At 43.6% G+C, this 72,089-nt stretch overlaps 3 protein-coding genes across 5 annotated transcripts in view; 1 reads left to right on the top strand and 2 right to left on the bottom strand.

Moving 5' to 3' along the window:
- Positions 1-33,693, top strand: part of LOC129841896 (rho-related BTB domain-containing protein 3-like) — a 34,501-nt gene extending 808 nt beyond the window's left edge. The window contains exons 2-12 of one of the 2 annotated variants that reach the window (XM_055910254.1): positions 245-473; positions 1,411-1,603; positions 3,259-3,416; positions 3,649-3,757; positions 5,637-6,029; positions 19,089-19,198; positions 19,910-20,015; positions 21,269-21,442; positions 23,920-24,086; positions 29,041-29,137; positions 29,983-33,693. In XM_055910254.1, the coding sequence (XP_055766229.1) occupies positions 245-473; positions 1,411-1,603; positions 3,259-3,416; positions 3,649-3,757; positions 5,637-6,029; positions 19,089-19,198; positions 19,910-20,015; positions 21,269-21,442; positions 23,920-24,086; positions 29,041-29,137; positions 29,983-30,101 (1,855 nt within the window). In that variant the 3' untranslated portion in view covers positions 30,102-33,693. Of the gene's footprint in view, positions 1-244; positions 474-1,410; positions 1,604-3,258; positions 3,417-3,648; positions 3,758-5,636; positions 6,030-19,088; positions 19,199-19,909; positions 20,016-21,268; positions 21,443-23,919; positions 24,087-29,040; positions 29,138-29,982 lie in introns of those variants that run through there. The other variant, XM_055910246.1, reaches the window with a different exon arrangement.
- LOC129841906 (glutaredoxin-1-like) lies at positions 29,619-35,391 on the bottom strand. Its single transcript, XM_055910267.1, has 3 exons — positions 35,066-35,391; positions 33,254-33,382; positions 29,619-30,121 (listed from the first exon to the last, which is right to left on the bottom strand). The coding sequence occupies exons 1-2, from the start codon at positions 35,270-35,272 to the stop codon at positions 33,269-33,271; spliced, it is 321 nt and encodes a 106-aa protein (XP_055766242.1). The 5' UTR covers positions 35,273-35,391; the 3' UTR covers positions 29,619-30,121; positions 33,254-33,268.
- Positions 35,392-42,820: 7,429 nt separating this feature from the next.
- Positions 42,821-68,708, bottom strand: LOC129841885 (RNA polymerase II elongation factor ELL2-like). 2 transcript variants are annotated; one of them, XM_055910234.1, is made up of 12 exons: positions 68,427-68,708; positions 64,224-64,271; positions 63,124-63,245; positions 62,734-62,897; positions 59,577-59,836; positions 57,904-58,028; positions 57,693-57,765; positions 56,680-57,454; positions 48,521-48,587; positions 48,148-48,319; positions 47,481-47,525; positions 42,821-45,753 (listed from the first exon to the last, which is right to left on the bottom strand). In XM_055910234.1, the coding sequence occupies exons 1-12, from the start codon at positions 68,598-68,600 to the stop codon at positions 45,637-45,639; spliced, it is 2,142 nt and encodes a 713-aa protein (XP_055766209.1). In that variant the 5' UTR covers positions 68,601-68,708; the 3' UTR covers positions 42,821-45,636. The 2 variants fall into 2 exon arrangements, with proteins under 2 accessions (XP_055766209.1, XP_055766200.1); XM_055910225.1 differs by having other exon boundaries at positions 56,680-57,457; positions 68,427-68,707.
- Positions 68,709-72,089: the final 3,381 nt, after the last annotated feature.

Genomic DNA, 72,089 nt, shown 5'->3' with positions numbered 1-72,089 from the left:
TCTTAATTCCCTCCTTGCTGCATCTCTCACAGGCGCAGTATTAGAGACACGTTCACCTGACCCCCCCCTAATTCCCTTCTTTGCTGCATCCCACACTGCATTTGAGAGACACATCATATTCACCCTATCTACCCCCATAGTGTACCAGGCAGCACACCCTATCTGCCAGCCCATCTCTGCTTGTCTGGTTCCTAATGGGTCTGACCCTGACTGTGTCCCCCCATCTGGTGTGCTTTGCTTACAGGTCCATTCATATTGTTGCGCTGGGCAGTGAGTGCCCCGGGGGAGTGGGGCCAGGAGAAGAGGCCATGGGTCAGGGCCAGCTCCAGGGGGGCCTGCTGTGGAGTTATTTGGGCCACGGCGCCATGGCCGGAGGGCCTGAGGAGAGCAGCCTGTCCAACCCGGCCTTCATGGAGTACACGTCCCACGTTTTTGGAGACGTCACTGTGGTGGTGCAGGACTGCCCTAGCTGGGTAAGTGTGTGTGTGTTTTGGCTCTGGAAATGTTGGGGTGGGTGATTATTTTTATATTATTTCAAAATATTTCAAAATCTCACTGCATTGTTGGGAAGGGCCCGAAAGTAAGCATTTCACTGTTCGTCTACTTTCCTGATGCTTTGTCTTCAGCCAACAGTGGCTAATATTTTCCCTTTCAGAATGAATTTCATTAGTGGAGACAGATGTAGGTTATCAGGGGCCCAGCCAGTCCAATAAGCAGGCAGGGAAAAATGCATTTGTATGGTCAGAAGAATATTGTCATTATAAAGGAGTGAGTGAGTCACTCTGCCAGCCACTGTTTGTGTTTGTTTACCTGGCTTCCTTGAGTGTGAGGGGCGCTCTTGAGATGCACACACATTTTGAATTCCGAAATTGTTTTCAGCAAGGTCAGTGGAACAAATCTAACCACTTCTTCTCAGGTCTGATGGAGACTGATTACAAGTCGCAATTAACCGTTATTTTTAGGGGGGGGGGGGGGGGGGGCTTAAACTGGATCTGGGAAACGGGCCCTATAATGTTGATGCATTCAAGATGTGTGTGTGTGACAGACAGTGCAAATTCACAAACATTATCTTGTAAGATTTTGGTTGGATGTTTATCTGTTTTCTTTAATACTAAAAACACCAGCCCCTTATGTCACACTTAAACAGCCTTGGTTATCAATGCAACTTGTAGTGCAGATATTTAGGGGTCTCGGGCATGACCGTACGTGGCCTTCAGATTGCAGGACTGCATAGGACAAAGGCAAAGCAGCTAGCAAAATACTGCTCTGTGTCAGCTGTCATGGGCAGCCTAGCAGTTTTGAGAAAAATATATCTGTGTCCTGTAAAATGTTTGAATCCTCGACCGTAATGTGATTTGTGGATTCAAAGAAAGTATTTAAAATGTGTGTATGTACTCTGTGTGTGGACAGGATCTGTTGGACAGTGACTGGGCCAGTGTGCGGAGCGTTCTAGAACAGGCTGACATCCTGGTCATCAAGTACTCGATCAACGACAAACTGGCGTTCCAGCAGGTGCGCAACGGATATGCCCCTAGACTCCGCCCCCTGCTACGTCACTGGGGCGTGCCCGTCATTTTGGTTGCTGTGGGCGCCCGCCTAAACGGTGAGATCCCATTGGTCTATCCTTGACCACAACACCATTTTTTCCTGTTGGGACGTGTTGTGTCTTCTTGTGCTGTATTACCATGCACTTACCACATGCCAGGTCACCATCTTAAATAAAATACAAATCTTAATGGACCCGCCTTGTTAAATAAGGATGATATTTTGCATCATGAGTCAAGTGGTAGAAGTTTTGCTAGGCAGTCTTACATTCCGTTGCAGTCAGTGGTTGCCTCATAGCACTTAAGAGTATAAAAATACTGACAATGATTGGTTATGTGGCCTCTCACACCATTCATAAAAGGTTATGACATCCAACCATGTTTATGACATGTGACATAACTCTGTTTTTACGATCCAATAAACCCAAACTAATATCATCCAAAAATCACAGAATTTTGAGTCTTTTGAAATAGTCTTAATTAATTGATCTTTATATTTACACATTTTACAAATATGGCTTACCAAACGATTGCTACGTTACATACTCTAGGAGCAGGGAAAACTGCCGAAGGAGTGGATTTGTTTTTTCCCTGTCCTCTCAGTTAAGAGCATGATGCTCATCTTATGATTCAATCTCAAACAGGCCCCAGGATTTTGTCTCTAAGTAATGTCTTTGTGGCTAAAACAACAAACAAACCAAGCATAATTTGGTGCAAGAAAGAAGTAGGCAAAGTCAGTCCAAAGCCTGACACACACACACACACACACACACACAAAAGTAACACACACACAAAAGTAACACACACACACAAAAGTAGAACCACAGTACATTTTGAGTGGTACAGTGTGACATGTAGCATTGCCCAGGTCGGTGGTATTAAACTAGCAAAGTATTAACCATCAAGCCCACTTTAATGTCTATATGCGTGACCATAAGTCCTTTTCATTTCAGCTGTGTAAACAAATCCAGGACATTCGTGATGGGTTACTTTTTAGCTCAGTGAGATGCTTTTAGATCTTGCCAGAGCTTCATTGCAAGATGATAATAGTATTTGATAACTCTTTGGTGGTGAGAGAGGGGCCTTGTGTGATAGTGGTGGACCTGACACTATGTTTTTGTGTCTTTTTTGTCACTGCTTTATTGTCTATGCTAAAACTATCCCCTAATGAATGTGGAGAATGACAGCTGTGTTTCCTGTTGCCTTGGTTTAGGAGACCACCTAGGGCAGAATCATTGCAGGACACGTCACATACTGTTCACACACACGCACACACACACACCACAGACAGTGTCTGGCTTTCACCCTATGCCTGTAGTTTTATTAGCAGAGTGATTTATCCCTTGCATTTGGCACTGAGCAGACCGCCACACTCGTTCTGTCTCTCTCTCTGGCTCCTTCTCTGCTTTTATGCTGTTTCTGTACCTCTTTACTCCTCCCTCCATTTCCCTGTAATTTTCTCTCCATATTCTCGCACTCTGACTGTGTCTCTGCGTGTAGGCTACAGTATGCGCATGCACAGTGTGCCTCTGTGCATGCATTGTAAATCTGTCTGAATTTCAGTATGTGGTTATATCTTTGATGGATAAAAGAGCATCTTGATATGTTCTGCTGGAAGTTGTGTGGGTAATACCTATTTTTTGCGGGTGTACGCTTAGAGGAGGTAAATGTTGTCCTGTATCACTCACCTCTTCCCTGTCCCCTCACTGTCCAGATGAGGGCCCCCCCTGCACGTGCCCCCTGTGTGCATCAGACTGGAGCAGCTGTGTCCCCCATAGTGAGGGCCTGCAGCTCTCTAGGGACCTGGGGGCCACTTACCTGGAGCTGCCCTCCCTGAACCATGTCTTTGTGGGTCGCTACTTTGGCAGCGTGGTGAGTGTTGGCATCAGCCAGTTATTAACTGATTATATTGTTTGATGGTGTGATTTATGATTGGTGTGTTCTATGTTATCAATCATCATCGATGATGCAGATGGCAAAGTATTATGTTATTGGCCATTGTACTAGTGAAGATAAGAATGGGGACTGGCTGCTATGTGATTAAAATGTTTTATTGGTGTGTGTGGGTTTATTCTAACAAGCATGTGTTTGTGTATGTATTCAGCTGGAGTACTTCATGATTCAGTGTTTGAAGCAGAAGGCCAAAGAGAGGCCGGAGAAGAGGCGGGGCAACAAGCTGAATGAGCCCCACCCCCCTCATCTGGAACAGCCAGGTTAGAGACTGGCAATGCAAGATGAGAAGCCCCTTTAAATAATTTATATGTGTCTTTGCATGCTGCTGTTGTTGTTAACATGCTACTAGATATTATTGTTAACTTAAATTGTATTTAACATTTTTAAATCAGCCAACTGTATGTGACTCTTTAATAACCAACCAAATTCACAGTTTAAGTTTTAACTAAATCGATAGCAGACACAGATTAGTGGAATAGTGTTAATATTTCTTCCACAATTGCTCCAATATAGTAGATTCATTACTTTTGGGGATTTATTATTGCATGGATCCAAAGTCTGTGAGATCTGAGATCAGAACGCCAGGGCTATTTTGGGCTCATGGGCTTAATTTTGAATTATGAAAAGAGAGTAATTGCACACATCCAAACATGCCACAGGAGCTGGACAAAATACAGCAATGAAAATGAATACAGACTCACCGTTTGCTGCTCCTAAAGAACAGTTAGTGAAGCTTAGTGATAGTACTACAATACTCAAGTGACGAAGATCATATCATGTTGGTTGAAACATTGTTGAAACGTTGTCACTTCAATAGAAGATCACATTTTGGTGTAGCAAACAGTTAGTGGACAATTTTCTTCCTTTACTAAATATAGAATATAGACTTTCATTGCTTTATCAAAGTTTCGAATCATCTGTTAGTCAGCCCTTCACCCTATAGTGTTCATTATTTTATTATTTATTCTTGTGAATGTGTTATTACAAATTTTACACCTATCTGTGTTCATGGACACAGAAATCGAACACACGGCTAAGCCAGCTGTGACCGGGAGTCCCATAGGGGGGTGCACAATTGGCCCAGCGTCGTCCAGGTTAGGGGAGGGTTGGCCGGGGGGGCTTTACTTAGCTCATCGCGCTCTAGCGACTCCTTGTGACGGGCCGGGCGCCTGCAGGCTGACTTCGGTCGTCAGTTGAATGGTGTTTCCTCCAACACATTGGTGCAGCTGGCTTCCGGTTTAAGCGAGTGGGTGTCAAGAGATGCGGCTTGGCGGGTCATGTTTCGGAGGACGCATGACTCGACCTTCGCCTCTACTGAGCCCGTTGGGGAGTTGCAGCGATGAAATAAGATCGTAATACCGAAATTGGGGAGAAAAAAGGGGGCAGAAATTACAACAAAAAAATCTCAAATAAAAATACGAACACACGGCTAAGCTACAGTTAACATACTGAATATAGCAGCCTTGCCATGTAGCCGCTATGTCTGATGAACTTTGACCTGGTGATTGACAGGTAAGAGCAACACTGCCAAAGTGGGTGCGTGGGTGGGCTGGCTTGGCTGGTGCTCGTCCAACTACTTAACTTTCTCTCTTTATAGTGCACAGTCCATGAAATATGAAGTGCATTGATTCCTGGACAGCCTTGCCTGTATACCAGACTAAAACAGAGTGGCCATAAAAAAGTGATGAGGTGCACAGGGGTACAGCATGGATTAAGCATAAATAGGTTTATAATAGAACAGTGATTTACATACCTTCACACTCTCTCGCTCTGTTTACCTTCTACTTAATACTCTCTGCTTTTCCCTCATCCCTCGTTCCCACACCCAACTCCCTAAGCTAACTGTCTGATCATCTTTTTGTTCTCCCTCTTTTTTTCTCATCAATCCTTTATTCTTTCCAACCTTCTCCCCTCCCTTATTTTTCTGTCTCTGTTTCTTTCTCTTGATCTCTCTCTCTCTAACCTCCCCCATTTTTATTCCATCGGAGCCACATACATAACGATGTTGACACTTACTCCTCCCATTTTCCCTCTGTGCTTTTACTCTCCTCTTTGTCATTCCAACATCTCATCTCCTCTCTTCCCTTTTCTCCCACGACTCCCCCTTTCCTGAACCCATCTCTCACTCCATCCCTTCAGCGCGTCTTCCCCCCATCCGAGTGGAGGAGTCCAGCTTCTCTAAGGACCTACAGTGGCTGCTGGAGCGTGGCGGCCAGTTCGCCGACGTCGCCTTCTACTCCGGGGACTCTGGCAAGGAACTGGGCTGGGGGCACGCCGCTGTGCTATGTGCTGTCAGTCCCTATTTCAGACAGCTGCTGCTGGGCCCTAAGGCCAGGGAGAGGCCCATATCGCGCTGCGCCTGCCGGGGGGATGGAGGCCCCCCATCGCTGCTCTCCACCTGGGATGGGGGCCTGGGCATGGAGGACGGGTCGCGGCCCGACGGGCATCTGGCCGGACGGCTATCGCGCCTGGTGGTGAAGGACCCACTGCTGTGCCTGTGTCTATGGGAGACACTCATGTTCCTCTACCGAGGTAAACTACTGGTTTAAGTGCTGTTGTTTTGAAACAAGCTTAAATTTCAAAGTTAGTTTAAGTGCCAAGTGCTTTAAGCATGTGGATCAGCACTAGAGAGCGAGGCTTTAGCTAAGTGAGCTAATGTCTGCTTTGGTGGGTGCAATCATTTGCAGTGGATAATTTCCCATCACTGTATGAAACATACTGCTATGACTCTATCCATAGTCTTCATTGTGTGTATGTGTTGGCTGTGCTTAGTCATGGTACGACATAAAGATCATCAGTGTTTAATTAAGATGATTTTACCCTCCATTTACCCTGCATTGTGAACCAAACTAACCAATTAACCTTTTCCTTGGGTCGACCTACCGTTGTCTTGGAGGAAATTTCAGCAGTTGATTTTCAGCGAGAAAGCTTTATGTCACAGCTTGGAATTAATCTCCTGAATGAGGTGTTTGTGGGATATTACCCTGCGCTGGGTGTTTAAATTAATCCTTGTATCAGCTAAAGTACCTCCATAAAAAGTGATGAGCTAATACCCCTATAACTCACCTCACCTCCGCTGCAATGGTCTGTTTGCCTTCGTATATGAAGGAATACTCCACCCACCCCTTCAAACTTCAAGGCTGCCTGAAGGACTGTTGTTTGATGATTTCAAGGAATATGCTAATTGAACGAATTTTCTGCCTTTTCCTTGGGATACTAACTCACGATCAATGTTTTTTCTTTCTCACGGGTACTTCCTGAAAAGTAGGCCACTGTGATGTAGTTATGAGCGTGACTCATATGCGACTCTGTGGATCTTTTTGTATTTGCATTGGTGTTCCTACAATATTATATGAGAGAGAGTACACAAAGTTGTTTATATTTGAGTCAATAACCATGTTTCCATCCACAGTTTTTATGCGAGTGATGGAAGCTTCGGTACAATTTCATTCTGGTGACATGATGATCGAAGCGTGACTGCCGTTTGACAAATAAATATTCTCGCTCTTATCCATAATAATCTCATCATTTAGACTACCCGCACAGCCTACCCGCACTGTATCTACGAGCTGTTGTCTAGAATGCATGTGTCAAGCCTGGAATAGGCCCATATGCTTAACTCAACAGTTTAATGCAACAGTTTTTGTGACAAAACTATCGGTAGAGTTGAAAATGCGATGGAAATTTAGATTTGTATTTAGTAGATGAAAATGTAAGTGAAAAAGTACATTTTGTCTGCACTACGTCATCGCACACTGATTTTTATCCGTAAACAAGTCAGTTGGTGAAAACACACCACTGGTGGGAAAATGAGCATATTTTCTTCATGCAGATTTATGTGGTAGCATATATATTAGTATTAGTGTTTCTGTGGTAGCCTACATATTAGTATTAGGGTTTATGTGAGTCTGTGTCCAGGGTATATATGAGTATATCTGTTTCCGTGGTATGAATATTATAGTGTTTCTATGGTATGCATGAGTGTTTATACACTGAGTATACCAAACATTTGGAACACCTTCCTAATATTGAGTTACACCCTTCCCCCCAATTCTTCGGGCCATGGACTCGACAAGGTGTCGAAAGCGTTCCACAGGGATGCTGGCCCATGTTGACTCCAATGCTTCTCACAGTTGTCAAGTTGACTGGATGTTCTTTGGGTAGTGGACCATTCATGAGACACACGGAAAACTGTTGAGCGTTAAAAACCCAGCAGTATTGCAGTTCTTGACACAAACCGGTGCGCCTGGCACCTAGTACTATACCCCGTTTGAAGGCACTTAAATATTTTGTCTTGCCCATTCACCCTCTGAATGGCACACATGCACAATCCATGTCTCAATTGTTTCAAGACTTAAAAATCCTTCTTTAACCTGTCTCTTCCGCTTTAACTACACTGATTGAAGTTTTCCATGGCCCTGTATAAATTGGTCATAACATTTGACCTGATCTTCATCTAAGTCACAACAATAGACAAACACAGTGTGCTTAAACTAATAACACACAAAGTATTTTTCTTGTCTATATTGAATGCATAATTTAAACATTCACAGTGTAGGTTAGGAAAAGTATGTGAACCCCTAGGCTAATGACTTCTCCAAAAGCTAATTGGAGTCAGGAGTCAGCTACCCAGGAGTCCAATCAATGAGATGAGATTGGAGATGGTTGGTTAGAGCTGCCCTATAAAAAACACTCACAAAATGTGAGTTTGCTATTCACAAGAAGCATTGCCTGATGTGAACCATGCCTTGAACAAAAGAGATCTCAGAAGACCTAAGATTAAGAATTATTGACTTGCATAAAGCTGGAAAGGGTTACCTTGACAAAAGCCTTGATGTTCATCAGTCCACGGTAAGACAAATTGTCTATAAATGGGCCTCCCGGGTGGCGCAGTGGTCTAGGGCACTGCATCGCAGTGCTAGCTGCACCACCAGAGTCTCTGGGTTCGCGCCGTGGGGCGATGCACAATTGGCATAGCGTCGTCCGGGTTAGGGAGGGTTTGGCCGGTAGGGATATCCTTGTCTCATCGCGCTCCAGCGACTCCTGGGGCGGGCCGGGCGCAGTGCGCGCTAACCAAGGGGGCCAGGTACACGGTGTTTCCTCCGACACATTGGTGCGGCTGGCTTCCGGGTTGGAGGCGCGCTGTGTTAAGAAGCAGTGCGGCTTGGTTGGGTTGTGCTTCGGAGGACGCATGGCTTTCGACCTTCGTCTCTCCCGAGCACGTACGGGAGTTGTAGCGATGAGACAAGATAGTATTACTAGCGATTGGATACCATGAAAATTGGGGAGAAAATGGGATATATAAAAAAATAAACAATAATAAAAAAAAACATTGTCTATAAATGGAGAAAATTCAGCACTGTTGCTACTCTCCCTAGGAGTGGCCGTCCTGTAAAGATGACTGCAAGAGCACAACGCAGAATGCTCAATGAAGTTAAGAAGAATCCTAGTGTCAGCTAAAGACTTATAGAAATCTCTGGAACATGCTAACATCTCTTTTGACGAGTCTACAACACGTAAAACACTAAACAAGAATAGTGTTCATTGGAGGACACCAGGGAAGAAGCCACTGCTGTCAAAAAAAAACATTGCTGCGCGTCTGAAGTTCGCAAAAGAGAACCAGGATGTTCCACAGCGCTACTGGCAAAATATTCTGTGGACAGATTAAGCTAAAGTTGAGTTGTTTGAAAGGAACACACAACACTATGTGTGGAGAAAAAAAGGCACAGCACATCAACATCAAAACCTCATCCCAACTGAAAAGTATGGTGGAGGGAGCATCATGATTTGGGGCTGCTTTGCTGCCTCAGGACCTGGACAGCTTGCTATCATCATCTACAGAAAAATGAATTCCCGAGTTTATCAAGACATTTTGCAGGAGAATGTAAGGCTATCTGTCCGCCAATTGAAGCTCAACAGAAGTTGGGTGATGCAACAGGACAACGACCCAAAACAGAGAAGTAAATCAACAACAGAATGGCTTCAACAGAAGAAAATGCGCCTTCTGGACCTCAACATGATTGAGATGCTGTGACATGACCTCGAGAGCGGTTCACACCAGACATCCCAAGAATATTGCTGAACTAAAACAGTTTTGTAAAGAGGAACGGTCCAAAATTCCGCCTGATCGTTGTGCAGGTCTGATCCGCAACTACAGAAAATGTTTAGTTGAGGTTATTGCTGCCAAAGGAGAGTCAACCAGTTATTAAATCCAAGGGTTCACATACTTTCCCCACCCTGCACTGTGAATGTTTACACGGTGTGTTCAATAAAGACAAGAAAACATAATTGTTTGTGTTATTAGTTTAAGCAGACTGTGTTTGTCTATTGTTGTGACTTAGATGAAGATCAGATCAAATTTTATGACCAATTCATGCAGAAATCCAGGTAATTCCAAAGGGTTCACATACTTTGTCTTGCCACTGTACATGCGTTAAAAAGATCAATCGAACTCGGACAAATCAATGGAAACACCTCTATCGCGTCCTTCCGTGGGAAAGATTCTGAATCTCCTTATTGCTTCCCAGCAAAATTAGCATTAAGGCTAATGTTTATGTGTATTCACACTATTTTGGGTGTCATTGTTACCAGTCAACTGCATTACACTTACAAAAGACTCCAACTACCACTTCCAATTTCTATATGGCTAGCCATGCTACCAGCTTACATGAACTGGAGTTAGCATTTAGCAAAAGGACAAATATTTCCAAATCAGATTTTAGTAACCACATTGTGGGCTTGTTAGAACACTGACATCATGACGGATTTGAGGAATATCCACTTTGTTAGATCAGATTTTTTGAATAGGCAACAATTTATTTCCCTAATGGTCTGCATTCCATTGACCTCTTTGCCGCATCTATATATACACTACCGGTCAAAAGTTTTAGAACAACTACTCATTCAAAAGGGTTTTTCTTTATTTTTACTATTTTCTACATTGTAGAATAATAGTGAAGACATCAAAACTATGAAATAACACATATGGAATCATGTAGTAACCAAAAAAGTGTTACACAAATCAAAATATATTTTATATTTGAGATTCTTCAAATAGCCACCCTTTGCCTTGATGACAGCTTTGCACACTGTTGGCATTCTCTCAACCAGCTTCACCTGGAATGATTTTCCAACAGTCTTGAAGGAGTTCCCACATATGCCTTGCACTTGTTGGCTGCATTTCCTTCACTCTGCGGTCCGACTCCCAAACCATCTGAATTTGGTTGAGGTCGAGGGATTGTGGAGACCAGGTCATCTGATGCAGCACTCCATCACTCTCCTTCTTGGTAAAATAGCTCTTACACAGCCTGGAGGTGTGTTGGGTCATTGATCTGTTGAAAAATAAATGATAGTCCCACTAAGCCCAAACCAGATGGGATGGCGTATCGCTGAGGAATGCTGTGGTAGCTATGCTGGTTAAGTGTGCCTTGAATTTTAAATAAATCACAGATAGTGTCACCAGCAAAGCACCCTCACACCATCCATAACACCTCCATGCTTTACAGTGGGAAAAACACATGCAGAGATCATCCGTTCAACTACACAAATCTCCAATTTGGACTCCAGACCAAAAGACACATTTCCACCGGTCTAATGTCAATTGCTTGCGTTTCTTGGCCCAATCAAGTCTCTTATTCTTATTGGTGTCCTTTAGTAGTTTCTTTTGCAGAAATTCGACCATGAAGGCCTGATTCACACAGTCTCCTCTGAACAGTTGATGTTGAGATGTGTCTGTTACTTGATGTCTGTGAAGCATTTATTTGGGCTGCAATTTCTGAGGCTGGTAACTCTAATAAATGTATCCTCTGCAGCAGAGGTAACTCTGGGTCTTCCATTCCTGTGGTGGTCCTCATGAGAGCCAGTTTCATCATAGCGCTTGATGGTTTTTGCGACTGCACTTGAAGAAACGTAAAAAAAAGTATTGAAATATTCCGCATTGACTGACCTTCATGTCTTAAAATAATGATGAACTGTTGTTTCTCTTTGCTTATTTGAGCTGGTCTTTCTCAAACGCATTAAGAAGGAAATAAATTCCACAAATTAACTCCCTCATTGTCATCACACGTCATCGGAGTGCGCAGCTGAACATGATTAAAACAAAACCGCTAGAACCTATTTCTTAAATTTTAAATATCAGACATTTGAAAGCTCTAGTTTTGACCATCATAATACCTCTGATGGCAGTAACTTTACAAGCACTAATCAATTTAGACTGTGTCACGCCCTGGCCTTAGTATTATTTGTTTTCTTTATTATTTTAGTTAGGTCAGGGTGTGACATGGGGTATGTATGTGTTTGGGGGTATTTATATGGTAGAGGTGGTGTTGGTGGTAGTGTATGGGTTTGTGTTGAGTGTATGTATCTAGCTGTGTCTATGGGTGTGTAGTTTTCTAGGAAAGTCTATGGTTGCCTGAATGGGTTCTCAATTAGAGACAGCTGGTTTCGGTTGTCTCTAATTGGGAACCATATTTAAGGCTGCCATAGGCTTTAGCTGTTTGTGGGTCATTGTATATGTATATGTCGACGTAAGTAGTTTGTGTGTGCACTTGCGTTTGAAGTTTCACGATCGTTTGTTGTTTTGTTAGTTTGAATAAGTGTTTCGTGTTCATCTTCGTCGTTGTAAATAAAGAAGATGTATTCATATCATGTTGCGCCTTGGTCCTCTCATTCATGTCAACACGATCGTGACAGACTGAGAATAGTATCTAGTTATGGTAAGGGGTGAAGTAAGTATAGCCAGTTATAATGGTAACGGTTTAGCAGATAAAAAAAAAGATCAGTCTTAACGTGGCTAAAAGAAAAGGAATATAACATATACTGTTTACAGGAAACTCACTCTACATCCTTAGATGAAGTTGTGTGGAAAAAGGAATGGGGTGGTGAAAAAATGTTCTGTCATGGACAAAGGAACTCAAAAGGTGTGATTAACAAAAATTTAGATCTGAATGTGCAAATAGTTAGAAATTATTCGCAAGGAAGGTGGATCTTTTTTAATATGAAAGTGGATGAAAAAGAGATTTGGCTCATTAATCTATATGGTCCAAATCAGGATGATCCATACTTCTTTGAAAATATTCATACCGATTTATTGAAAACATGATCAAATCATTATGGTAGGAGACTATAACACAGTGTTAAGTACCTCAATGGACCGTAAAGGAAATCACTCTACAAACTATCATCACCGTGCCCTTAAGGAAATCACAAATATTATGGACACGTTAGAAATAGTGGATATTTGGAGACTAAAAACCCGACCTAGTGAGATATACATGGAGGAGAGCTAGTCGTCTTGACTACTTTGTCTCTTTCTCTCTTGCATCAAAGGTTAAAAAAGGTTTAATAGGAGACAGAATGCTATCGGAGGATCATCTTATTGGCCTTCACATAACCCTTATAGAATTTCCACGTGGACGGGGATATTGGAAATTTAATCAAAGTTTACTGGAGGACACCTTATTTTTAACTAAGACAAAATAATGATTTTTTCTCCAGTATAATATAGGAACAGCAAATCCACTTATTGTTTGGGATACCTTTAAAATGTACCTTCGGGGCCTCCCGGGGGGCGCAGTGGTCTAGGGCACTGCATCGCAGTGCTAGCTGCTCCACCAGAGTCTCTGGGTTCGCGCCCAGGCTCTGTCGCACCCGGCCGCGACCGGGAGGTCCGTGGGGCGATGCACAATTGGCATAGCGTCGTCCGGGTTAGGGAGGGTTTGGCCTTTAGGGATATCCTTGTCTCATCATGCTCCAGCGACTCCTGTGGCGGGCCGGGCACAGTGCGCGCTAACCAAGGGGGCCAGGTACACGGTGTTTCCTCCGACACATTGGTGCGGCTGGCTTCCGGGTTGGAGGCGCGCTGTGTTAAGAAGCAGTGCGGCTTGGTTGGGTTGTGCTTCGGAGGACGCATGGCATTCGACCTTCGTCTCTCCCGAGCCCGTACGGGAGTTGTAGCGATGAGACAAGATAGTAATTACTAGCGATTGGATACCACAAAAATTGGGGAGAAAATGGGATAAAATTTATATAAAAAAATTAAAATGTACCTTCAGAGGTCATTCAATTCAATATTCATCAATAAAAAAGCAGTTTCTGTCTAAAAAGACAAGACTAACAAGAGAAATACATGAACTAATAGTACAGGTAGATAGCAATAAAAACGATACTACAGAGATACAACATAAATTAGACGAAAAACAAAAGGAACATGAAGAACTTATTCAAAATTACTTTTAAGAAGGCACACCTGATAATTGAAATGCATTCCAGGTGACTACCTTATGAAGCTGGTTGAGAGAATGCCAAGAGTGTGTAAAGCTGTCATCAAGGCAAAGGGTGGCCATTTGAAGAACCTCAAATATAAAATATATTTTGATTTGTTTAACACTTTTTTGGTTACTACATGATTCCATATGTGTTATGTCATAGTTTTGATTTCTTCACTATTATTCTACAATGTAGAAAATAGTAAAAAGAAAGAATGAGTAGGTGTTCTAAAACGTTTGACTGGTAGTGTGTGTGTGTATATATCCTGTTGAGGCTAGGGGGTGCTGTTGTCACTATTTATGTAAATCGTGTAATTTTTTAAACGGCTTCCTACTAAATTCTTGATCGTACAATATGCATATTATTATTATTATTGGATAGAAAACAGTCTCTAGTTTCTATAGCCGTTGAAATTTTGTCTCTGAGTGGAACAGAACTCATTCTACAGCAATTTCCCTGACATGGAGTCAGATTTCACACATTTTGGCCCCTGATTTGGAGTCAGTTAAAAGGCCACTGTTATTGCTATGAGTATACAGACACTGCTTACGTCTTCCCCTGGATGCCTTTATGTGATGACGATTTGAATGGTATCGATTGCCCAATCACAGCCCCTATAAAACAAAAACACGTGTAGGTAGGAACTCTTTTCCAGGTGCGTCAGGCGCGCGGAGGACACCGACCTGCACTTTTTCCAAGCACTAGTGAAGCCAGTTATATTTCTCCGGTCATGTTTCTACTCGTTATAGGAGTTAAAAACATCATAAGGTAGTTAATTTAAAGCGTTTTATAGCAATTTATATCCGTTTAGTGCGATTTTGGGACATTTATTTCTGAGACACTGTGAATCTCTGGGCACGGTTCCAGTTCATGCCGAACGCAATGGGCATTTCTACATGGCAAGAGGACAGCTTTCGACCAAAAGACGATTAGACCCAAGTAAGGATTCTTTGCCCAAGATTCTGATGGAAGAACAGCTCAAAGTAGGAACAATTTATTATGATAAATCGTGTTTCTGTCGAGAAATGTTAATCGCTTATGACGCCATCTTGCTAGACGTAGCTTCGCTTGGCGCAAACTGTATTGAAAAGTAAGGATAATTAAAAAAATGTAAATCAGCGATTGTATTAAGAATTAAATTGTCTATCAATTGCTGTCCACCCTATATTTTTTAGTCACGTTTATGAGTATTTATGTATACGACTAGATCACTGTCTAATATGGCGCACGACATTGCCTGACCAGCTGGGCAACTTTTGTCATTGTCTAACCATGATTTTGGTGGCTAAATATGCACATTTTCGAACAAACTGTATATGTATGTTGTAATGTGATGTTACAGGAGTGTCATCTGAAGAATTCCGAGAAGGTTAGTGAAAAAATTAATATATTTTGGCGATGTTTACGTTATCGCTCTCTTTGGCTAGAATCAATGCTCTGGTAACGTTTGCATATGTGGTATGCTAATATAACGATTTATTGTGTTTTCGCTGTAAGACACTTAGAAAATCTGAAATATTGTCTGTATTCACAGGATCTGTGTCTTTCGATTAGTGTATGCTGTGTATTTTTACGAAATGTTTGATGATTAGTAGTTAGGTAAACACGTTGCTCTATATATTTATTCTAGTCCATTTGTGACGGTGGGTGCAATTGTAAACTATGACATCTACCTGAAATATGCAAATTTTTCTAACAAAACCTATCCTATACCATAAATATGTTATCAGACTGTCATCTGATGAGTTTTTTTCTTGGTTAGTGGCTATCAATATCTTAGTTTAGCCGAATTGGTGATAGCTACTGGTGTTGGTGGACAAATAAAAGATGGTGTCTTATGCTAATGTGTTTAGCTAATAGATTTACATCTTTACATATTGTGTCTTCCCTGTAAAACATTTTAAAAATCGGACATGTTGGCTGGATTCACACGATCTGTGTCTTTCATTAGCTGTATTGGACTTTAATGTGTGAAAGTTAAATATTTTAAAAATATATATTTTTTGAATTTCGCGGCTCTGCCTTTTCAGTGGAATGTGGGGGGGGGGGGGGGGGGGTGCCGCTAGTCCTAGACAGGATATACACTACTCAAAAAAATAAAGGGAACACTAAAATAGCACATCCTAGATCTGAATGAAAGAAATATTCCTATTAAATACTTTTTTCTTTACATAGTTGAATGTGCTGACAACAAAATCACACAAAAATGATCAATGGAAATCAAATTTATCAACCCATGGAGGTCTGGATTTGGAGTCACACTCAAAATTAAAGTGGAAAACCACACTACAGGCTGATCCAACTTTGATGTAATGCTCTTAAAACAAGTCAAAATGAGGCTCAGTAGTGTGTGTGGCCTCCACGTGCCTGTATGACCTCCCTACAACGCCTGGGCATGCTCCTGATGAGGTGGCGGGTGGTCTCCTGAGGGATCTCCTCCCAGACCTGGACTAAAGCATCCGCCAACTCCTGGACAGTCTGTGGTGCAACGTGGCGTTGGTGGATGGAGCGAGACATGATGTCCCAGATGTGCTCAATTGGATTCAGGTCTGGGGAATGGGCGGGCCAGTCCATATCATCAATGCCTTCCTCTTGCAGGAACTGCTGACACACTCCAGCCACATGAGGTCTAGCATTGTCTTGCATTAGGAGGAACCCAGGGCCAACCACACCAGCATATGGTCTCACAAGGGGTCTGAGGATCTCATCTCGGTACCTAATGGCAGTCAGGCTACCTCTGGCGAGCCCATGGAGGGCTGTGCGGCCCCCCAAAGAAATGCCACCCCACACCATGACTGACCCACCGCCAAACCGGTCATGCTGGAGGATGTTGCAGGCAGCAGAACGTTCTCCACGGCGTCTCCATACTCTGTCACGTCTGTCACGTGCTCAGTGTGAACCTGCTTTCATCTGTGAAGAGCACAGGGCGCCAGTGGCGAATTTGCCAATCTTGGTGTTCTCTGGCAAATGCCAAACGTCCTGCATGGTGTTGGGCTGTAAGCACAACCCCCACCTGTGGACGTCGGGCCCTCATACCACCCTCATGGAGTCTGTTTCTGACCGTTTGAGCATACACATGCACATTTGTGGCCTGCTGGAGGTCATTTTGCAAGGCTCTGGCAGTGCTCCTCCTGCTCCTTCTTGCACAAAGGCGGAGGTAACGGTCCTGCTGCTGGGTTGTTGCCCTCCTACGGCCTCCTCCACGTCTCTTGATGTACTGGCCTGTCTCCTGGTAGCGTCTCCATGCTCTGGACACTACGCTGACAGACACAGCAAACCTTCTTGCCACAGCTCGCATTGATGTGCCATCCTGGATGAGCTGCACTACCTGAGCCACTTGTGTGGGTTGTAGACTCCGTCTCATGCTACCACTAGAGTGAAAGCACCGCCAGCATTCAAAAGTGACCAAAACATCAGCCAGGAAGCATAGGAACTGAGAAGTGGTCTGTGGTCACCACCTGCAAAACCACTCCTTTATTGGGGGTGTCTTGCTAATTGCCTATAATTTCCACCTGTTGTCTATTCCATTTGCACAACAGCATGTGAAATTTATTGTCAATCAGTGTTGCTTCCTAATTGGACAGTTTGATTTCACAGAAGTGTGATTGACTTGGAGTTACATTGTGTTGTTTAAGTGTTCCCTTTATTTTTTTGAGCAGTGTATATATGAGTATTATAGTGTTTCTATGATATACAGTGCATTCGGAAAGTATTCAGACCCCTTGACTTTTTCGACATTTAAATCGTTTTGTTGTCCTCATCAATATACACACAATACCCTATAATGACAAAGCAAAAACAGGTTTAGACATTTTTGCAAATGTATAAAATAAAAAAAACTGAAATCACATTTACATAAGTATTCAGACCCAATACTCAGTACTTTGTTGAAGCACCTTTGGCAGCGATTACAGCCTCGAGTATTCTTGGGTATGATGCTACGAGCTTGGCACACCAGTATTTGGGAAGTTTCTCCCATTCTTCTCTGCAAATCCTCTCAAGCTCTGTCAGGTTGGATGGGGAGCGTCGCTGCACAGCTATGTTCAGGTCTCTCCAGAGATGTTCGATCGGGTTCATGTCCGGGCTCTGGCTGGGCCGTTCAAGGACATTCAGAGACTTGTCCCGAAGCCACTCCTGTGTTGTCTTGGCTGTGTGCTTAGGATCATTGTCTTGTTGGACGGTGAATATTCGCCCCAGTTTGAGGTCCTGAGCACTACGGAGCAGGTTTTCATCAAGGATCTCTGTACTTTGCTCCGTTCATCTTTCCCTCGATCCTAACTAGTCTCCCAGTCCCTGCCGCTGAAAAATATCCCCACAGCATGATGCTGCCACCACCATGGTTCACCGTATGTATCAGTTTCCTCCAGACTTGCCATTCAGGCCAAATAATTTAATGTTGGTTTCATCAGACTTAAGTGTCCTTTAGGTGCCTTTTGGCAAACTCCAAGCGGGCTGTCATGTGCCTTTTACTGAGGAGTGGCTTCTGCCTGGCCACTCTACCATAAAGGCCTGATTGGTGGGGTGCTGCAGAGATGGATGTCCTTCTGGAAGGTTCTCCCATCTACACAGAGGAACTCTGGAGCTCTGTCAGAGTGACCATCGGGTACTTGATCACCTCCCTGACCAAGCCCCTTCTCTCCCGATTGCTCAGTTTGGCCAGGCAGCCAGCTCTAGGAAGAGTCTTGGTGGTTCCAAACTTCTTCCATTTAAGAATGATGGAGGCTACTGTGTTCTCGGGGACCTTGAATGCTGCAGACATTTTTTGGTACCCTCCCCCAGATCTATGCCTCGACACAATCCTGTCTCGGAGCTCTACGGACAATTCCTTTGACCTCATGGCTTGGTTTTTGCTCTGACATGTACCGTCAACTGTGGGACCTTATATAGACATGTGTGTGCTTTTCCAAATCATGTCCAATCAATTTAATTTACCATAGGTGGACTCCAATCAAGTTGTAGAAAAAACAAGGATATTCAATGGAAACAGGATGCACCTGTGCTCACTTTTGAGTCTCATAGCAAATGGTCTGAATACTTATGTAAATAAAGTATGTGTTTATTTTTATTTTTTAATAAATGCAAAAATTTCTAAAATGCTGTTTTTTTTGCTTTGTCAATATGGAGTATTGTGTGTAGATTGGTGTGAGAAATGTATTTATTCCATTTTAGAATAAGGCTGTAACGTAACAGAATGTGGGAAAAAAGGTGTCTGAGTACTTGCCGAAGGCACTGTATACAGTATGAGTGTTTATATATTGAATATGAGTCTGTCTGTTGCTGTGATATATATGTTATTTGTGTGCCTGTGGTTCTGGTGTGACCCAGGGGCGTGGGAGTGGGAGCACCTCCAGGAGGCCGTGGGGGAGAAGCTGAAGAACTCTCTGGCTGTGGCTCAACTCATGGACCGCATCCGCTCCTTCCTGGGCAGAGACAAGGTGACCCACGGTTTACATGGACTCGCACACGCAAAAAAACACCCTGTGATACCCTATTCCCCCATATAACACAATACATGTGGCTCTGATCAAAAGCAGTGTACTAGCAGTGCACTAATTGATTGAATTGGGATAATGTTTACTCTCAGATTGAGCAAAGGGAATGGGATGTGGGCCACCTTAACATCAGGAGACATGTGACATGCAGGTTCATAATTCAATCTGGTGACCAGGCTTGAGTTCCTTCTATTTCAATTCCATCAGAAGTGAAGTGTCACTTTGGCACTCATCTTTTACAAGTATCATTTCTCAATACAAGTCATACGTTTGGTTCCAATCCATCTACAGGCTTGACTAAGCAGTTGAAAGTCAATGATTTGTGTACTCTAAACCAGCAGGCTCTGGCACAATGCGAGCGATGTTATATCACTGCAGCATAATGAAGCCAATGGGTTTGATATGCAGACTGCTCTGGAAGCGAGCCTGCCTGCCAGTCTGTTTCAGCAGCCAGCTCCATTGAGGCGGTCTTGGCAGGGAGGGCAGGGACAGTGGAGTTGGCCACTGCCGAGGCAGGCTTGTAGACAGGCTATTTCTATGCCACGGGTGGGTGGTGGAGATGGAAGCTCAGAATGAATGGCACTCATGGTAGTAAATACCAACAGTGGTGGAATCCTCAGACATAACCCACGCTGTGTGTGCCTGTGTGTGTAGGGCTCCAGGGATACGCCTAACGCTCGGCCCGCCCAGCTTGGTCCTCAGTCTCTGGTCAACCTCTTCAACTCTCCTCTCTACTCTGATGTCATCTTCATGGTGCAAGGCAAGTACACACACACAAAGTCAACTTTTTTTTATTACACATGATTAACTGATTTCCTCACTGAGGGCCCCCAGGTAGTCAGTCCATTTCATTATAGCACCAGAGAAAAAATGCCATAAACATATTTGTATGACGAACACTTGATATACAATAGTCGCAGTGCTTTAGACATTCATGCCAGATTTTGTACAATTCTTCTGTTTTGTTTATAAGAGCTTAGTAATACTACAGACACCCTAATATTATGTTTACAGATGTTACATTATGTTCACAATTTTACAAATGACTTTGCTGCAGCAACAGTACATCGTTTTTATGACAAACTCTCTCGCAGGGTGATGCCAAGCTCCAAGTTCATAAGCAATCTACAATAACCCATGTAATGAAATATATATTTTTAAATATGCCCGACACTTCAAAATGTATCCACTTTGCAGCATGTTCTTCACCTGCGCAGCACCCAACTATAGAGGGCTGTCATAAGAGTGACACAATGCCTGTCAGACTTCAAGACAACCATTATGTCATGCTTTATAGCTGTCATAAGCTCTGGGTTAATTTAAACGACCCGTTCGGAAAGGCATCAATTCATAACTATGACAGTTTTAGATTAAGCCTCGCACCGAGACAGTACATGAGCAGATCATTCGGTAGACGTGATTGGCTGATGTGAAGCTGTAGAGGCTTGTCTGTTTCTTTCAAGAAAATGACAAAATACAGAGAATAGCTTTAGCTATTATCCTCCACTGTATCGTGAAGAGACTAAAAACCTTACAATAGAGGTATGTCAGAGTGTGATTAGCAACACGTTACCGAAAGCTCTCTGTCTTCACCTGAACCATCATTCAACCCCACTCCTCCTCAACTTTTCCCCAAGGCCTTGCTGGCAATGAGAATGTATAAAGGAGAATGTGTTCTCAGCAAAGTAACCTGGTAAAATAGGGACTACATTCAAGCAATAAGGCCCGGGGGGGTGTGGTGTATGGCCAATATACCATGGCTAAGGTCTGTTCTTGGGCACAACGCATCGCGGAGTGCCTGGACACAGCCCGTAGCCGTGGTATATTGGCCATATACCACAAACCCCCAAGGTGCCTTATTGCTATTATAAACTGGTTACCAACGTAATTAGATCAGTAAAAATACATTTTTGTCATACCTTTGGTATACAGTCTGATATACCCTGCTGTCAGCCAATCAGCATTCAGGGCTCGAACCACCCAGTTTATATTTTAAAACAGACTGTGTTTCAGGGAGTGTGTTACCAGCTCACCGGGCGGTCCTGGTGGCTCGCTGCGATGTCATGGCGGCCATGTTCAGCGGGAAGTACGCGGAGGCACGGAGTCGGGTGGTGCCCATCCACGGAGTCTCCTCTGACACCTTCCTCTTCTTCCTGGAGTACCTCTACACTGACACCTGCTGTCCTGGTGGGTCCACTGCTGCAGGGCAGGAGCAAAAACAGGCACTTTGTATAGGTCCCACTCGGGGTAGACATGGGTTAGGGCTAGACATGGCCTTGAGACCAGGGGTGAGACCATCATTCTGGAGAACTATTGTTCCAACTTATGCTGCGTTTAGATGGTACGAGGTAGACGGCAAACCGGATGTCATTGTTTTCAATAAAAGCACAATGGTAGGCGGGACTTGTCGCCAGAGTTCAGATATTTCAATGTTGATTTGCCCTGTTTGTTTCCTGAAATTACCATAGCAACACATACCATCGTGCTGGCTTGCTTTTGCAGTCACCCTCTTTTTTGCTTTCTTGTCCCGCTATACCGACTGGTATGACGTTTTTTTGTGTGTCCCTCGTCTAAACGCAGCATAACACTCAGTATTCAGCCAATTAAGGTCTTTATTATGAGCAGCTGATTCCCTAGAATTACAGGAAATTAGCTGTAAAAATTCTAAATTCTCTCAGCCCTCATTGCAAAATGTGTAGAATAGCATGAGATTAGCTATAAAACGGCACATTTTTCTTTAAGTCCCATGGCAATATGTGTAGAATTGCAGGAAATTACCTTTAGCTCAGACTAGGGGTGTAACAGCTCACCAAACCCAGTTCGGTTTGGTTTCGGTACAGTGGGGAAATGAAATGCCAACAGTTACTGCAGTAAATATTTGTTCATTTAAGAATATATTAAGTGTTGGTATTCCTGTTTCCATATACTGTATGATCATGAGTCATAATGATGAGGGCACAATCAGGAATACCAACACTTTGTATTTTCTTAAATTAAAACACGATTACTCATGAACAACACTAAAATAAAGTGCAATATGCATGTGAAATCAATGTGTAAACATGGCTTAGATATTGTATAATGTTATCTTACAAAGAGAAAAATATGTGATTCTCATAAAGGGGGTGTGTCTGAAGCATTGTACTTCTCGTTTCCCACTCCGGGGTAATGTGATGGGCTATCACTATTAAGTAGCTCTCTGTAGCCCTGGAGGTCCATCCATCTGTATTAAGCAAAACACGGGGTGCATTGGCCAATTCATTGACAACTTCCGCATTAGTTTGCTATTATAGAGTGGGTACTACCAGTTTGCTGAAATGGGTGCGAGAGAGCCAAGTTCATAATGTGGCTCGAGCCCTTTCACGATTTGCTGAAACCCCCTATTCTTCTCAACCACCGAGAATGGGCGCATATCCACGGCTAGGGGGGCAACTTTCTCTGGGGACGGGCATGTCCCCCCCACATTCTGAAATTGCATTTTTGTCCCCCCCAGTTTTATCATTGGAATGTGATACAAAACGTGGCAACGGTGTGCTTTAGGACTATGCGGACGCCTCCAAGCGGTCAGGTAGGCTGTTTGGAGTGTTTATCCGACAGGATAAAAAAAAATATATATATAAAATCCCCCCCACTTCTAAAGCCAAAGTTGCGCCTCTGTCCGCAGATAAACATACCGATCGCTCGGTCAGAATCAGCTGCGAAGGGCTGCTTGAATGCAGAGGGGAGATGAAGTTGTGTTGTTTTTGTGTGTTTCTGTCTTGCTCCGTTAATAAGAAACATGGGGTGAAGTCGGTGTAAATGTGTCAACATGTTTGAGGTGATGGCAGCTGCATAGGCTATTCTCATTGAGCAGTGTCGGCATACTCGCTCTGTCCATCGCCGTTGTAATCTACTGGGAAGCGCAAATGTTCCCGAACTGGAGATTTAAATTATGGAGAATCCACCTCCAACCCCACCTCTCGCCATTGTACAGAACTAGCTCCCAGCTGCAACAAAAGATAGATTGAAATGCTCCAATTAAGATCAGAATTTTGATAACGTTTATGTTTTCTTATTTCAGATTTACTCAAGCCTATAGGCCTAGCGATTTTATATAAAAAAAAAATATTTTTATGTATTCAGTCAGGTTCACAGTGTGGACCTAACAGAGGTCTCCATACCAAACGGTTCGGTACGAATACGTGCGCCATTACACCCCTAGCTCAGACCTTGAAGTGCCCCCGCAAAACTGAGGTACGCCACTGTCCGGGTCCTCGGTGCTGATCAGTAGAGGCTGTGAAATTTACATGCTCAGATGGTATAAATAGTATCCTTAATGGCCTAAAGGGATTTGACTGTCAGCTCCCCAAAAAATTGACAGGCTTCGGGGAGATCAAAAGAAATTGGAGTGGACACTGACACTAGTACGATATGATAAATAGTACTGTATGCCGATTTGTTTGAGGGTGAGCGAGTGAGTGTGAGATGTTATCTTGTCATTGGTTTATTTTTCACAACTGTGTGTGTGTGTGTGTGTGTGTGTAATGTGATATGACGCTGCGTCTGTGTGCGATTTATACATCCCAACAATGGCGCGGATTTCAACCACAATTTCCGATCAAATCTGTGCATGATTTTCTAAATGAGGCTCCAGTATGTTTGACAGTGTCTCTGTATGTGTCCAGCCAGTGTGTTGCAGGCCATGGCCGTGCTGGTGTGTGCAGAGATGTACCAGGTGAAGCGCCTGCAGCACCTGTGTGAGGTGTGTGTGTGCGCCTACCTCCAGAGCATGCCTAGCCGAGAGCTGGCATCAACCGGCATCAGTGTGATCCGGCTTCTCCGTAGGGCTAAGGTAAGTGTGTGAGAGATATTCTCCATTTCAAAATCGACGCCTAGCCCTTACCATCTTGGCACTCCTGTAGATCTGAAACGTTTTATAGGTGTGAGCAATATAGTGAAGATTCTCATACCCGTTTGATTCTTTAAAAATCTACCAACCTGGCATCAGGGAAATCAATAGGATTTGGGAAGTTTATTTGTACCCCTCCATTTAGTATGATATGTTACAAATGGAATAGTGGTCATACAACATCATTCGAATTGGAGGACTTATAGTATTGTAATGAAACAGGCAGGGAGCAGGTCTCGAACCCTCAACCTTCTAGCCCGAAGTCCAGCGCGCTATCGACTGTGCCCCAAAAGCATGTTCCAGCGGCAGAGTCGATATCCGCGCTTATAAACCCAGGGCCGTTACAGTATTATACGTCATACCCGGTCATACAATATCATACGTATTGGAGGACGTATAGTATCATACTACTGTAACAATGGCGCCGGAGAAGAAGGCTGACGTTTTACGTGTCCCCGATTGATGGTGTTTTTTTGTTCGTTTATTTGCAACTTATTTTTTTTTACTTATTTTGTACATAGTGTTCCGCTACTGTCTCTTATGATCGAAAATAACTTCTGGACATCAGGACTGCAATTACTCACCAGGGACTGGCAGAATCCTTCTTTTCCTTTTAACGAGTCTGACGAGGATGATATACTGCTTTCTCGGGAACAGGCCCAGATCTCCGTGATTTGCGTGAAGAGGAGGTGGAGAAAAAGGGTCCAGAGGGCGGGCTGCCTTCTGAGAATTCATAGACGATCGAATAAACCTCCACTTCCTTCCATTCTGCTAGCAAATGTGCAATCTTTGGAGAATAAAATAGATGACCTAAGCGGGAAGATGAATCTACCAACTGGACATGTAAACTACCAACTGTAATATCTTATGCTTCACGGAGTCATGGCTGAACGACAACACTATTAACATACAGCTGGCTGGTAATACGCTGTACCGGCAGGATAGAACAGCAGCGTCTGGTAAGACAAGGGGCGGCGGACTATGTATTTTTGTAAATAACAGCTGGTGCACAATATCTAAGTCTCAAGCTATTGCTCGCCTGAGGTAGAGTATCTCATGATAAGCTGTAGACCACACTATCTACCTAGAAAGTTTCTGTATTTTTCGTAGCTGTTTACATACCACCACAGACGGAGGCTGGCACTAAGACAACATTGAATAAGCTGTATTCCGCCATAAGCAAACAAGAAAACGCCCACCCAGGGGCGGCGCTCCTAGTAGCCGGGGACTTTATTGCAGGAAAACTTAAATCAGTTTTACCAAATTTCTATCAGCATGTTAAATATGCAACCAGAGGGAAAAAAATTCTGCACCACCTTTACTCCACACACTATCTCCACCCTCCATTTGGCAAATCTGACCATAATTCTATCCTCCTGATTCCTGCTTACAAGCAAACATTAAAGCAGGAAGTACCAGTGACTAGATCAATAAAAAAAAAGTGGTCAGATGAAGCAGATGCTAAGCTACAGGACTGTTTTGCTAGCACAGACTGGAATATGTTTCGGGATTCCTCCAATGGCATTGAAGAGTACACCACATCTGTCACTGGCTTCATCAATAAGTGCATCAATGACATCGTCCCCACAGTGACCGTACGTACATACCCCAACCATAAGCCATGGATTACAGGCAACATCCAAACTGAGCTAAAGGCTAGAGTGGGACTCTTAACCCAGAAGCTTATAAGAAATCCCGCTATGCCCTCCGACGAACCATCAAACAGGCAAAGCGCCAATACAGGACTAAGATCGAATCGTACTACACCGGCTCTGACGCTCGTCGGATGTGCAGGGCTTGCAAACCATCACAGACTACAAAGGGAAGCACAGCCGAGAGCTGCCCAGTGACACGAGCCTACAAGACGAGCTAAACTACTTCTATGCTCGCTTCGAGGCAAATAACACTGAAATGTGCATGAGAGCATCAGCTGTTCCGGAAGACTGTGTGATCACGCTCTCCGCAGCCGATGTGAGTAAGACCTTTAAACAGGTCAACATTCACAAGGCCGCAGGGTCATATGGATTACCAGGACGTGTACTGCGAGCATGCTGACCAACTGGCAAGTGTCTTCACTGACATTTTCAACCTCTCCCTGTCCGAGTCTGTAATACCAACATGTTTTAAACAGACCACCATAGTGCCTGTGCCCAAGAACACTAAGGTAACCTGCCTAAATGACTACCGACCTGTAGCACTTACGTCTGTAGCCATTAAGTGCTGTGAAAGGCTGGTCATGGCTCACATCAACACCATTATCCCAGAAACCCCAGACTCACCCCAATTTGCATACCGCCCCAACAGATCCACAGATGATGCAATCTCGATTGCACTCCACACTGCCCTTTCCCACCTGGACAAAAGGAACACCTATGTGAGAATGCTATTCATTGACTACAGCTCTGTGTTCAACACCATAGTGCCCTCAAAGCACATAAATAAGCTAATGATCCTGGGACTAAACCCCTCCCTTTGCAACTGAATCCTGGACTTCCTGACTGGCCACCCCCTTGGTGGTAAGGGTAGGTAGCCTCCCGGGTGGCGCAGTGGTCTAGGGCACTGCATCGCAGTGCTAGCTGTGCCACCAAAGTCTCTGGGTTCGCGCCCAGGCTCTGTCGCAGCCAGGCCGCAACCGGGAGGTCCGTGGTGCGACGCACAATTGGCATAGCATCGTCCGGGTTAGGGAGGGTTTGGCCGGTAGGGATATCCTTGTCTCAGTATGTAAAATGTAATGAAATGTAAAAAATGTATGCACTCTACTGTAAGTCGCTCTGGATAAGAGCGTCTGCTAAATGACTAAAATGTAAATGTAAAAAAATGTAACAACACATCCGCCACGCTGATCCTCAACACAGGGGCCCCTCAGGGATGCGTGCTCAGTCCCCTCCTGTACTCCCTGTTCACTCATGACTGCACGGCCAGGCACGACTCCAACACCATCATTAAGTTTGCCGATGACACAACAGTGTCTGATCAACGACAAGACAGCCTATAGGGAGGAGGTCAGAAACCGGGCCATGTGGTGCCGAGACAGCAACCTTTCCCTCAACGTGATCAAGACAAGATGATTTTGGACTATAGGAAAAAGAAGACCAGGCACGCCCCCATTCTCATCGACGGGGCTGCAGTGGAGCAGGTTGAGAGCTTCAAGTTCCCTGGTGTCCACATCACCAACAAACTAACATGGTCCAAGCACACCAAAACAGTTGTGAAGAGGTCACGACAAAACCTATTCCCCCTCAGGAGACTGAAACAATTTGGCATGGGTCCTCAGATCCTCAAAAGGTTCTACAGCTGCACCATCGAGAGCATCCTGACTGGTTGCATCACTGCCTGGTATGGCAACTGCTCGGCCATCACTGGGGCCAAGCTTCCTGCCATCCAGGACCTCTATACCAGGCGGTGTCAGAGGAAGGCCCTAAAAATTGTCAGACTCTAGCCACCCTAGTCATAGACTGTTCTCTCTGCTACCGCACGGCAAGCGGGACCGGAGCGCCAAGTTTAGGTCCAAGAGGCATCTAAACAGCTTCTACCCCCAAGCCATAAGACTCCTGAACATCTAATCAAATGGCTACCCAGACTATTTGCATTTCCCCCCCCCCCCCCTCTCTCTTTTACACCGCTGCTACTCTGTTATCATCTATGCATAGTCACATTAATAACTCTACCTACATGTACATATTACCTCAACTAACCTGTGCCCCCACACATTGACTCTGTACCGGTACCCCCCTGTATATAGTCTCGCTATTGTTATTTTACTGCTGCTCTTTAATTACTTGTTACTTTTATTTCTTATTCTTATCCATATTTTTAAAACTGCATTGTTGGTTAGGGGCTCCTAAGTAAGCATTTCACTGAAAGGTCTACTACAGCTGTTGTATTCGTCGCATGTGACTAATAAAATTTGATACGCCATACCCGGTCGTACAATATCATACGGATTGGAGGACGTATAGTATTATACGTTATACAATATCATACGAATTGGATGTCGTTATCATTTGTGGCTAACGTTAATGGATAACAGCAGGTTAGAACTAACGTACCAGGTTAGGAGAATTTACATTGCATGTTAGTAGAATAAGGTTAAATTAAGGTTGGGAAAAGGTTAAGTGGAAGGGTTAGCTAAAATGCTAGTCGTCCCCGACACAACCATGCAGCCTTTGGGTTGCTAGATGGTCATGTTATATGCCAACCCATCCTCCCCAACCAACTGCTCTACTTTTTGTTAAGTAATCATAAGCATTATTTTATTCATAATGTAACACTTCATAGTAAATAGAGCTACAAATGTAAGTAACATACCCTACGTCTGTTTAATATGGTCAAGGTGAATTTACAGAAGTAAGAAGCCTAGGGGAAGGATTTTGGATTCAGCAAGAGTGTATGTGTGTTCTGACACAAAATAGCTTATCTTTAGTAGCATCCACCACATCGCGTTCCACTCAGTGGAGGTATAGAGTGAGAGAAGAGAAGGAAGTCACTTCAGACTATTCAGATGATGCACCCCATGAAATTTCAATGTTTCTAATATTCAGTGGCAAAAAAAAAAAATGTATGATTAAATAATAGTAGTTTTTTTTATGATCCTTACCACAAACCTGAGAGGATTTGGTTGAGGAAACAACTTGTACCGTATGCTGTGAAGGATTAACCCACCAATGTGCTGTCACCTATCCAGTTCTTTCTGGTCATTGGTTTATAAACACTGGAGGCAGGGAAAGCAGAGAATATGCATGCATGCATGGGGTTGGAAAATGTCATTTTCCATGTGGAAGTCATTGCTGGTGTTAATTTATTCCGCCCTGTATATTCTAAATCTTCAACAGTTACACAATACATCTTTGCTCAAATAGCTGACTCCTCTCCTTCTACCTCTTTCTCTCTCTCGTAGTGCCACAACGCAGAGCAGCTGTACGTATGGCTCCTCCACTTCATAGCCAATAACTACCTAATCTTCAGTCACAAGCCCGACTTCCTGGAGCTCTCAGGTGAGAGATCAGACATAGGACAGGTTTATTGGACATATTGATAACTCAAACTCACTAAGTGTGACTGGTGTTGCAAAATCCATGCTATGTCCAACTAAGGAAATGGACACGCATGAGTCACCATAGGCTAAAGCCGATGCCAGCTGTTGTGAAAGCGAATGACATTTTAATGACAGCTTTGTGTAGACCGTATGTTAAAGGGAAGTAGTGAGGTGTAATCCATATAGGCATGTTAGTTTTGATAGCACATATTAAGGGGACTACAGGTCAAATAAGCAGTTCTGATTGAGGATGTAGTGGATTGTCAAAGCATGTAAAATAACATTTAAGCACCTTTACATTTTCTAAATAAAGCTTGCACACCTATGATGCTAAATTAGCATTGTTAGCCTTTACCTTTCTTGCTGCTCGTCAAGCCACTTCATCCCTGGTTATGACACATTTATAAAGCACACGCTGGTTAATAAGCACACAGGGCAGGTTTAGTAGCATCTACAACAGGTTTATTTCCATTAACAATGTTTTCATCGTACACCAGTGCATATTTAAGGTCAAATGGACGGGTCTTTAAGGGCACAAGTGAAGTGATACACGATACAAAGACTAAATAGTACTACACAATATTATTCACATTGGTCCAGCTCTTGGGTGTAAACAGAAGTGTATCAGGCAGAGCATGCATGTGGCTTGATGATGGCTTCATAGAAATGTTGGTTTAGGCAATGACGGATAAAAATAATTACTGGCACTGTGTGTGTGTGTGCGCACGCGTCCATGTGTGTGAGAGAGCGGGGTGACCTGATATCGTCATGGCAACCTTGGTTTTTTGTTGTCTTGGTTGACAGAGGAGGAGCGGGAACAGGTGGAGAGACTGCGTTGGCCTTCCCGAGGTTACCTTCAAGAACTGAGCGAGTACCAGCAGCGCCGACGCAAACTCAAGAAGTCCCGCTGCCTCGTCATGTGACACCCACCCGCCGCCACACCCTGGAGAAGTAGTGAGAGGGGGAGAGGAGAAGAGGAAGGTGTGGGGCGAGAGACAGAGGACAAAGGAGGGGGAGAGGAGTTGAGAGAAGGCATTATAAAACAGACCAGAACATAATTGAGTCATCTGCCTCAAATGGACAGTGAAAAAGGGGGACAGAAAGCTAACCAGCTCGGGAGGAAACCCAAATGGTTCAGCACAGAGCTGAAAGGTCAAAGAGGCCTGGTCGAAAGGCAACGTCTACGGGAGGTGACATAAAAGACTGACGCACTCCGGTCCCCGAGGACCAACACATGACTGTGTCCTTGGGACAAAATGACCGATTTACTTAACCAGGGAGAACTTCAAATGACAGCTGAATTCCACTGGAAACCAGGGCAAAAAAAATAAAAATCGATAATGGCCATGTTCCAGGCTTGTCCTTTTTGCAGTCGCGCTGACTGCATAGCTCATAAGATTTCTATATCATACGAATGTGGTTTCTGATATGTAAATCCTTCTCCAGGCATTGTGCACATGCAAAAAAGGTGACCTGGAAAGCCACCATTATCTGTTCATGGAGGACTATCTATAGCCCAATGAATAACGGTATAAAAATGGCCCTTTCAATGGCAAATAACTGTATCCTAGGGAGAATGCACAGTGATCATCTTTGCCATCTCCACACAGGAGAGAACATTTTGGTTTTTGGCAGAGAAGGTGCTCAAATTTATAAATGTGTCCAGGAACATTCAAAGGAACCTGCTGAAATGTATCCAAAAGGTTTGGGAGTCTGTCTAATGAACGTGACCCGGGATTGTGCGTCTATAGAGGATGTCTGTATCTAATCTATGCTTGACACAGAATCTTACAGTCTCAAATCAACCCAAGGCACTACACCCAGGGGAAAACGACTACCCCTTCTCATTGAAGCCACGAAAGTTCAAGGTCGACCATGGTACTGCAGGCATTAGTAGCAGGAAATAGGATCCCCCATTAGAGTAAATGGAAAAATGGCAATCTTCGTATAAAAAAAAAAAAAAATGCCTATAATATACCAGATGTCCTTGAACCGATTATTTTCAAAATCGCACACAGAAGTTATAAGGACAATTTAGTTGCTAATATTGGCAGCCTGCGGAACCCCGGTCGGCCTTCAACTTGAGGGGGCAGGTACTCAATGAGAGGGGGCAGCACTTAGCTAGCCTGCAACATCACTTCCTGGAGTAGCTGAAACAGTGCACATGTCTCCATGAGACGCCATCTTAACCAACTTCATTTGGATTCAATGCGCTATTGAGTCTTCACATAGGAATGAACGGTGTCACGGGATCGATGGCTTTGTCCATTCAATATATACAGTTATTGGCTACACCCTACACACAACTTAATGTCTACTTCTTTTATGTCTGTAATGGGTCATCAAGAAGTGCTTAGGGCTATAGGAGTTGATTTGGGACTAGGCCTACATAACTGTGAGTACATAGTGGTTCTACATGGCTGTTTCATTGGGTTATTCTGCAATGCTAAATCCTCTTAAGAGTGTTAACAGCATTGGGGCACCTGGAGACTTAATCACCACATACACACCTTCCGTGGTGAACAAATGATTTGATCTGTTCATTGAAACCGTAACCAAACTGGTTTGACCTCCTTTTTGCCATAAGATTATAATTTGACGGTGCTGCGACTATTTTTGTAATGTGTACCGTCTGTACCAGGGGGTGTTTTGTGTGTGTGTGTTTTTTTTTTTTTAACATCTGGAGTAGAGCTAACTGCGTAATGCACCCAGCATGTGGAGACTAGAGGGTGCGGGGTGTTTGGTTTCGTGGCCCTCTAGCCACGGGGGATGGCCGTGTACAGTAATAGTTGTGACCTCTGAGTCACTGGTAATAAAGACATGTTTTAGAAGAACACGTTGGCATGTCACCTACTGAATCGTTGTGACATGCATCTGCTCGGTACGAGATGTCTTCTGTCACGTGTGTGTGTGTGTGTGTTACTGCTTAGTGTGCATTAATAATGAACATACATATTCACATACAGCATGTCATGTGTTGAAGGTTAGTCTGAAGCTTGGTTGCTTTTGGCTTGAATTTAAACTGCATACATTTATACACACACACACTATGATTTGAAGCAATTTCAACCTCATAAACCACAAAACACATAAGCAAATTACTTGCATTCCGAAGCTTTTTGTGGGTGTATGGGGAGGTGTGCTCTTTATTACTAATGACCCCTTATGTTTAAAATGTTACAGAGTGTAGTTAACGGCTCTGCATAAGCGCTAAATTAATCAACCTTGCGTAATCTTAACATCTTCAGTTTCACCTCATCCACGTGCGTGTGACGGAGAGTAAGTCACATGTTGGTGTGAGTAACGTGCATTTATGCTTATTTTTTTTCTTGGGTCGTGTCAATGTTGCCAACAACACAAGTTGTGACTAACAGGCCAACTGATGTATTGAGACATACTGCATTTTGGGATCTCTAGCAGAGGTTGAGGGATACCTTGCTGCAGGTAAGAAATGCTTACATTTCACTCTTCGCTCCCTTCTGCCTTGTTAACATGCTAAAATGCCGCATGCATCGCAAACGTCAATCTAATCTTGTGTTGCCATATTCCGTAATCTCACATTTGCTCTGAAAGGGTAGGCTGAATCGAGGCTACCAACAATCTAATTCATACACTCTTTGGTCCGTTTCTGGAGAATAGCTCCCACTCTGTACCTTGGTGGAAGCTTATGACTTAGAGGCTACACCTTTGCCTCTGGGGTCATTCATTAGCCAAAACGGGTCCCCTAAATGGACAGAAATATTATTTAAATCTAGGCCCTTAGTTAAATAAATAAAAACACAACACATAGCCTATGGCAAGTCAGTTGAGAACAAATTCTTAGTTACATGTGTCCCAAGGTGACTGTGGAGGATCTGTTTGGCCAGCAGGTGGCGTGGTGCTCTGGCCCCTGAGCTATCTGTTCTCTAGCCTCCTGAAACACCACCTCAGCTTCTCCCAGTCTGGAGGCTTGCTGAAGAGCCACATTACACCCCCACCCCTCGCTCTCTACAACTTCCCTCTCTACATTACAAACTCTAATCGCCTGCCTTGCGCCTCCCTCTCCTCACTCCCTTTCGTGTGTGTGTGTACATACCTGGGGCAGTGTGTGTCACTGCAGCGCGCCAATGGACTGCAGCATCCCCTCCAGTTTCCCACTTTCGTCCAGATCTGCCACGTCACTGCCCCCTCCCACACACTCCTCACCGATGAACACCCGCGGGACCTACACACACACACACCACACTGTACTATTTATATTTGACAACTTTATACTTACTTCTCTACATTCCTAAAGAAAATTATGTACTTTTTACTCCATACATTCCCTGACACCCAAAAGTACTCATTACATTTTGAATGCTTATTAGCAGGTTAGGAAAATGGTCTAATTCACACACTTATCAAGAGAACATCCCTGGTCATCCCTACTGCCTCTGATCTGGCAGATGCACTAAACACATGCTTTGTTTGTAAATTATGTCTGAGTGTTGGACTGTGCCCCTGGCTATCCGTAAATAAAAAATAACAAGAAAATGGTGCCGTCTGGTTTGCTTAATATAAGTAATTTTAAATGATTTTTTACTTTCAAATAAAGTCTTATTGGTCACATACGTGATTAGCAGATGGTATTGCAGGTGTAGTGAAATGCATGTGCTTCTAGCTCCGACAGTGCAGTAATATCTAACAAATTACACAACATATACCCAATACACACAAATCTAAGTAGGGAATGAATTAAGACTATATACATGTATGAGCGATGTCAGAGCGGAACGGACTAAGATACAGTAGAATCATATAGAAATCAGTATATACACATGAGATGAGTAATGCAAGATATGTAAACATTAAGTGACTAAGATACCGTAGAATAGTATAGAATACAGTATATAGATATGAGATGAGTAATGCCAGATATGTAAACATTATTAAAGTGACTAGTGTTCCATTCCTTAAAGTGGCCAGTGCTTTCTAGTCTATGCCTATAGGCAGCAGCCTCTAATGTGCTAGTGATGGCTTTAACAGTCTGGTGGCCTTGAGATAGAAGCTGTTTTTCAGTCTCTCGGTCCCAGTGATGTGTACGGCAAGGAACTTGAAGCTTTCCACCTTCTCCACTGCGGTCCCTTTTATGTAGATAGGGGGGTGCACCTATCTACATAAGTTTCCTTTAGTCCACGATCATCTCTTTTGGTTTTGTTGACATTGAGTGAGAGGTTGTTTTCCAGGCACCACACTTTGATACTTAAGTATATGTAAAACCAAATACTTTCAGACTTTTACTCTAGTAGGATTTTACTGCGTAACTCACTTTTATTTAAATCCATTATGAAGGATAGCATATGAATATGAATAGCTGAATATATTCACATGTGATGAGCTTCAAGCCAATCAGCCTTCATGGATTGCTGAGTCATTGCGATGGACGATCGAACTGTTATGCCGCGTTCAGAACAACTGGGAACTCGGGAAAAACGAGCTCCGACTGGGAAAAATCGAGTTGAACGGTCATCCAACTCGGAATTCCAACTCGTGAACTCGGGCCTCTTTCTAGAACTCCAACTTTCCTACCTGAAAATCATTGACGTCATGAGTTTCCAGTTGTTTTGAACGCGAAATAACACTGAAACAAAAAATTCGACATGTAACGTTACAATAGTCCGCATATTTTTTTAAACTACAGTATGTCTTTTGCTATACAAAAAAATTGAGACGTCGAGATATTACGCTCGTTATGAACTCCTTCACCGAAAAGCACTCTTTGTTCTCAAAAATCATCAATTGAACGACAGCCATCTTTGAGATTGTATCCAGACAATTGGGCGCAGAGTTACATGCAGTGTTGTACTCACCACAACAAAGGAATAACGAATTGAAATACTGGCAATTCTTGAATGAAGACACTCACCGTCCGAGCTCCAGTTATCTCCAAAAAGTAGTCCTGTAAACTACTCATATCGCTCCGTCCAGTTATGTCAATAAATTCTAAATGCCCAGCTTTGAATTTGTACTTTGTCAAGACCTCTTTGGCCGTAACGCAATACGGGCACGATGGTTTGAGAAATATTGTAACTTTGTCTCCTCTAAGTTTAGTTTCGACAAATTCCTGTGCCATTCTAGCGTTAGTTGAAATACAAAAATACTGGCTTGCAAAATTGATATGAACAGCTCGGCAGATTAATGTTTTGATGAGCCGTCTACTTCCTTATTGTGTCAGAGGAGGCGTGTTTATAAATCGAAGGACATGTGTGAAGTTAGCCACAATTGTGGAATTTTAGGTTTGCCTTCAAAATAAAAGTGCCCCATTGAAACTGATCAAAACGGATACATATAGTGGAATAATGTCATATTTGGACTAGATAATGCTTAACAATGTTTGAAATGAAAATAAATACAATAATTAATACATGTTTCAATAAACAGTAAAAAAATAAATTGTTGAAATCCCACTGTGGATGTATTAGACTGCATAAATGTATTGGGGGCATACATACAGCTCTGGGAAAAAAATAAAAGGCCACTGCAAATATCAGTTTCTCTGGTTTGACTATTTATAGGCATGTGTTTGGTAAAATTAACGTTTTTGTTTTATTCTATAAACTACTGACAACATTTCTCCCAAATTCAAAATAAAAATATTGTCATTTAGAGCATTTATTTGCAGAAAATGACAACTGGTCAAAATAACAAAAAAGATGCAGTGGTGACAGACCTTGAATAATGCAAAGAAAATACGTTCATATTCATTTTTAAACAGCACAATCTTAATGTTTAACTTAGTGTAACAGTATAACTTTAAACCGTCCCCTCGCCCCGACACGGGCGCGAACCAGGGACCCTCTGCACACATCAACAACAGTCACCCACGAAGCGTCGTTACCCATCGCTCCACAAAAGCCGTGGCCCTTGCAGAGCAAGGGGCAACACTACTAATAGGTTTCAGAGCAAGTGACGTAACTGATTGAAACGCTACTAGCGCGTACCTGCTAACTAGCTAGCCATTTCACATCCGTTACATTAGGAAGAGTTCAGAAATCAATATTTGGTGGAATAACCCTGGGATTTTCTGCCTCTAACCCTATTACGGGGGCTGAGTCACTGGGTTACTGGTGCTCTTCCATGTCGTTCCTAGGAGGGGTGCGTCACTTGAGTGGGTTGAGTCACTGACATGATCTTCCTGTCCGGGTTGGCGCCCCCTACGGATTTGTGCCGTGGGGGAGATCTTCGTGGGCTGCTATACTCGGCCTTGTCTCAGGGTAGTAAGTTGGTGTTTTGAAGATATCCCTCTAGTGGTGTGGGGGCTGTGCTTTGGCAAAGTGGGTGGGGTTCTATCCTGCCTGGTTGGCCCTGTCTTGGGGTAACGTCGGACAGGGCCACAGTGTCTCCCGACCTCTCCTGTCTCAGCCTCCAGTATTTAGGCTGCAATAGTTTATGTGTCGGGGGGCTAGGATCAGTCTGTTATATCTGGAGTATTTCTCCTGTCTTATCCGGTGTCCCGTGTGAATTTAAGTATGCTCCCTCTAACTCTCTCCTTTCTCTCTTCTCTTGGGCCCTAGGACCATGCCTCAGGACTACCTGGCCTGATGACTCTGCTGCTGCTCCAGTTTCAACGTTTCTGCCTTCGGCTATGGAACCCTGACCTGTTCACCGGACGTGCTACCTTGTCCCGGACCTGTTGTTTTCGACTCTCTCTCTCTACCACACCTGTCTCTACCACACCTGTCTACCACACCTAACTCTGAATGATCGGCTATGAAAAGCCAACTGACATTTACTCCTGAGGTGCTGACCTGTTGCACCCTCTGCAACCACTGTGATTATTATTATTTGACCCTGCTGGTCATCTATGAACGTTTGAACATCTTGGCCATGTACTGTTATAATCCCCATCCAGCATAGCCAGAAGAGGACTGGCCACCCCTCAGAGCCTGGTTCCTCTCTAGGTTTCTTCCTAGGTTCATGCCTTTCTAGGGAGTTTTTCCTAGCCACCGTGCTTCTACATCTGCATTGCTTGCTGTTTGGGGTTTTAGGCTGGGTTTCTGTATAGCACTTTGTGACATCGGCTGATGTAAAAAGGGCTTTATAAATACATTTGATTGATTGATTTATTATCAATCACAGCTTGCATGCGTCTTGGCATGCTCTCCACCAGTCTTTCACATTGATATTGGGTGACTTTATGCCACTCATGGCGCAAAAATTCAAGAAGCTTTGTTTGATGGCTTGTGACCATCTATCTTCCTCTTTCAATGGGGTTCAGGTCTGTAGATTGGGCTGGCCATGACAGGGTCTTGATCTGGTAGTCCTCCATCCACACCTTGATTGACCTGGCTCTGTGGCATGGAGCATTGTCCTGCTGGAATAAACAATCCTCAGAGTTGGGGAACATTGTCAGAGCAGAAGGAACCAAGTTTTCTTCCAGGACAACCTTGTACGTGGCTTGATTCATGCGTCCTTCATAAAGACAAATCGGCCCGATTCCAGCCTTTGTCTTTGTGAAGGACGCATGAATCAAGCCACATGCTCTAAATGACAAGATTTGTATTTGGAATTTGGGAGGAATGTTGTCGGTAGTTTATAGAATAAAACAAAAATGGTAATTTTACCCAAACATATACCTATAAATAGTAAAACCAGAGAAACGGATCATTTTGCAGTGGTCTCTTCATTTTTTCCAGAGCTGTATATGCACTGTACAGCCTAGCCTTAGCACTTAATCATGACTCTCAGTTCCATGACATTACACATAAGAGTCATCGGACGAAGGCGTCTTCTGTACGGGGGAGTGTTGTTAAGAGCCCCAACGCTTGGTCTGAACGTTAACACGACATTAACCCGCATCGCTTGTGGTACAGTTTTGAAAGCATAAGGACCTTATCTTTCATGCCAGTGAGAAATCATTTAAAAAAAAAAGAGGTTCAATTGATACACACCTTTTATAGGGTTAGGGTTCCCACACGGCCATATCTTCATGTTACAGTGTGTGTTTACAAAAAAACGACGGAAGACAGTCAACTACCTCTCCTAATTAACTATTAGCTAATTAGCTCCTAATACCTGTGTGTAATTGGAAGACGGACGCCACAAAAGTGTTGTCACTGAAAAATTCTGTTGGCTGCAACTGTGTTAAAATCGGTTAAAACAGTGTAAAGTAAATGTGTATTTTGCATTTGTGATTTTTTAAATTTTTTTATTATTATTATTAAAAAAAAATTTTTTATCCCCTTTTCTCCCCAATTTTCGTGGTATCCAATCGCTAGTAATTACTATCTTGTCTCATCGCTACAACTCCCGTACGGGCTCGGGAGAGACGAAGGTCGAAAGCGCCTCCAACCCGGAAGCCAGCCGCACCAATGTGTCGGAGGAAACACCGTGCACCTGGCCCCCTTGGTTAGCGCGCACTGCGCCCAGCCCGCCACAGGAGTCGCTGGAGCGCGATGAGACAAGGAAATCCCTACCGGCCAAACCCTCCCTAACCCGGACGACGCTAGCCCAATTGTGCGTCGCCCCACGGACCTCCCGGTCGCGGCCGGCTGCGATAGAGCCTGGGGGCGAACCCAGAGACTCTGGTGGCGCAGTTAGCACTGCGATGCAGTGCCCTAGACCACTGCGCCACCCGGGAGGCCCGCATTTGTGAAATTATTTTGATACGATATGAAAGTAGAGAGATTTATGTTTCTAGAACCATCGGATGACTCAAGCAATTGAGAATCGATTCTTGTTTAGGCTGTTTTGGCTTCCAGAGCCAAAAACAATGGTCCATGTAAGGTCCTTGAACTATAAGGGGTAACGTTAGACTCCTTTAGTCCCACTTTGGGCTATGTACTGCCTTACCTGCACCCATGAAATTGGGTATCAACCTACTCAGTGACACCCATAGATTACAATTCCAAAGAGTTTACACAAATATTAGCTTCATATCTCTTATTGCAGGACTATAAAATGAGCCACATTGACACATTAAACTCACCAGTCATTCATATTGGACTAAAAAGCCTTACCTTTAGAGTGTGCACCAATGAAATGAGTGTGCACCAATGAGTGTGCACCTATGAAATGGGCTATCAGCCCACACAGAACACAACTATGTAGAGTTTACACAATTACTAGCTCTTATTGCAGGACTCTGAAACTAGCTCACCAGTCAACATATTGTGTGTATTGGACATTCACATTGTACTGTACAGCCTTACAGTGGTTTGAAATAAACCCAACCCAAGGAAAACAGTTATGAGACCCTTCATTCAGTGATATAAATCTTTTTCCTAATTATCTCGCAAATCTCAGTTTTGGACAAGATTGAGTTTATGACCAAAATTGTCCTATTTTCACTTTGTAGTCAATTTTGACATTATAATAAATGTTTCTTACTAATACATGTTTCCGTTTTCTACCAGAGAAGTTGTTTATGGCCTTCAACTGCTCTTTAAAGATGCGGTGTGGTATAATTTTTTATACCCTGTCATTTTTTCTATCCAAGTAGAATGTGAAATAAATGTCAATTTTGTTATCAGATATATTTTTATATCAGTGTTCAAGAAAAAAACATAGACCAATCGTTCAACCAAATCTACTAACGTAGATAGCGCCGAGACCCTTAGAAGGTGTAGTTCTTCCTGATGTGGAATTACCTCTAGTTGTCAATGCAGTCAGTCCAGCCGGCTATACAGTTGTGTCCCTCGTATATACAGTACCAGTCAAAAGTTTGGACACACCAACTCTTTCAAGGGTTTTTCTTTATTTTGACTATTTTCTACATTGTAGAATAATAGTGAAAACATAAACTATGAAATAACACATATGGAATCATGTAGTAACCAAAAAAGTGTCAAACAAATAAAAATATACTTGAGATTCTTCAAGGTAGCCACCCTTTGACTAGATGACAGCTTTGTATACTCTTGGCATTCTCTCAACCAGCTTCATGAGGTAGTCACATGAAATACATTTAAATGAATAGTTGTGCCTTGTTAAAAGTTAATTTGTGGAATTTCCTTCTTGATGTGTTTGAGCCAATCCGTTGTGTTGTGACAAGGTAGGGGTGGTATACAGAAGATAGCCCTATTTTGGTGAAAGACCAAGTCCATATTATGTCAAGAACAGCTCAAATAAGCAAAGAGAAATGACAGTCCACCATTACTTTAAGACATGAAGGTCAGTCAATATGGAAAATTTCAAGAACTTTGTGCAGTTGCAAAAACCATCTAGCGCTTTGATGAAACTGGCTTTCATGGGGACCGCCACAGGAAAGGAAGACCCAGAGTTACCTCTGTGGCAGAGGATAACTTCATTAGAGTTAACTGCACCGCAGATTGCATGCCAAAGAAATGCTTCACAGAGTTCAAGTAACAGACATATCTCAACATCAACTGTTCAGAGGGGACTGCGTGAATCAGGCCTTCATGGTCAAATTGCTGCAAAGAAACCACTACTAAAGGACACCAATAATAAGAAGAGACTTGCTTGGGACAAGAAACACAAGCAATGGACATTAGACTGGTGGAAATCTGTCCTTTGGTATCTCCAAATTTGAGATTTTTGGTTACAACCGCAGTGTCTTTTTGAGACGCTGAGTAGGTGAACGGATGATCTCTGCATGTGTTGTTCCCACCGTAAAGCATGGAGGAGGAAGTGTGATGATGTGGGGGTGCTTTGCTGGTGACACTGTCTGTGATTTATTTAGAATTCAAAGCACACTTAACCAGCATGGCTACCCCAGCATTCTGCAGCGATACGCCATGCCATCTGGTTTGCGCTTAGTGGGACTATTATTTGTTTTTTAACAGGACAATGACCCAACACACCTCCAGGCTGTGTAAGGGCTATTTGACCAAGAAGGAGAATGATGGAGTGCTGCATCAGATGACCTGGCCTCCACAATCACCTGACCTCAACCAAATTGAGATGGTTTGGGATGAGTTGGACAGCAGAGGGAGGGAAAAGCAGCCAACAAGGGCTCAGCATATGTGAGAACTACTTCAAGACTGTTGGAAAATAATTCCTCATGAAGCTGGTTGAGAGAATGCCAAGAGTGTGTAAAGCTGTCAAGGCAAAGGGTGGCTACTTTGAAGAATCTAAAATTATATTTATCCCTTTTTTGGTTACTACATGATTCCATGTGTTATTTCAGTCTGATGTCTACATTGTAGAAAATGGTAAACATAAAGAAAAACCCTTAAATGAATAGGTGTGTCCAAACTTTTAACTGGTACTGTATATACACACAGACATACACAAAATATGGGGGATTGGAAATTATGCAGATAATTACATTGATGGAAGCTACAATCTGCAATATTAAAGCGGTTTTACCCCCATTTTTTATCAAATATTTAATCTCAAAAGAACACAGCTTGGGTTATGGACACAAATCAGGTCATCCAAAAGAAAACCAAACCCAAGAAGGAAAATTCCTCTGCAGAGGAGTAGCTGCCATCGATTATGGAGCCACACTGATGCCAGATCCTATCAGATAACAGGACGACAACACTTGCTCTTCCCCAGATGGTCTTTAAATGCGGTATTCCCTAATCACATTTGCAGAGATCTCAGATACTGTTGCATTAATGACATCCTGACAAATATGGGGCATCTCAGGTCATGGAGGACTGAATGCCGCAACCTTGGATTCAAACCAAATACTACTTTGAGCGACCAAATTAAGAAATATCCTTCATTTTCCTTGCAAAGCAGCAACATGAGTAGACATTGAGCGATCATCAGGACTGTGATTAGTTGATTCAGGTGTTAAGAGCAGGGCTGCTGCCAGTGTAAGCGATTGGGATTTGCACAAGACTGTTTGAGGGAGTGAACAGAAGTCCTCAGATCTCAGGCAAGGTTACGTGTCACAAGTGTAGCGAACCAAACTACCTTTCCTACACTTCACCCTTCTTCGACCACCTCCTCTCCGAAACCAAGTCACTGCACCAATGTGACTGGCTGGGTTTGAACCTGGGTCGCCCGCGTGCCATAAGTCTGTTAGCACGCAGAGCTAAAGCCTGTAGGCATTTGCTAAAGGAGCCAGCTTGTTTTCAGGCAAGATTACTCATCACAGGGTTCACCAAACCACTTACATTAGTTAACATTTAATTATATAATGGAAAATGTATCGTCTCTGCCCTAGAATGTATAAAATCGCAGGCACATAAATGTGTTGAAATATTCATGTAGTCACTGACACTTGGAAGGAAATCTGCATTTGTCCATTCAAACTTAAGACCAGCTCTGCAAGTCCCCCCCAACTGTTCAAACAAATGACTTTTCCATGTGTGCACCAATGCCGGATCTGGATACCTTTACAAGGATGGAGCATCTTTCCAGTTTGCAACAGTTTTAAGATCCTATCGGCTAAGAGACGTTACTGACGGAAGGAACAGTCATTCAACAGCATGATTTTCACACCAATCATGAGACATAAATGTGAAGTCTTGTTAGCCGTAATAATCTATCAACATCAAAGCGTCCAACCCACCTAAACAATGAGTTGCATTTATGGCACTTTTAACCTCAAGGCACTTTACATTGTGCTGGGGGTACATGACACTAATATGTATCCATGTCAATACACAACTTATTGACCATAACATGGTACCTGTTGGAAGACAGTAATCATTTCGCATGGGAAAGAAATGGATGGCATGCAAATAATGAACACTCCACAACATTCAATGTAGAACCAAGTTGGCTTTTATTGTACTGATTTAATGCATTTTCAGGTGGGCAGGTTTACCACTCCTTCACAATCCATACAGTTTTGAAATGGTGTTTAACACTTGTTTGCCCTTTATCTCATTAAAACTTGACCCCTCCTCCCCCAACATAACAAAAACAACTCATCTGCTTTTGCGCTCTCAGCCCTCCTTCCTTCCTTGCTTCCAGCAGTACTGATGAGTCACTTAGCGGCCTGCCATGTTAAGACCCAGCTAAATGTCCTCTGACCCATCTCCTGGCTGACGCTCCTTTAGCTGGGCATTAGCCTGCGGGGTCGCGGCGAGGACAGCCTCTCCCTGAGCCCCAGTATGAGAACGATTAGCGATTAGCAGAGTGGCTTACTGCTTCAGAGGGGCTGGAAGGGAGTGGGGCTTAGCAACAATGCAGCTATGTTACAGAGCTGTCTTTAAAAAGGAGGAAGGAGGGGGGGCAGTGAGACGGACTAGACCTTGGGAGTTGTGTGCAGCCTAGCGTACATTTTGGCTATTGGGTCAACCTTGGGTGACTCACAAATTCTGGGAAACGACTGCAATACAGTTATGGGAAAAGGGGAAAAATAAAATAAACTGAGCCCATCACACAAATTATTTGAGTGAGGCTCTGACCAAGTACCCACTTTCCTGGGAATGGATCCTGTACTTCAGTACTCCTCTTGGGACTCAGGATCTGCAAATATGTATTTTTCATGTCTACAAATCCCTCTTAAGCATGTTGAGCTCATGGTCCTTATAGAGTGTGACTTAAATTGAAATACAGCAACACTGAAATATAGTTGGCTTGTGTGACTGGAGAGAGCCAAGCTCCTGTTTTAAAAAGTGACACTACCTCTGGAAAGAGTCGGTCTGCTGCAGAGACTGGCCCATTCAAAAGGAAGCCCCAATCATTTCACTACAGTTGATATGAGCTCTATCACAGACTTACATTACACCATACGGCAGCAAGTTTGCATCTTCAGTTTCTTACAATTATATATAATTATAATTTTTTATACCCCCCACCCCCCGGAAACAGAAAAAAAGTTCAAATGAAGAAAAAGTATTAGAATATCCCCACCCCCCTCAAAAAAAAAAGAACAAAAATAAGCAATTTTCCAGGGAATACATTTCATATCCTGTCTCTGGTATCAGTGTGACAACTGATAGGTTAAATCCTCCACTTGAATACCAGAACAGTAAATTTTTTGGGCAAACATTCTAACACAGGTTTGTAAACATAATGTTTCCCTTGAGCTCAAAGGAGCTTGTTAATTAACGATATCATGAAATAGACTCAAAAGTTGATTTTCATTATCATAACCCATCCAAACTAAATCAGCATGAGTTTAATTCAAAAACCTAAAACAGAAATGCTAAATCGTAGTTCTTCCATAGTTCTGCTGCACTGCCAAAACTAGAATCGAGAATAATACATTTGTCATCGTAATACAGATTTGTCTTCTGGTGGATGCATTCGTTTTTTCCCCCCTTGTCAAACAGAACACAGCCTGTTTTCCTTTAAATAAGCTGGCGAGGCAACGCTGTAGTCCTTCTAGAGATTTGCTACTCTAGAACAGCCTCCCAATTAAGAACATGTAACTTTAGCCAGGTTGATCCTGAGGGCTCTGGCTCTTCAAACAAAGACTAAAGCAGCTTTTTTTAAACTTTTTTCTTTTCTTCTCCCCCCCCCCCCCCTTTGTGTTTTCGCCCCAACCTGTTAACCCCCCCCCTGTTTTACATTGGCACCCACCCATACACAGGTCACACTCACACACACACAAACCACCCTGACCTTTGTAGCCCCTCTTGAAACCCCCTCACCTCTCAAAAAGGTACCACTTCACCTCAGACATTTTCTTTACTGTCCCCCCCTCCCCCCGACACACACACACACACACACTGGTCTGTGTGACCTGTAGCCAGGTGGTTGTAGTTCCCCCGTGTTGCCTTGGGGACCCTAGAAGTCTCAGCGACTCGACATTGCAGTGTAAACTAAACACGTTAAGGCACCCTTTTGCACTGAGGGCAGAAACACTGGTGGTGCTCAGGGTAGCACGCCCCTGCTGTCAGGGGACAGATACTACTAATTTACCCATCCCACCCCAATTATAAGCCATTTATAACCCATGCACACACACATTGGTGTTACATCTCAATTGCTCAAGTGGATTCCTTTCCTTGAGCCCTCTACTTTACAATGAAGATGAGCCACTTTGGACCACTGGGATGCAGCATGGGATCTCTCACGTGCAAAATGGCTTCATAAAGTCAAACACATAAGGCCCACGTTTTTTTGCATTGCTTTTGGAAAATATAAACTTTTTAAACAATAAATCATCTGTGGACCGCTCCTCCATCATAACAGTCCAAAATAAATAGATCTCCCTCTTTATTTACTTAAATACAAGTGTAAGTATAATATTTTCTCTGCTTTCAAAAATAAGTTTAATTTTTGTTGTTCATTTTTAGGGATAAGTCCTTCAAAAGGTAAGACGCGTTAAGTATTTATGCCCTACCACCCCCTCACATGTAGCTCCCTTCCTCTAGACCAGTGTTGTAGCAATGGAGAGGAGCTTCAGGAGAAACCAATACGAGAAAATGTTAGGGGGGGGGGCGGCAGTGAATAAGAATTTGAAGATGGTGTACTGTAGCCTCCTGCAGCCTGTGGAATCAAAAAGGTAGAAAGAAAGGGTAAAGGAAGGAAGCGGTGGCAGAGGGGTCTGAATAAATAAAAGCCAGTTGGACTCCCCTTGCTCTGCCCACCCCTCAACACTGTGGTCTTGAAGCTGGAGCTCTAGCGCCAGGACTGGGCCCTGCGCTGGTCAAAGTCAGCGATGAGGCGCTTGATGTGGGCCAGCTTGTTGTGCAGGTACTCGCAGCGCTGCTTCTCCACCTGGTAGTTTGGGCTGTGCTGCAGGGTGACAGACAAACAAAGAAATTAGACTCCATAATATGTTACATGAGAAAGCCATTTAAAGTTTGTTTATTTACTTTTATTTGACTGTTCAAAGTTCCAACGCTGTGTTTGGTTGATAACGCAGTGCCTTGAAGTGTACAGAATGCTTGCTTTTGTTGGCGGCCGCCCTGCGCTGACTCAGCCAAGCAAATCAACCTAAGTAATGTTAAAAAGCTCCCACTAATATTAACCCTTGGTTCACCCATGTGTGTGACACTAACAAGCTAGAGTCATTAGTGGTTTGCTAGCAATTAGCACTGGTCACATAAGCCAACTAATGCACAGCGAGTAAGCCAGCTAGCTAGCCAACCCTTTGGCTGTAAACAAGTTAAGTCTTCCTTCCACAACTGGTTATGACTCGTGGAGCACAAGTACACAGCCAGACTTCAACTCCACTCCATCTGGTGCTATATAGCTAGCGATTAGTGTCATGTAAAAAGTGTTGGTCCCATGTTTCATGAGCTGAAATAAAAGATCATAATTGTTCCATATGCAAATTTCTTCACATCCCTGTTACTGAGCATGTCTCCTTTGCCAAGATAATCCATCCACCAGACAGGTGTGGCATATCAAGAAGCTGATTAAACACCATGATCATTACACAGGTGCACCTTGTGCTGGAACAATAAAAAGGCCACTAAAATGTGCAGTTGAGGGAGCTGTTGCCAGAGAATTGAATGTTAATTTCTCTACCATAAGCCGCCTCCATAATTTGAGAATTTGGTAGTACGTCCAACCGGCCTTACAACCGCAGACCACATGTAACCACGCAAGCCCAGGACCTCCACATCCAGCTTCTTCACCTGTGGGATCGTCTGAGACCAGCCACCTGGACAGCTGATGAAACTGGGGGTTTGCACAACCAAAGAATTTCTGCACAAACTGTCAGAAATGTTCTCAGGGAAGCTCATCAGCGTACTTGTCGTCCTCAACAGCGTCTTGACATGACTGCAGTTCAGCGTAGTAACTGACTTCATTGGGCAAATGCTCACTTTTGATGGCAACTGGAACGCTGGCGAATTGTGCTCTTCACGGATGAATCCCGGTTTCAACTGTACCGGGCAGATGGCGTCGTGTGGACAAGCAGTTTTCTGATGTCAACGTCATGAACAGAGTGCCCCATGGTGGCGGTGAGGTTATGTATGAGCAGGCATAAAATACGGACAACAAACACAATTGCATTTTATTAATGGTAAATTGAATGCAGAGATAGCATGACAAGATCCTGAGGCCCATTGTCATGCCATTCATCCACTGCCAACACCTGATGTTTCAGCATGATAATGCATGGCCCCATGACGCAAGGATCTGTACACAAAGCTGAAAATGTCCCAGTTCTTCCACGACTTGTATACTCAGACATGTCACCCATTGGGCATGTTTGGGACGCTCTGGATTGACGTGTACGACAGCGTGTTCCAGTTCCTGTCAACATCCAGCAACTTCGCACAGCCATTGAAGAGTGGGACAACATATTTTTTTTTTTTTTTTTTTTTTAAGATATCTGTGATCAGATGCATTTCTGTATTCCCAGTCATGTGAAGTCCACAGATCAGGTCCTAATGAATTTATTCCAATTGACTGATTTCCTTATGAACCGTCAATCAGTTAAATCTTAGAAATTGTTGCATGTTCCGTTTATATTTTTGTTCAGTGTATACTGCATTATTTGTTTTACTTACTTGTCTCATTTTATTGTACTCCTGCAACACTTCTTCATGTACTTCCTGAAAAAGTACAAACAATGCTTACATTTACATGAGCAAAATGTGTTGACCTTTTACACACATTTATAAAAAGATAATTTAAAAAAATGTTTTTATCTGACCTGGTACTCTGGTGTAGTTTGTTATATTTAGACCTGGTACTAATGGTGCGTTCACGTGCTGTCAAAGTTACCGGCAATTCCGACTGACGTTTCACTTTAACAACCCTCCAAGTAGTAATTACTAGTGGGAAACTCAAAAGACAATATTGCTACCCGAGTTATGATGTTTCACCACTGACCTTCCACCTTTTCAACAAAAATATGTAGCTAGTTTGACCATATTGTCAATGCAAGCTAGCCAACTTTATTATTTTCAACGTTAGCCATCTTATCTAGCTAGCTAAAATCGAATTGGTAGAACAATCGTCTTCCGACTTCAAAAGCACTTGAACACAATCATGTCGGACTTCCTTATTGGGACGTTTTGCATTTCCGACGAGCACATGAATGCAGCATTACTCGGTGAAGTTTGGTAGAATCTGGACTGTACTCTTTGGTGCAGTTCATTATAATTTGATCTGGTGGTGAAGTTTGTCATATTTTATCCTTGTATTCTGTGGTGTAGCTTGTTATAATCTGACCTGGTACTCTTTGGTGCCGGGAGGCAGCCTCCTGGACTCGGTGTCTAGATGGTGGAAGCGGCGGGTGATGTTCTCCACACGGGTATGCAGGACGCGGTACTCCTCATACTCGGCGTTGAATTCGTCCTTGTAGGTCTGCCTCTGGTCCATAGACACCACTGCCGTGTACTTACTGTAGGGGGACAGCAGCACAGGTCAGCGACAAGGAGACATTCACACACAGGGTCCTTCAAGTGCATTTGAGAGAGGTAAAAAAGGAGATACCATCCCCCAAAAGGCTGATGATTGGTAGCAGTGGTGCTCTTTTGTGGAAGCCTTATGTCCCACATAGGAACAAAGAGTATTAAGTAAGTAAAAAGGGGGTAGTACTCACCTTATGTAATCTGGCATCACAGTGGTGGAGGATAGGTCTGACGAGTGGACTGGCCTCTCTTTAGTGTCTGGGGAACAGCAGAAACACGTCAGACGATTATTCTCCATAACCAACTGATATCCAAACAGCTCTCTTCACTAGTCGTAGCCTTAAAATGAGCCATTCAAAAGTACTGGTCTTGAAACAGTTGTTAGAGGCAGAACAAAGAGTCAAATGGACTGATTTCTGAGTCTGCTGCTCAGGGCAGGCCATTCTTTGACCATCTTAATATCATATACTAAATACACTGCTCAAAAAAATAAAGGGAACACTTAAACAACACAATGTAACTCCAAGTCAATCACACTTTTGTGAAATCAAACTGTCCACTTAGGAAGCAACACTGATTGACAATAAGTTTCACATGCTGTTGTGAAAATGGAATAGACAAAAGGTGGAAATTATAGGCAATTAGCAAGACACCCCCAAAAAAGGAATGGTTCTGCAGGTGGTGACCACAGACCACTTCTCAGTTCCTATGCTTCCTGGCTGATGTTTTGGTCACTTTTGAATGCTGGCGGTGCTTTCACTCTAGTGGTAGCATGAGACGGAGTCTACAACCCACACAAGTGGCTCAGGTAGTGAAGTTCATCCAGGATGGCACATCAATGCGAGCTGTGGCAAAAAGGTTTGCTGTGTCTGTCAGTGTAGTGTCCAGAGCATGGAGGCGCTACCAGGAGGTGGCGCCTCCATGCACATTTGTGGCCTGCTGGAGGTCATTTTGCAGGGCTCTGGCAGTGCACCTCCTTGCACAAAGGCGGAGGTAGCGGTCCTGCTGCTGGGTTGTTGCCCTCCTACGGCCTCCTCCCCGTCTCCTGATGTACTGGCCTGTCTCCTGGTAGCGCCTCCATGCTCTGGACACTACGCTGACAGACACAGCAAACCTTTTTGCCACAGCTCGCATTGATGTGCCATCCTGGATGAACTGCACTACCTGAGCCACTTGTGTGGGTTGTAGACTCCGTCTCATGCTACCACTAGAGTGAAAGCACCGCCAGCATTCAAAAGTGACCAAAACATCAGCCAGGAAGCATAGGAACTGAGAAGTGGTCTGTGGTCACCACCTGCAGAACCATTCCTTTTTTGGGGGTGTCTTACTATTTGCCTATAATTTCCACCTTTTGTCTATTCCATTTGCACAACAGCATGTGAAACTTATTGTCAGTGTTGCTTCCTAAGTGGACAGTTTGATTTCACAGAAGTGTGATTGACTTGGAGTTACATTGTGTTGTTTAAGTGTTCCCTTTATTTTTTTGAGCAGTGTATAATAAATACTACCTACTAAACTTCAAACCCCCAATGCTAACCTCCCCCATTATTGGTAAGGTTAATGTCTTGGGGGTATGATCTTTGTGCCTCCAACTTTCTCACTCATTATTCACGATTCATTCAGGATTATCCATAATCATGGTTACGTTCACATTAATGTAGAAGTGTTCAGAAACATTCTATTAATTTACAATTAAAGTGACAAAATGACAATACATTATTTACCATTAATTTCATATTGGGCACAACATAATCTGAAACCACCAAAACAAACTGCAAATACATCCAACAAGTCTGTAGAGTCACAAGCTTGATGTAATCATTGCGTGCTAGGAATATGGGACGAAATACTAAACCTTTGACTACGTTAAAATCGCATATACGCACAAACGAGTGTACAAAACATTAAGAACATTTTCCTAATATTGAATGGCACACACTATCCATGTCTAAATTGTCTCAAGGCTTAAAAATCCTTCTGTAACTTGCCTGCTCACCGTATCTACACTGATTGAAGTGGATTTAACAAGTGAGATCAATAAGGGATCATAGCTTTCACCTGGTCAAGCTATGCAATGGAAAGAGTCCTTAATGTTCTGCAAACTCAGTGTAAGTGAATTTGTCCAAATACTTTTGGTTCCCTAAAAATGGGGGGGGGGGGGGTTATGTACAAAAAGTGCTGTAGTATCTCAATATGTATGAAAATACCCACAAATTAAAGCTGACAGTCTGCACTTTAACCTCAGCCATTGTATCATTTCAAATCCAAAGTGCTGGAGCACAGAGACAAAATAACAAACAAAAAAATCTGTCACTGTCCAAATACTTTGACCTCACTGTACTTTGACCTCAACTGATCCAAGATGGCATAGCAGTCAGACATCTTTGTCTGTCTTGTCGTGTCTCATGTATATATATTTTTATATATTTTTTCTTCGCATATCTTTTCTCATATTTTTCTAAACCTCAACTTAAAAATACTCTCATGCAACCCGCCTCACCCAATGTGGTGTGGATCTGTTTTTTCTAAAGTATTTTTTACGCACCTCGGAACCGGAATCCCCAACAGAAGCTAGCCAGCTGACTAGCTACTAGCTAGTAGTCAGCTAACCACTGCTAGCGGTCATCAGCTAACCTTTAGCTCGGAAAGCTCTGGCCAGTTTGTACAACGTGACTCAGACCAGAGCATACCATACCCATTTTCTCTCCATTTCCTCGGATTTCTATCGCAAGCTCTGGACCTTTTCACCTGGATCATCGCAGCTAGCTAGCTGCTATCCGAGTGACTACTCCTGGCTAATCATCTGTCCCAAAGCAAGCACCAATTAGCGTGGAGCTAGCCCATGCTAGGCCCATTCTCCCGGCTAGCTGAAGAGGCCCATCAGCCACTCCTGGGCTACAATACCGGGACCCCTTCTACTGCCGGTACAGGGCACGGAACCCCGCCGATCCTTCACGACTGGACTACGACGTAATCTGCTTGAGAGGGTATTCAACTGGCCCCTACATCTCGACGTTAACCGAATGCCCATCTGCTAGCCACAGCCCGCTAGCTGTCTAGAGCATATTGGACTGTTAGCTGAATAGATCCATCGGCCAATTTCTTGGGCCACTATACCCATTTTTCCAATTGGACTTGAACCCCTCTGCTACTCGGAACGCTACTAATCCATCACGATTGGTCCATCGATGTCAACCGCACGCGGAGGCTAAAACAGACTTTCCTTTGTCGAGACAGCCCTCTAAGGCCCTTCTGCTATCCCTGGCCTGCTAGCTGTTGAATCGCCATGTCTCCAGCCAGCCCAACCACTCACTGGACCCCTATGATCACCCAGCTACGCATGCCTCTCCCTAATATAAATACGCCTTGTCCATTACTGTCCTGGTTAGTGATCGTCTTATTTCACTGTAGAGCCTCTAGCCCTGCTCAATATGCCTTAACCAACCATTTAGTTCCACCTCCCACATATGCGGTGACATCACCTGGTTTAAACGTCTCTAGAGACAATATCTCTCTCATTACTCAACGCCTAGGTTTACCTCCAATGTACTCACATCCTACCATACCTTCGTCTGTACATTATGCCTTGAATCTATTCCATCGGCCCAGAAACCTGCTCCTTTTACTCTCTGTTCCGAACGTAATAGACGACCAGTTCTGATAGCCTTTAGCCGTACACTTATCCTACTCCTCCTCTGTTGATGTAGAGGTTAATCCAGGCCCTGCAGTGCCTAGCTCCACTCCTACTCCCCAGGTGCTCTCATTTGTTGACTTCTGTAACCGTAAAAACTTTGGTTACATGCATGTTAACTTCTTATGGCTGCAGGGGCAGTATTGCGTAGCTTGGATGAAAGGTGCAGAGGTGCCCATATTAAACTGCCTGCACCTCAGTCGCAGTTGCTAATATATGCATATCATTATTCATATTGGATAGAAAACACTCAAGTTTCTAAAACTGTTTGAATGATGTCTGAGTATAACATTACTCATATGGCTGGCAAAAACCTGAGAAGAAATCCAAACAGGAAGTGGGAATTATGAGGCTGGTCGATTTTCAACCAAGATCCTATTGAAATCACAGCGAGATATGGATGAGTTTGCACTTCCTACGGCTTCCACTAGATGTCAACAGTCTGTAGAACCTTGTCTGATGCCTCTACTGTGAAGGGGGGCCGAATGAGAAGGGAATTAGTCAGGTTTGCCATGACCTGACCATGCTCTAACCACGCAGTTTCACATGAGGGAGCTCTGTTCCATCGCTCATCTGAAGTCAATGTAATTCTCCGGTTGGAACGTTATTCAAGATTGTTAAAAACATTCTAAAGATTGATTCAATACATTGTTTGACATGTTCCGTAACAGTCAGTAGAAACTTTTGGACATTGTCAGCTTTTAGTGAACGCGCTTCGTGACTTTGGATTTGTTTACCAAACGCGCTAACAAAAGTAGCTATTTGGACATAAATGATGGACATTACCGAACAAAACAAACATTTCTTGTGGAAGTGGGAGTCCTGGGAGTGCATTCCGACGAAGATCAGCAAAGGTAAGTGAAGATTTATAATGCTTTTTATGAGTTTTGTTGACTGCACAATTTGGCGGGTAACTGTATGGCTTGCTTTTGTGGCTGAACGCTGTTTTCAGATTATTGAATATTGTGTTTTGCCGTAAAGCTTTTTGAACTGTGACAACGCGGTTGCATCAAAAACAAGCGTGTCTTTAATTCTATGTAAAACATGCATCTTTCATCAAAGTTTGAGTATTTATGTTATTTGACGTGGCTCTCTGCAATTTCTCCGGATATTTTGGAGGCATTTCTGAACATGGCGCCAATGTAAACTGAGGTTTTTGTATATGAATATTAACTTTATCGAACAAAACATATATGTATTGTGTAACATGAAGTCCTATGAGTGTTATCTGATGAAGATCAAAGGTTAGTGATTAATTTTATCTATATTTCTGCGACTCCTGTCTTTGGCTGGGAAAATGACTGTGTTTGTCTGTGATTTGGCGGTGACCTAACATAATCGTTTGTGGTGCTTTCGCTGAAAATCCTATTTCAAATCAGACACTGTGGTGGGATTAACAACAAGAGTACCTTTAAAAATGGTATAAAATACATGTATGTTCGAGGAATTTTAATTATGAGATTTCTGTTTGAATTTGGCGCCCTGCACTTTCACTGGCTGTTGTCATATCGATCCTGTTAGCGGGATCTCAGCCATAAGAAGTTAACATTAGAAACCTCCTCCCTAAGTTTGTTTTATTCACTGCTTTAGCACACTCTGCCAACCTGGATGTCCTAGCTGTGTCTGAAACCTGGCTTAGGAGGTACACCAAAAACCCTGACATTTCCATCCCCAACTAACATTTTCCGACAAGATAGAACTGCCAAAGGGGCGGTGTTGCAATCTACTGCAGAGATTGCCTGCAGAGTTCTGTCTTACAATCCAGGTATGTACCCAAACAATTCGAAGCTTATACTTTTAAAAAAATCTACCTTTCCAGAAACAAGTCTTTCACCGTTGCAGCAGACCACCCTCTGCCCCCATCCTACAATTTAAGCTTGATGCCCTCAATCTCACAAATGATCAATGAACCTACCAGGTACAACCCCAAATCCGTAAACATGGGCACCCTCATAGATATCATACTAACCAACTTGCCCTCCAAATACACCTCTGCTGTTTTCAACCAAGATCTCAGCGATCAATGCCTCATTGCCTGCATCCGTAAGGGGTCTACAGTCAAACGACCACCCCTCATCACTGTCAAACGCTCCCTAAAACACTTCAGCGAGCAGGCCTTTCTAATCGACCTGGCCCGGGTATCCTGGAAGGATATTGACCTCATCCCGTCAGTAGAGGATGCCTGGTTATTCTTTAAAAGTGCCTTCCTCACCATCTTAAATAAGCATTCCCCATTCAAAAAATGTAGAACCAAGAACAGATATATCCCTTGGTTCTCTCCAGACCTGACTGCCCTTGACCAGCACAAAAACATCTTTTGGCGTTCTGCATTAGCAGAATAGCCCCCGTGATACACAACTTGTCAGGGAAGTTAGGAACCAATATACACAGGCAGTAAGGAAAGCTATGGCTAGCTTTTTCAAGCAGAAGTTTGTATCCTGTAGCAGAAATTCAAAAGTTCTGGGACACTAAAGTCCATGGAGAATAAGAGCACCTTCTACGAGATGCCCACTGCACTGAGGATAGGAAACACTCACCACCGATAAAGCCACTATAACTGAGAATTTCAATAAGCATTTTTCTACGGCTGGCCATGCTTTCCACCTGGCTACCCCTACCCTGATCAACAGCTCTTCACCCCCCACAGCAACTCTCCCAAGCCTCCCCCATTTCTCCTTCACCAAAATCCAGATAGCTGATGTTCTGAAAGAGCTGCAAAATCTGGACCCCTACAAATAAGCCGGGCTAGACAATCTGGACCCGCTTTCTAAAATTATCTGGAGAAATTGTTGCAACCCCTATTACTAGCCTGTTCAACCTCTTTCGTATCGTATGAGATCCCCAAATATTGGAAAGCTGCTGCGGTCATCCCCCTCTTCAAAGGGGGAGACACTCTAGACCCAAACTGCTACAGACCTATATCTACCCTACCCTGCCTTTCTAAGGTCTTCGAAAGCCAAGTCAACAAACAGATTACCGACCATTTCGAATCGCACCGTACCTTCCCGCTATGCAATCTGGTTTCAGAGCTGGTCATGGGTGCCATAACCGCCATCGATAAGAGACATTACTGTGCAGCTGTATTCATTGACCTGGCCAAGGCATTCGACTCTGTCAATCACCACATTCTTATCGGCAGACTCAACAGCCTTGTTTTCTCAAATTATTGCCTCTCCTGGTTCACCAACTACTTCTCTGATAGAGTTCGGTGTGTCAAATCGGAGGGCCTGTTGTCCGGACCTCTGGCAGTTTCTATGGGGGTGCCACAGGGTTCAATTCTCACGCTGACTCTCCTCTGTATACATCAATGATGTCGCTCTTGCTGCTGGTGATTCTCTGATCAACCTCTACGCAGATGACACCATTCTGTATACCTCTGTCCCTTCTTTGAACACTGGGTTAACTAACCTCCAGACGAACTTCAATGCCATACAACTCTCCTCCGTGGCCTCCAACTGCTCTTAAATGCAAGTAAAACTAAGTGCATGCTATTCAACCGATCGCTGCCTGCACTGTAAACTCTCCTTCCAGACTCACATTAAGCATCTCCAATCCAAAAATAAATGTAGAATCGGCTTCCTATTTCGCAACAAAGCATCCTTCACTCATGCTGCCAAACATACCCTCGTAAAACTGACCATCCTACTGATCCTCGACGCTGTCATTTACAAAATAGCCTCCAACACTCTACTCAGCAAATTGGATGCAGTCTATCACAGGACCATCCATTTTGTCACCAAAGCCCCATATACTACCCACCACTGCGACCTGTACGCTCTCGTCACCAAACCCACTGGCTCCAGGTCATCTACAAGTCTCTATTAGGTAAAGCCCCGCCTTATCTCAGCTCACTGGTCACCATAGCAGCACCCACCCGTAGCATGCGCTCCAGCAGGCATATCTCACTGGTCACCCCCAAAGCCAATTCTTCCTTTGGTCGCCTTTCCTTCCAGTTCTCTGCCGCCAATGACTGGAACGAACTGCAAAAAACACCGAGGCTCGAGACTCGAATCTCCCTCACTAGCTTTAAGCACCAGCTGTCAGAGCAGCTCATAGATCACTGCACCTGTACATAACCCATCTGTAAATAGCCATTTCAACTACCTCATCCCCATACTGTATTTATTTATCTTGCTCCTTTGCACCCCAGTATCTGTACTTGCACATTCATCTTCTACACATCTACCATTCCAGTGTTTAATTGCTATATAATAATTACTACGCCACCATGGCCTATTTATTGCCTTACCTCCTTTATCCTACCTCATTTGCACATACAATATATAGATTTTCTACTGTATGATTGACTATGTTTGCTTATTCCATGTTTAACTGTGTTGTGTCGAACTGCTGTGCTTTATCTTGGTCAGGTCGCAGTTGCAAATGAGAACTTGTTCTCAACTAGCCTACCTGGTTAAATAAAAAAATATACATACAACCGAGATATATGCTCCAACTCACACAAGGCAATGCAAGCATGCCATCATGTTCAAAGCATGCACACACTTATTGCAGATTTTCTTTTTTCTCCCAAGGTTTGAAAGCAACCACTACGTCACTTGAAAATGAGACCTTTTGGAACCAGGCCATGCACGCTAATAAGCAAACACACTTTCCCTTTTAACCATGAAGCCAAACCAAGACATTAAGGGAGACTACCTTCGTCCGGGCAGACTGGGCTCTTGGCGGGGATGACTGGCGTTTGTCTCTCCTCCGCCTTGGCGCGGTGTCTCTTCCTGGGCCTCTGAGCGTCCACAACCGGCACCCCTCGGGGGCTGACACCAGGGCCATCGCCTTTACTGCTTCGCACATCCTTGCGCCTCTCCTTCTCTTTGTGCTTCTTTGACTTTTTCTTAGACTTCTTGCTACTGCTTGGCGAGGGAGGGGGAATAATAGTAGAGGATGAGGAGGATGAAGAAGAGATGGTGAGGGCTGAGTGGCTTTGGGGACTGGAGCTGGCTGGTGGCGGCATGCAGGGGCCATAACGGTCAGCGGTCCTGCTCGGGGGGCTGGAGGTGGCCATCGGTGAGGGGGGTTCCAGGCAAGTCGAGCTCTGGTCCAGGGGCAGGTCCTGGGTGCCACGGCCCTCAGGCGTGCTGGGCGAGTTGGAGTTGGAGCCCGGGCCAGACTGATGCGACGGGGGAGGGCGTTGAGAAACCTGGAGCTGGGAGGGAGGGGGAAGGTGGTGGTGGTTGAGGGGCGGACCAGCAGTGGTGGTGGTGCTGGCTGGGAGAGACGAGCGCTTTGTGTTGGTGGTGGCAGCGGCGCTGTGGTGGCTGTCGTCCTCCTTCGGGGGGGCGCGGCGCTCTCTAGAGGACGAGGTGGGGATGGGGGTTGGGGCGGAAGGGGGCCCTTGGCTGGTGACATGGGAGATGCGGGGCTTCTTCGGCATCAGAGGGTCGGTGAAGTGAACTGGCAACTCGGGCTGGCACTTCTGCTAAAAGACCATAACCAAACCATCAAACAAGGATTTCTACAGTGAATGAGTGATAAAGGACCAATGTTTCCTTTTGATCTTAGCAAACAATTCATTGCATAGGTTTAAGATAAAAATGTATCTTTACAGGAGAGACCTGGTCACTTGGTTTGGCTCGTCTGTTCGCTATGCATTGGTTTGTGCGAGTAATACTGAAAGTGTTTGTGTCCAGCAGGGTGTACTGTTGAGGGGTTACCTGTGGGGAAGCCGGGAGGCCGTCTTTAAGAGGACTGCTGGAGGAAAGTGTCTCAGTGGGAAGGCCCAGTTTCCTGAGAGAAAGAGGAGACGAGAGGGTCAACTGACCGTAAGCCGCTGCTAAACAGGGTCCTGTTCGCAATAAAATGGAGGGGCCTGTTCAGGAGGGTGCAACGTCGCAAAAACATTCAGACAAATGCGTTGTGACCTACCGAACCAAGATCCCGTTGACCTGAACGCGGTCATCCTCGGAGTAGCCCGGCCAGTCCCTCTGCACATCGCGGTACACAAAGTCCTTCAGAGAGTAAGAGTTATCTTTGGGGTTCAGGTTGGCCACCTGCGGACAAACACGCAAACAAGATCAGCAGCGTCTAATTTTGTCGTCGTTCCTTTTCAAAAAAGTGCTGCCCAATAATTTGGGAGCATTAAAAGCAACAAATACAACCGCTGGTAATATTTTTGTCTCTTTACTTGAGTCAAACAAATCCTAAGGGTTAAAGACTTTTCTGTTGGTGCCTGCCCTACTTGCGTCAACCTGGGTGTAAATTCATTGCATTTAATTAGCATTTCATCCCCAAACCCAGTGTCTCTATTCTCCATCGCAACATTATGCAAATCCCTAAGCGAGTCTGTGTGTTGTGTTTTATGTACCTCAAGCATGGGGGTAGTCAGCATTGTAGTCAGACAACTCATTTGCTTTAGGCAAATAAACCAGTTGGAGTATGTTATCGATAAATGTGTGCGTGCTTGGTTCATGCTGTGTGTGTGTGTGTGTGTATGACTAATGGCTTTAATGTATAGCTGCTTCATTCTTGCTGTGTGCTATGTTCAGTAGTGGTGAATGAAGGTCTTTGTACTACAGGGAACAGGTCCTCTGTGATTTGCATTCTGTGGTCTAATGCCTCAGAAGGGTGAAGATTCCTAGGGGCAAACTGGGACATGTGTCTTCTCATACACAGTGCTACCAGTTATTCATACTTTAAAATATTTATGAACTTAAGTGCATATTTAGGAATCACTTTATATATATCCATGTATTATTTATTCAAGCTCTAGCCATCTTATCTATGTGTTCTAGTGCTGAGCGATTAACAGACATCGGTTTTTAAAACTAACTGACCGACATCTGTTCAACGATTAGAATGTCATTGTTAGTTTTTTCTCTCCTGTGAGCTCAATGTGCACATTTTCTCTAGAAATAAGATCAAGCTCGAGCGGTGCGATGTAGTAGGGATTTGTAGTTTCCAAAAGGCCAATAGTGAACATAAATCACTATGTTTTCTGTGCTAAACTAACTACAATGACCATAATCCATTGTGCGCGTACTTGTCCAGTCTGTTTCTTTTACATCTGCTAAGTTAAAGAAGAACGTGTGATCAATATTAACTCGAGCAGTTGCTTCGCAAGGTATCTCTACCTGAAAATACATGATCTACTGCAAGAGAGTGATAGCTGGTGTTCAGCAGTCATAAAAGCATCCCTTATTTACGTTGAAGAACTTCTCAAATAATGATTTTGCCGGACAGCGTAGGCAGCAGCTCTATAGAGATGACTTGGAATTAAATAGTAGTCAAATAATAATGTATGTAATAATCACAACAACTTATTCAAGAAAAGTGATTAATAAGTGATAATGTAAATGGGCAGTCACTACCATTATGGGACTTAATGATTTTATTCTGTGTGTTCAACCCACATATTGCATGTAAAAAAATTAAATAAAGCCGTGATTATAAAAAGGATCATCAGCGCTAATGTGTTCCCCTACCAGTTTCAGAGAAGGCTCTGTAGTTGTTGGCCCCTTCCCCCCATGTTTCATCAAAAACTAACTATGAAACACTATCCTCCACCCTCTCGGTTACTTGTTGCAGGGCACTAGCCTTACTTGCTGCAGGGTGCTCCCCAGAGAGCTGCGGTCCTTCTGGCTGACCCCGTCCCGTTGCAACCTGGCCAGTAGCTCCAGCTTCTTGTAAGAGCGCAGAGCCAGCAGGTGGACGAGGCGGTCGCGGTAGGGCCGCTGGGACACCGGGTTGTTGGCAAGGCACTTGCGGATGGTGTTGGCTGGGTTGATGGGGGTGGAGCGTTTGCGCTCCGCAACTGGTTCGGAGCCTGACGGCGCTGGCTTGCGGATCTGGACTTTCTTACCTGATGTTAGAGAGGGGTGAGGAAGGCATAGACGAGAAATGTATTAATTTGATCTGTTTTTGGTTCCTCTTATGCTAAAAAATGGACCAATTAAAATGTTTTCTTGCTAACACCTCAGAATTGAGTTTACAGCAGAAATGACTAACTCGCTAACTAGCAGCCAAGTCGCTTGCTGTCAATCCCACAATGACATTTTTTATCAACATGACAACATAATGTTATAGGGTTATTGGATACCGACTGAAAGATAAGGACAAAAGCCAGCAGACACTTGGAACCCTAGAGGGTCAAAGACGTTAGGCAACCATTTTGTGTTCGGAAATTGAATTTGAACTAACCGAGCACTACTAGTACAAGTTGTATAATACAAGCTCGATTTGAAGAGAACGAGTTCCCAATGTAAATGTCATTAAAAGCCTACAGAGAATCTGGCCCCCAGCTCATTAGTCCCTCTGCTTAGTCAGGATGCCTTGACATCTCGTCATACTGTTCTCAGTGATCATGAAAATCTAAAGCTCTTTAAGAGATTAAGGTTAGAGAGAAACTCGTACCCTCGTCTGCCCCCTAGTCCCTTCGTCTGGGCAAATGCTGATAGACATGCGAGAGATCGCTAAGCACACAAACCACACACATTTTTGCTGTCTCAGCCTGGTGAGACTGAGGCAGGTATGATGCTTGCATCAGCTGCGAATGCGTTTTGCCTGCAAGCATTTGGCCAGCCTAATGAGTCTATACAGTGGGAGATAAAGGACTGCAAGACAACACACCAAGTCTGTTGGTTTGCTACCAGAATTACATGGTTTCTGCCATAATACGCATGTGTTTAGTGTACAAAACTCTGAATGACATCAAGTAAAAAGGCTCTTATGTCAAACCCCGTATAGGGTCCCAGACCAACATACCTAACTGACATAGCCTAAACAAACAAGATAAATGCAGGTTACGGCTCATTTTTGCTAATAGGGTGCTTCTATTGAGCCAGCTGTTACAAGCCCAAACTCCACCCCTTTCCTCTGCTCCCCTCTCAGTTTCCATCTGGGCCATTGTATGCAAATGAATTCCCAAGGGAAAGAGGGTTTAACTGACTAAGTTTCTGAGTGGGTGGGACTTCAAGTTCAGAGCCACGACTAGTAAAGCAGATTTCAGGGATTCCTGCAGTCAACTATAGTTCGAGTGGCGTTAGAGGTAGAAGAATAAACCTCCCAAAGATAAGAATGCGCTTACTGTTGAGAAAACATGCAACCCCAATGAATGTTAGACAGACAATACCAATTTATATGTAGATAACTTACTTACTTAAATAAAGTTCCAGTTAAGTAAGTCGTGAACACCCCCCTCCTCCAATAGGGCCCTATAAAATTTGCTAAATGTTTTTGCCCTATTCAGTTTTTGATTTCTTTATTTTGTTTTTACAGGTTTCAGATTTGTTCATGTATTCCAGGTTTTTGCTCTCAAAATCACAATTTGTTTTTTATTTAACTAGGCAAGTCAGTTAAGAACAAATTCTTATTTACAATGACGGCCTTGTTCAGGGGCAGAACGACAGATTTTTTACATTGTCAGCTCGGGGATTCGATCGAGCATCCTTTCGGTTACTGGCCCAACGCTCTAACCACTAGGCTACCTGCCGCCCTTGTTTTTATTCTAGAATAAAAAGAGGTGTTAAGAGGTTAGAGGTGTTTCTGTAGCACACGTGATTGCAGTTTGCTAAACAAATCACCACTGGATTGATGCAAATAATCATGATATCATTCTTCCTGATAGAGCGACTACTTTGTAGGCAACGTAAAATTGAAGTTTTTGAGAAAGCATTTCCATCTACAGGAAAACGGTTTTCATTAGCATAATCGCTAACGGCTACACAAAGTGTTATACAAATGCTCACACACACACACAGGGGAATGTCTACACTGTTGCCTCTTGAGAAAGATGAAGGAAAACACAAATCACTTATGCATTTTGTTCATGTCTTATAATCTTGGGGAAATTAATACAAATTTGAATAAGTTCAATATATTTAGGCGTTCAATAAAAAAAAAAGTTGAATTCCGTTTTTCTGGATTCCGTGATTCCTTCCTCATCGCAGATTTTAGAGCCCCACTACACCCTCTCCGCGATCGTTACCATACACTGTTGTGAAAACAAGACAGATTTATACTAGAATATATCACATATAAAAGACATCTATGGGGAACACATCTTTTAGAGTTCTATAACAAGTAGCAAAAGGTGACACCAAACCTCTGTTGCAGTTCGGGGCTAGAAAATAAACGATTTGGTAGTAAAGCTCAGTATATGGTTCTCTGCTGTGGGAGAACTGAGTCCCAGGTCAGCAGAAGCAGATTTGGCATGACCAGTTAAATGAACACTGAGCTGTTACATTGCCCGCTCTCAATCTCCATCGTATCTCCACCGGCCAGACGGGACGGGAGATTGTGACAGAGCGAGGGGCCAAATTAGATTAGCTTTTACTTTTCCACTTGCCCAACCTCAATCTAGTTGCAGTGTATTAGAAAAGGCAAGACAATTGGTTTACAGGTGTGTGTGGGTGTATGTGTTGGGAGAGAGTGGGGCTGTAGGCCAGGGTTGTTGTTAAATAAGCACTATTTAGAGTGCAACTGTAACCCAGATATGGCTGTGTTGGCAGACCGTGTCAATATTCATAAATAGCCTCCTTCCCTCGCCTTGTGTAACCACTAGACTGAACCCAAAGGGCTTAGTCAGGTACAAACGATGGAAAAGTGGGCTTTAAGTTCCATTGCTTTTGACCAAACTAGTTCTTAAGAGAATCAGTGGTTCAAAGAGAGGAGGCTAGGAAAACAAAGCCATTTTGGAGTAGTGGGACCCGGCCTGTGAGAATACTACTGTTGGGGGGTAGATTAGTGCATGGAACTTGCCTCTGAACTGGCCCACAGGCTTGAGGACCTTGGTCCCCCGTTTGCGACTGTCCTCATCGGCCTGCGCCATGCGCTCCCGGGTCACCTGGTAGGAGTCGTTGGTGGCACACACTGTAACTTTGTCCTGAATCGTCCCCAAGGACACCAGGTGGGGGGTCCCTGAGCTGGAAAGGATGGGGGGGGGGGGGGGGGGGGGGGTTCAGTCATACAGCACAGGGTTTCTCACCTTGGACCCAATTCAATTAAAACAATTCCTCATTAACAAGGCTCAATGACATGGTCCAATTCTGACACCAGAGTGACATGCATTCCAGTTAACGAACCAGTTTATGTTGGGTCTTCAGTAGCGAGCACTGGCGCATGCTCGGTTTAGTTCCAGAGGGTGCTTACCTGGACACGTATTGTTGGATGCACTCAAAGCTTCCCTGGGGGTTGTCCTTGCCCACGTTGGACAGATAGAAGTCAAAGTTCTGAGAGCCATCCAGAGAGTCAGTCCTTGGGATCTTAATACGCTGTGAGGTTCACATCAAAAGGGACAATTAAAAAAATTATTTAACCACAGAAAACCAGGAAGGCCTCTTTGCCCTCAAGCTGTACACATGAGTAAGGAATTGAATGGAGGTACTCAATCATTCTGAATGGGGTGTGAAATGGGGATTCATTTTGCTCTACTTCTATAGCTTCGGGCTGGGAAGAGATTTCGCTCATATTTGAATGTGAGAGTCAGTCATGCCAAATAGCGAACCATCTGTAAAAACACTTCAAGTGGGCCTCATTTCTCATGGTCTCGTAACATTATCCCTTTACAGTGATGTGTGTGTATTGCCTCTGTCAATATAGACTGATCTGAGCTATGGAATCTCAGATTAATGAATGTGAGTTTGCATGACAGGCAGATCTTTGAGGTCTAAGTTGCTGGGAGTGTGTGTGTTGACAGTCTACAGCTGGTCCCAGAGCACAGGTACCAGACTAGGGTTCCTACATTCTGGGAAATTTCAATAAATTCCCTGGTTTTCCTGAAATCCTGGTTGGAGGTTTCCGGATTTCCTGCTTTCTCCCCCCTGATGCTGGGAATCCACAAAAACGAGATATTGGGAAAACCAGGAAATGTATGGAAATTTTGTAACCTTAGTCTGGTCCCTGTGCTCTGGGCCCAGCTGCAGACTGTTAGCGCAGTATTTATAGATCTTGGGACATTGGAGAGTTAAACTCTTCATAGTGCACAGCCAGGGTAGTCAGGGGTTAACCAGATGCTTTCAGAGGGGTAGCAAGAGCCAGGCAACAAATGCCCATTTCACTGAAACCAAGACAATCATTGGGTCTTCAACAACATTGGTCACAATTTTCTTATGTCTAGTCTATACCACCAGCACTCAAATGTTAACTTATTCAACCTTTCATGGTTGCTTTACAAAGCTCAGTTTACCAGCCACAGGGTTGACCAGTAGTACTGTAGTCAAAATGAAGATTTTAGGTGTGAACATACTTACCCCTTGGAGTCCCTTGAATTGTATTGTTGGCCGCGAGGACGGTACATTCTGAAAAAGAGAGGACAGGGATTGGACATTTTCAACGTAAGGGTCGACTGCGAGATTGACGTTTGACTGATGGAATGATGGAAAATCTCTCAGTTACAATTGGAGTATCACTGAGCTGTGGTTGAGAAAAACACCCAAAGCTTTTTCTAATTTAGTGACAAAATTAACCTATTCTGTCAACCAGTCACAGCTCATATGCCACTGGTGTGCTAGCTAGCATGTTCATAGTTTCATACATTTGTGACGAGTAAAAGTAGGAATTAAGAGCAGGAATTAGCAACTCGCTCATGTTGAAAGCCGTGTAGGCCTAAATCATAGGCATCTCAAACAAAGTGGTCAGAAATATCAGCTTTTCCTCAAAATTAGCAAATGGAATTTATGTCAGATTATGATAGCAAATCACATGCAGTCCAAGTACATCAGCAGGTTGCATATAATGGTAGAACCATGAGGAAACATCGGCACTGCAGAATAGGTTCTTCACTGGCTGTTTTGAAACTTCAGGAACTTCCCTTCAGCAACTTTCCCTTAACAGTGTACACCGAAAATGATTAGGGTAAGTAAACTTGCACAGGGATAGACCATACTAACATTTCACAAAGTTTGTTTCCTGGGCAGGGCTTACAGGCCACAAACCATTTTCTGAGCTCACAACATCAATTCTAAACAACAAAATCCTATTAACACACAGCCTAAGCCACACAAAATTCACAAGTTAGCCTATATTTGTGGCTATTCAGCATAAATATCTTTAGAGTAGGCTAAGGCCTAGTCTCAAATCCACAAGGTTTTACTTCTGGGGTTCTGAGAACTCGTTGCCATACTCCCATCATTCAGCCATTTCCTAACAAACGTGTATCACCATTTTATTTTGATATCCGTCTTCAAACAATAGGTAAGTGATAGTTTACACAAAAAAAAGTGCAGTTCACTTCACACACACCAAACTAACTAGCTACAGTCCATTAGCCCATGGTGAGTAAAGTTCTGTAAAGTAAACAGTGTTCTCTTGCATTTGGGTTGAATGCTGAATCCGGCACAGTTTCCTCCACAGAAGATTGTAGAACCAGCCACAGCATTTCACCCATCCCCCAACACACACTCACAAACCATCCAGTCCACACATACACACTCCTGATCACATTTCATGCCACCACACAGCGCCAGGGCTAGGCAGCTTTCCCACTCCAGTAGATATAGTTCAGCCAGCCCCCACACAAATCAGAGAGAAAGAAACAAAAAGCAGGCAGTTTTGGCTGCTCAGTCAGCAAGATATGGTAGGCTGGTCATTGCAGCATACAGGCCTACTGTCACACTTCCAATAAGGTTGTTGGGTCATCAGAATATAGGCCTAGGCTAACTACTAGGACTTGGAGTAGATTTTAGTATAGAGGTTTCATTATCCCCCTACGGCAATATACTTTGCAGCAAGTAGGTCTAGTCAGAAACCATTTAGATGTAAAAACAGGCAATACAATACAAAACACTTGTGTGATGTCTGCTAGACCTATCATGTATTTGTGTGTTCTGTACCAGTCAGATACAGTGACACGATCCTGTTAATTTTCTAACTGATTGGCTTGTCAGCTTGTTCTAAGCGCCTATTCACCAAGGCGGTGTTCCTTCCCATAGCACCGCCTGACACCCTTTCCACCCCTGACTTGAATTAGCCTACGCCAGAGGGGTATACTAACTACGAAAAAAGCTAGATCTACTCAGCGTTTTCAAAAGCTAGCCAGCTTCAGTTAGCTTCCCATTCCAGCTCGGGCTTTATCTATACTATGACGGTGGACATTTTTTATCCTCCTGCCGCTATCTCTAACAGGCTTGTAAATGCGCCAGTTCCAAATGAAATCATTTTGATCTGGATTTTTTTTAAATTAACTAGGCCCTGAACATATGCTACACCAAGTCTGACTAGCTTGTTGCTGGAATTATGTAACTGTTGTTGGCAGTCCATTGAACTTCCCAGGGTTCCTGGCCTCAGTTGATCACAGGCACCTGAGGCCCGTTTACTGCATCTCTGAAATGCATCCAAATAATACAGGTTGTACGGCCATCGGAATAACACATTAGTTTATTTTGGTCCCTACAGGTTGGTTCCCTAACAGCATCTGTAAGGGCCCAGACATGATAGGCCTCTGCTACAGCAATTTTTATCAGCACAAAATCTGCAATTCTCTTTTAGTGTGAGATGTGCAACAACATTTTGAGAAGGGTGATCAGCAATTGCCAAATGAGAGCTTGCCAGAAAAGCAGCCAGTGAGATGTTGTATCACACATAGAAATCCTATTAAATTACTATTATTCCTAAGTCTATGGTATCGCATCACCCTGAATGCGTCTGGAATCTGGTTTTCAACAAAACCAAAGCCAAATCGTTAAAGCTCTGAAGTTCACAAGCAATGGGATTCAATAAAAAATGTAGGCTATTAGCTAGATATTTCAACTCTGTATGGCAAGTATGAATGCCTGACTGAAAACGTCTGCTTTGAGCCACAGCTTGTTCTATCTAATCACATACTTGTTTTCAAGAGACAACTTGGTCTTTAGGATGTTCTATACCACACTAAGAATCTTAGTGTGTGTGACCCACGTATGCCACATCGTTTAGTGTGCGCACCAACCACTATGCTGGTAAAACTAAAAAGGAAAGAGTCAGTGACTGTTAGTGTCATGGCTAGAAGGGATCTAGCTTTTGTCAAATTAACGTTGATTTTACTTTTCGTAGCAGGCTATGAGAATTTACGCAGCATGTTAGGATAATCAACGCAAAAGTTTAGGCGAATGGGGTTAAGGTTAGAAAAGGGGTTAAGGTTAGCTAAAATGCACAGAAAAATATAATTTGACGCTAATTTGACAAAAGCTTGATCCCTTCTAGCCGGGATCCTATTTAGAGGCTCAGCGATGTTGGGATTTTGAAAATCGTGTAGGGTACAGTACTGTAGCTTTAAGAGAGAACACCAGATTAGAAGTAAAATGCGAGAAAACGTCATCGAGTGAATAGTATTTTGAGGAAAACAGCAAATAATCCGATCAATATTAAATGGGCCTAGCTATAACGTTTTCATAACAAATCGCAGTCAACCGACAACATATTTTAGGCTACCTGACTGTGTACTTACAAAGATGAGCAACATTTGTCGTAAAGTTTCTCGCCTGGGAAGAAAGCTAAAGAATATAACATTCACATTTATATCAAGAGTTTAGTCCTGAACATAACGAGCCGTAACAAATGGACGAACTTTCGGTGTGGAATGCAAGAGCAACTGGATAGGTCTATGGCCAAAACAGTAAAGTTATATGCCATTCCAAGTTGCCTATTGCCATTCCAAGTTTTTTGGGGGTATAAAACCAACATTTTGATGCGGATAAAAGGAAGTGAATGCCAAGAGTGAATTTGATAATTTGTGAATAAAGGTGATTTTGGGGGGAGATTCATGTAAGTGGTAAAATACACATGTAAGAAAATATCGACCATGGTGGCGTGAATATGTAAGTTATATTTTTAGAAATATTGAAAACTGATTTGACCTCCCTATAATGGTATGGTAGCAGCCGGTGACAGTGGCTAATTAAACACAAACGGTTGACAACTGTATCTGACTACTTTCAACATTAGCCAATTTATTTTGTAATTTGAGTAATGTCACTTTAGCTACCTCTGTTAGTAGTTAGCCATTTGCCAGGTAACGTTAACGTTATTCGATAATATTTTTTTTCTCAGCTAGATTGGCTGTGTAAGGTTTGACTATTGTCAGAAATTCAGTTTACGTCTGCCAACTTCTTTATAGGTAGGACGTGTGTCACTCATAGCCCCCAGATAACTAACGTTAGCTAGCTAAACTTGTAATGTTAAACTCTTTAACACATATCCAAACGCCCAAATACTGACTGCAGTGCCAATCGTCCTGAACATACGGTAAATTATCGTTAGCGAAAGATGTCAAGCGAAATTGCCATCCAAATATTCATCTATTTCACCAAAGTCTCATACTTGAAGTGCTCGCTTGAGTAGAATAAAATTGACTTGGCCGGGGATAATGTAGCTCTAGACAGCTAACGTTAGCTCAAACTGGCTGTGCGTGGCAGTTTGTTCACCAGTTTTGATAGCGTCGTATAACGTAAGCTATAAGACATATTCATTCAACTTACCTTATTGGTTTGGTGGCTCTCTATTGCTCTGAAAGCTGTCTCTGTCAATTTTACGTGCAAAACGGTGACTCGATCTGCATTCCGTCGGCCACAATTCAGTCCATACCTCCCATCCTCGGAGAGCGCCGCCATCTTTACCAGCCCTCCACCATCGTCCCTCTGACGTCCGAGCATATAGCAGCTCTACCTCGCTAAAATTCAAGGGAGGGACTTCCACAAAGGCTTGTTCTAGATTTTTTCGTCTGATTGGGTTGACTTTTCTTTTGCTCCCTCACTGACTTCTCTCCCTCAGTATATGAATGCTAGTACAGTTCGTAATTGTAGAACTATTTGAAAGGTGATCGATCGAATCAGATGAGTTCTGTCCACTATTATGTCATATAGCTATGTATACTTGGAATTGTATCAGTCATGTCATTATGCTTAACAACAGAACAACCTTCACTGCTATCAGTAGAAATGAATGTGTGCTGACATGGTACAACGAACAACGTTTTATTGCTGACATTTTTTTACTCATTAAAGTCATACTGACAGGGATTACTTTGACATCTATTATTATTGTTTGCTTTTCACTGACAATTCAGATGATCTCACAATTAATATATCTTGAAGGGTTTTGTAAAATACTAGCTATAATAGACCTGATGAGTTCTTCATAGTAAAGAATATTAGAGGCATACTGGCCAAACCAGAACCCAGTTGTCTCAACTTTTTTTGGTTACACATTTTGCTCTGTCTGGAGTACCCCCAAGGTACCCCCACGTACATTTTACCAGTACCCTCTGTGGATAGGCCAAGTACCTCCAGGGCGACATGTAGGCTACCCCAGGTTGAAAACCACTGTTCTATAATGCATTTTTTTTTATCAGGCTTGAAAAGAGTAGGGGAGTGGACTCAAAAGGGCATTAAAGCACAAGTCTCCTTGTGTGTACACACCTGCACTATCTCACCCAGTCAGTCCTCACTGAAGGTTGATTATGCAGCGTGTTTTGGTGTGGTGTAGCCTCAGCCAGGGTGTGGGAAAGCCTGTGTGAATCCAGCAGATTACTGTAGCCTGTCCACCACACCCATCCTGTCAGTTTAGTCAATCTCACACACACACACAGACACACACACACTAGAGAATGACCGATAATCGGCTGGGCCGATATATCAGGCCGATATTGGCTTTTTCTAGTTTATTGGCCCTTCTCTATCGGTTTTGCCGATAGTCCCGCTACATAGCAAAACTGCTGCTATGCCAGCCGCCACTCATCACCTGAGCCATGAGCACTGCACAAGGAATGTCTAGCTGGAAAAATCAGCAGAAGCAGCAAGCTAGCTCATTTTTCAACAGAAAGGTGCGGCATTGAGAAATGGATGAATTGACACAGTGACCAAAATGTAACACCTGTTGCAAATATTAATAAGCCTTGTGTTGACGTGCCTGTTCTTTAACACAGACACATGACGTAAATGCAATACACAAGCTAGCTATGTGACCTGTTAGCAAAGATTACAATACCTAACCCTTTCATCTGTGGTGTTAGCTAGCTAGCTATATTAGCTAGTATGCTAGCTAGCTGGCTAGATAAACATGGTTCTAAGATATCAGATAGGAGATAATAACCAACGTAGCTAGCTAACGTTAGCTAGTTATCATTTTGAACAAGCACCATTTTTGGCAACAAGACATCTGACTTGCGGTGTAACGTTTACTGGTGTGCTGATCTGACCAGCGAGAATCATATCCTTAAATTGACAGTTGATAGTCGGATTAGATGACTGTTGTAATAGGAAAATAAGTGTTTTAAAATTCCTAAATAAAGGTTGGCAGTAGGTTTAGATACCTAAGAATCTTTCTGCATGTTTATGCACAAAGAAAGCTGTAGATCAGCGCGTGTGTGTGTGTTGACTGTGCGGCCACGCACTTCTCCAACTCAACTGTCAAGTTTCCAGATGACAACAGTGGTAGGCCTGATTACCAACAACAACGAGACAGCCTACATGGAGGAGGTGAGGGCCCTGGCAGAGTGGTGCCAGGAAAATAACCTTATCACTCAATGTTAACAAAATGAAGGAGCTGATCGTGGACGTCAGGAGACAGCAGAGAGAGTACGCCCCTATCCACATGGACGGGGCTGCAGTATAGAGGGTGAAAAGCTTCAAGTTCCCTGGTGTGCACATCACTGACAACCTGAAATGGTCCACCCAAACAGACAGTGTGGTGAAGAAGGCACAACAGCGCATCTTCAACCTCACTTGGCTTTTACAGATGCACCATTCAGGGCATCCTATCGGGCTCTGGTACTGCAACAGCACCGTCCGCAAATGCAGGGGTCTCCAGAGGGTGGTGCGATCTGTCCAACACATCACCGGGGGCACTCTGCCTTCCCTCCAGGACCTCTACAGCACCCGGTGTCACAGGAAGGCCAAGAGAATTATCAAGGACCTCAGCCACCCAAGCCATGGACTGTTCACCCTGCTACCATCCAGAAGGAGGAGACAGTACAGGTGCATCAAAACTGTGACAGTGAGACTGAAAAACAGCTTCTATCTACTGGCCATCAGGCTGTTAAATAGTCACCACTTGCCGGCCTCCGCCCAGTACCCTCCCTGAACTTAGTCACTTTTACTAGCCGGCTACCATCCTGTACTCTACATTGCACCTACGAGACTGCTGCCCTATGTACAGTGCATTCGGAAAGTATTCAGACCCCTTGAATTTTTCCACATTTTGTTACGTTACAACCTTAATCTTAAGTTGATTCAATAGTTTTTTCCCCCTCATCAATCTACACACAATACCCCATAATAACAACGAAAAAGGTTTTTAGAAATGTTTACACAGGAAATATCACATTTACATAATTATTCAGACCCTTTACTCAATACTTTGGTGAAGCACCTTTGGCAGCGAATACAGCCTTGAGTCTTCTTGGGTATGACGCTACAAACTTGGCACACCTGTATTTGGGGAGTTTCTCCCATTCTTCTCTGCAGATCCTCTCAACCTCTGTCAGGTTGGATGGGGAGCGTTGCTGCACAGCTATTTTCAGGTCTCTCCAGAGATGTTCGATCGGGTTCAAGTCCAGGCTCTGGCTGAGCCACTCAAGGACATTCAGAGACTTGTCCCGAAGCCACTCCTGTGTTCTCTTGGCTGTGTGCTTAGGGTCATTGTCCTGTTGGAAGGTGAACATTTGCCCCAGCCTGAGGTCCTGAGTGCTCTGGAGCAGGTTTCATCAAACATCTCTCGGTACTTTGCTCCATTCAGCTTTTCCTCGATCCTGACTAGTCTCTCAGTCCCTGCCGCTGAAAAACATCCCCACAGCATGATGCTGCCACCACCATGCTTCACCATAGGGATGATGCTAGGTCGCAGTTGTAAATGAGAACTTGTTCTTGTTTCCTCCAGACGTGACACTTGGCATTCAGGCCAAAGAGTTCAATCTTGGTTTCATCAGACCAGAACATCTTGTTTCTTATGGTCTGAGAATCTTTAGGTGCCTTTTTGCAAACTCCAAGTGGGCTGTCATGTGCCTTTTACCGAGGAGTGGCTTAAGTCTGGCCACTCTATCATAAAGGCCTGATTGGTGGAGTGCTGCAGAGATGGTCCTTCTGGAAGGTTCTACTGTACTATCTCCACAGAGGAACTCTGGAGCTTTGTCAGATTGACCATCG

Source organism: Salvelinus fontinalis, chromosome 3, assembly GCF_029448725.1.
Source record: "Salvelinus fontinalis isolate EN_2023a chromosome 3, ASM2944872v1, whole genome shotgun sequence".
Taxonomy (NCBI): Eukaryota; Metazoa; Chordata; class Actinopteri; order Salmoniformes; family Salmonidae; genus Salvelinus; species Salvelinus fontinalis.
Note: the sequence above shows the minus strand (reverse complement) of the source record. Positions and strands in the feature narration are given on the sequence as shown.

What these genes read in the sequence shown, in the direction of transcription:
- LOC129841906 (XM_055910267.1), bottom strand. Translation starts at nt 35,272, where the DNA reads ATGGCACAGGAATTTGTCGAAACTAAACTTAGAGGAGACAAAGTTACA. An exon ending in AGATAACTGGAGCTCGGACG is followed by an intron (nt 33,383 to 35,065) that starts GTGAGTGTCTTC and finishes GTGTGTGTGTAG; the next exon opens with GTCCCGCGGGTGTTCATCGG.
- LOC129841885 (XM_055910225.1), bottom strand. Translation starts at nt 68,600, where the DNA reads ATGCTCGGACGTCAGAGGGACGATGGTGGAGGGCTGGTAAAGATGGCG. An exon ending in GTGATGCCAGATTACATAAG is followed by an intron (nt 48,320 to 48,520) that starts GTGAGTACTACC and finishes GTCCCCCTACAG; the next exon opens with TAAGTACACGGCAGTGGTGT. An exon ending in AGTACAATAAAATGAGACAA is followed by an intron (nt 45,754 to 47,480) that starts GTAAGTAAAACA and finishes GTCACCCTGCAG; the next exon opens with CACAGCCCAAACTACCAGGT.